At 43.1% G+C, this 72,089-nt stretch overlaps 1 long non-coding RNA gene across 1 annotated transcript; it reads left to right on the top strand.

Annotated features, from left to right (window-relative positions):
* Positions 1 to 17,348: 17,348 nt before the first annotated feature.
* Positions 17,349 to 53,543, top strand: LOC126038287 (uncharacterized). The gene is made up of 5 exons (XR_007505982.1): positions 17,349 to 17,427; positions 18,103 to 18,215; positions 22,281 to 22,387; positions 30,728 to 30,852; positions 53,484 to 53,543. It is a non-coding gene; the product is annotated as an uncharacterized LOC126038287 (long non-coding RNA).
* Positions 53,544 to 72,089: the final 18,546 nt, after the last annotated feature.

Here is a 72,089-nt window from a genome sequence, read left to right as displayed (position 1 = left end):
AGCCTGAAATGTAGCCTGGCCTCAGGTGCCCAATGTATGTAGGCTCAAAACCCTCGTGGACATTGGCTCAAAATGACACAACAAACTGCTGCTGGACCCAGTAACCGCTGCGGAGCATCCCAGAGGGTCACTTTGACTTCATTCCAAGAACAAAAATATCAGTGGAGACCTTAAGGACAAAAGGTCACAAAAATTCCCTTGCACAAAGAGTCTGGGAGAAGGGAAAGACCCATATACCACTGGCGCTGCTCACTTCCCATTTTGCTGTTCAGAGTTGAGGTACCTTCAGCTGCAGAAGGTGAAAGGAGCTGAGAAGAAGAGAAGTCCTGATATAATATTTTCCTCTGCTTAAGAGGCAGAGAGAGAGAGAGGTTATTCATTCTGAGATGCATCCAAGTTGTCTCTATTTGCACAGATGAGGTGGCTGTTTTTGCTACGGTTGTTATTTTACGTTGGTACTGTCTTTATATATACAATGGTAATTTGTATATAAATGGAAGGCATAACAGTATCTGTGGGAATGAGCAGATCCTGGTTCCTGCCAAGTGATAGCGGTCTAACCATTTGTAGCCCTGACTCCTGCTACGTGAAGTGCTCTTACCCAGCACTCCTGTGTGTCTCACCCTTATTATATAGTGTATTAGTGATGGTGGAATTGGGCCCACAATATTATGTCACAAAATAGAAAACACACAACCCTACGCCAGCTGTAATAGCATAATAGGATAAGTGTGAGGGGGAAACAGCAGGATATAATAGGTACTCAGCTGTTTCGGAGATGGGTCCTCTATATTTACCTAGGTAGAAGAAAGCTGGAAAACTAGGGCAACATAAGAACAGAGTGTGACAGTGTAAGTGCTCCAGGAGGTGGTTGTGGGTGAATTGAAAATGCAGCAATATGGGATGTTATATAATAAATAATAACAATAATATCTGTGCTTAGTCCTGTTCATCCTGAAATACTTACTTTACCCAGCTGCTTTACAGAGCTCAAAGTAGCGTTGGGGCCTCTTTGGTATTAGTTTTCCTAATTCCTTCTCCTGCTCTACAAAAGCCTCTGTGCGGTGTTTTGTGCTTTATTATGTCTGGAGTGTAGACAAGCATTCATCTGCCTTTCTCTACCTGGAAGTCCTGAATTTCAGTTGCTCGTGGGGTAGAGAAATGTGTATGAATGACTAAGGCCAGCCATACTTTTGTGATATTTGAGAGTGGAACTGACGGGGAAGCAGGAAATCAAATGGGGGAAATCTCAACCCTTCCTGCCCTGTCCTCTTGACAGCAGTTCTCTGTCGTATGCATGCTGTCCCCCACAGGAGGTTTTTTGCTGCAGGCTGCAGAAATCTGTTTTTCTGTATTTGGTTGCTGTGATGGTAGCAGGCCTCTGTGTATACTCTTTCAGGCCAAGACATGACTTTCTGGCACTCGTTAACATATTTAAGATGTGTTTTCTACGCCACCCTTTGATGTATACTGATCTTTGCTCGTGGCTTTGTGGCTTATCTAAGTTACCAATTTTACTTTTAACTGATTTGCTGATTTGGGTTAAGATCCTCCTGCTTAAGTGATGAGTCATTTTTACTTGAAGAAAAATTTGCGTTTTCTTCCACAGGGGCACTTAGGAACAGGTTAAATGAACCATTTAGCTGACTGAGAGAGAGATGCCAGGGAAAGTGGTAATGTGTGGTGTGCTGCTGTTTTGTTACTCTTTGATTCAGATTCCTTCTATTCAGTTACTCTCTTAGATGTGGATTGCCGAGTAGTGCCTCTCTCTGCGTGGCCTCCCTGTCCTGTATTTCTTGGTTTGAATTGGTTAGAATTCATTCGTGTATTTTGGATTGTGGTTTTCCCTACAGCGCTGTGCCATCTAACAATGAAATTCATGTTATAGTTCCAGGAATTGCCAAGGTGGACTGAACTGTTGAACATGTACGGAAAGATGCATACAGCAGTCTATAGTAATAAAAGGCGAGATGTTCAAAAGTAGCAAATGAAACTTGTGAATACTATATTCTTTGCAAACTTTCTCACCTGGAGCAAGTGGTTTTAGAAGGAGAATCTAGTTAAAAAAAAAATCCCAAAGTGTGAAATATAATAAATTTTAGAGTTTTCAGAATGTTTCCAAGGGGCATGTAATCTTTCCACAGCTTTGTGGGAGTTATTAAGGGAAAATCAGTGTTCGTTTTTTTCAGTATACAGTGATGGAATTGTTGTGCTGAATTACAGGTGGTCAGAAAAGTTACTAAGCGAGATGCTGAGCTTGCTCCCGAGGGATATCATCTGAGTTTGAATCCAGAGTAAGGAGGGGATATTTGTTCATAGTGTTATCTTTGAGGACAATAGTTAGGATATCACCTGTCAGTTCAGAGTGAGATGTTGAAATAAGAAGTGAACCATTTTGCATCATGATGGTGCAAAATCATCTGCATGCCAAGTCTGCCGTGGAGAAAGAGAAGGACCTGTTGAAATATTAGCTAACGTGATTTTGATGCTTTCTTGAGTTGTAGTTAACTTTGAGTAAATGATTTGTTAATAAATGGGTTAAAGCATGTAATAATTCTTCTCAAGTAAATGTAGGTTCTCACCTGGCCTATATTACTGTAATATCAGGGTGTGTCCTATTTTGCTAATGTATTCTTCTCATAGCTTCCCAAAGGCGGAGTGCAGTGGTGGTGTCCTGCCTTACAAATGGGAAACTGAGGCACAGGGGGACTAAGTGACCTGACCCAATGTTAAACAGAGCACGATGGCATTTTAGGGACTCGAATGAGGACCCTTGCAAATTTTAGGCTCAGACCTTCCTCATGGCACAGTTGTTTCTGCTTGCAACATCTGTATTGTTGGCTGGTTATCGATGGATGATTTGGGTAGGCATGTGTTTCTTGTATGAGTAGGTATGAGTGTGCACATACAAACGCACAGGCAGCATTTAGAAGCTGGAATATACTTCTAATGGTGAGGGGGTGGTCTGGAAGCAGGGTTTGTTATTAAACAGCCTCTTTGCGTGGGCAATATGTATGTGTTTCTAAAAATCCAGTGTCTCCTTGCTCTCCTCCCATTTTAGGTCTCTAAAAAAAGATGGGTAACAAGCATCCATATTCAAACCTGCCTTATGCATGCATCAAGCTTGAAAAGACATTTTACCGCAGCTGTGGGAACCTCAGACTGCCAATGCCGACGTGTCACATGATGGACTTCAATCAGATTTCAGTCTGCAGTGTGCGGAGCGCAGAGCCTGTTTTAACTGCATTTGCACTGATTTGCTTCGTATAGAAGACACTGAGTTATTTAGCATTATTGATTCCTCTTGACTTATTGGGTGCATTAGTTGCCGTTGACCCTGGCATCTTGCTGGAACAGACTGGCGCGTCATGTGATACTGTCTGGCTTTGTCCTTGTTCTGAGTCAATTCCTGTTTTACTCAGCAGATGTCTTTTGTTCCTGACAAAGCTTGCTCATCCAATTGTTCAGGGGTTAGCGGGTGTGCCCGGTCCAGCCTGGGGTCCCGGGTCCCAGCCCTTCCCAGGCCAGACTTACCCCCCACCCCCAGTCTGTACTGTGGCTGCTGTGAACACCAGGAGGAGCCTGGTTTGCTTTTGCTTTTTTCCTCCCTTTCCCCAGGGGTCTGGCTGGATTATATCTGAAGCCGGCTTCTTTCTTCTGTGAAAGTAAGCCAGTGAAAATAGATTTCATTTTTGGTGGGTTTTTTTGGGAAGCACCTGGGCCCCACCTTGACTAAATCGGTGTACATCCCTCCTTGGTTTTGATTTGCATCAGTAGAGAGTCTGGCCCACAATGTCTAAAGAGAATTTTTTCATTTGGTGCATGGCAATGCATTGCGTCGACCTGCTAGAAGGGATGGGGAAAAAGTTATGGACTGACAGGGATTTGTGTGGCAGTCTACAGGATTTGGGTGCCTGATCCACTTCTCTCTTATGCCAGCATCTGCTAAATTAGGCATTCTTGCTCTTCAAATCAAAAAAGATAAATCGCTGTAAATGAAAGTGAGAGCCCTCTCTGTCAATATGACTGCAATTCTTCAGGTGCCTTTAGGGCACGGGGGTACCTTGCTGGGTATGCCGCTATAGTGAGCATTTGGGGATGTTTGAAAAAAGCAGGGATCTGGCTACTACGCAGTGTCCTGGAATGTCTGAGTTGGGAAAATGGGTGTAGGGTCAGGGGATGGACAACAGGGGGGGAGTGAGAACTCATTTCAGCCAACCCACTACCTAAAGAATAGCTCACGAGACTGCAACGTGGGGCAGGAAAAGGTGATAAATTCTTCATTGTCTACTAATGGCTTTAGAGTTCAAGATTTTTCCTCGAATTCTAGGATTTCTCTTTGGCTCTAACGGTATATTTTAAGAGTTTCACTGCTTGTGGGGTAGATGAAGTCTGGGCCAATCCAGGGACTGGGTTCTCCCCCGCTTCAGGTAGTACTGGTAAAGTTTCTGCTCAATTCTGTCTGTCTGCTGGATTGCCTTTTCTCTCAAAAAAAAAAAAAAAAAAAAAGGAAAAAGAAAAAAAAGATCAATAAGTCTGATTTCTGCACCAGCTTACTGCAGCCAGGCTCTTATTTGTCAGCATTGTACTACTTCATTGCAACTGTATGTGTGGAACCTGAATCAGGTCCATAAAAGCTGCTCAGAGGCCCATTATTTTCCTTTTTGTTCCATTATTACTTTGTCTCAGGAACGATTTTTTTTTTTTTTTTTAAATTTAGTGTGGTTTAATTTAAAACCACACTTTTCCTACTAAAACCACAATAAATTACGATGTTATCACCTTACCTCACTGACTGCAGCTTTGTTCACATGGCACGGGGATTCTTGGAAAGGAGGGGTTTTTTTCTTCCTATTTTTCTGCCACCAGTGGGAATTGGAGGGGGAAAGGGCAAAATTAAATTAGTAAGAAATCTGTTAAAGGAAAACTGATTCTGGTGGTAAACTCACCTTTTGGTCAGCACTGTATGTGATCCCCCTCTTCTGGTAGTCTGTGGAAATGGCTAGGGAGGAAAGTGTTGCAGGCTAGCACAGACAATAGGACTTTGGCAAATCTGCTCGCAGGGGTATCATTTTCATTATCCTGCTGAAAGACCTTTTTGGAATGATATAGCAGAATGTAATTTCTCTGTGTGTCAGATTCACCCCGGTGTACCTCATTTGCTGGTGTTAATTTGCACGCTGCGTAAAGGAGCTGAATTGCGTGCAGCCGGATGCAGCTCAGCTATTTTTGGTGCAGTTCTGTTTTTAGTGCGTCTTGCAGGACTGACAATGGGGGAGACTGGTTCTCCCCTGTCTGGCACCTGGCATTGTCGTTTGTGCCTATGAGAAGTCAAGGTGTGAAATGCTGCCGTTCTGATTTGGTAGTGCTTTAAATTGTATTTGTCTAGATAAAAATCATGATGGGTGTAGAAGGCAATTTAGAGCCAATCCTAGAGGATCCTCAGGAGGAGTTGCGGGAGGCATGAGTAGACAACAGGCAAAAAAATTCACATCAGCTGCTTGATCTGTCTGCCATGGACAGTCTTGCTAGCTAAGAGCAAATCCATCACAGTACGAGGGGGTGAGAAAAAGAAATGGGAGATCAGGTTTGAAAAATCCGGGCTGGAAGTATTGCAATATTTTTCTGGGTGTAGGTTTGGCTCAAAGCAGCGGTAGGAGTGAGCAGCCAGCTTTATATCCCTATCCAAGCTTCATCTTCCAGAAACTGAATCTAATCATAAAGGTCATGGAGCTACAAACATGTTCATGACTAATTGTCTAACATCTGCCATCTTGCTCCATCGTACTCCTCTTCCTTTTTGCAGCAGTAATCACACTGGAGTTCATAACCTCTACCCAGACATTTTAAAAGAGCCAGGAGAATATTCTGGGGCAGGTATTGAATGACAAACTGGGTTTAAATTGAAAGAGAGAACTAAAAGTGAAGAGAGATCACTTAATACCCCCCCACACCTTAAGGAAGCTTACTTTCCCTTACTGCTCCCTTACATTCCCTTGCTGTTCCCGATCCTTTCCAGGGAGGGTGATGAGAGGAACAGTCTTTCCTCTTCTTTCAGCCCTCCTGGGCTCATTTTACTGTAATTCCTGGTTGCGCATGGCAAAAGAGATTGAACGTGGATGTTGAACCCACTGTTGTGTATAAAATCAGCCAGAGAACTTTCCTAGAGCCCAGATTCTCCTGGAGTAGAAAAATATCCTCTGTTTCCTAGGGCCCTAGGAATCCTGACCCTGAAATGGAGCTCTGTCACAGAAGAAGGTTTCTTCTGGCTTTCTGTATGTGCTCCTGTCACACATGGAAGTGTCAGACCGAAGTTAGTTTCACACTTGTGTCAACATATTTTCCTTTCTGGAGTGGGACTTGATTTCTGAGAGACATAAATGCCAAAACATCCAGAATGTTGCAAGGTAATTTTGTCCCACGTGTCCAAGAAAAGGGTCCTCTGGGCCTTGGGTAGGAGGAATTGGGTATGGGCTACAGATTGGTAAATGGTTCGGATTCAGAGTGTCTCGGTCTTGTCGCTGGTGATGTCATCAGTGTGTTTTAAGTCACCTCACCCCTCTGTTTCTCCTTCTCCCTTTCCTCTTGCTGTGTCTTGCAATCTAAGTCTCGAAGTCTGTGTAGTATAATGGGGCCTCAATGCCAAATAGTGCCTCTGGGAAATGCCATAATGCCAGTGACATTCGTGTGACCCTTAATGTTGAACCTGCTGGTCTTAAATCAGGTCCCCTCTTACCTTCAGGGGAAGCACTGGAGAAAGGGATGGGTCAAAAACTGCACGGGGACTGCAGGAGATGTCTGATTGAAACCCTGGGCTCTGCCATAATGGATCCATCTCCCTTTCTGCTAGAAAGTTTCCGAGGAGTAATAAATTCACTCTAGGTCTGCACTGAATGCAAAATTGATCAGACTGCAGGAGCCACAGGGAATCAATTTTGTGTGTGTGTGTGCCGGCGCGTGCGCCGTCAGCAGTGCAGTCTGTGTGTGCGCTGCATATACATTTGCTCCCTTTCTCCGCTTCCTTCTGCATTGGCCTGTGGATGCCACAGAAAATTGATTTTTTATGAAATAAAAAGGTGAACCGTGGCATTAGGCAGTTCTGAGCCATCTGTCTTGTCAGGACTCTTGTTGGAGGGAAGGCACACAGGACAGTTATTCAGAATTATTCGTTAATAAAGAGCCACATAAATTGCAGCCAAAGATGTATTCTTCTGTGTGAGAGAGAAATTTTCTTTTGTTTTTCCTACAAAACCCATCAGTAACCACAGGTTCTCTTTCCCTTAAAGAAAAGTCAGCACACAGAGCACACCCAGTTTCACGTGTGTTTTCTTCTCTTGCCACCAAAGAGCCTGATCCAGCCAAGGTGCTGAATCATTCCTGAAAAAGCCAAGCACCTGCAACATCCCCCGCATACAGGGCGAACTGCAGCTTCCTAGAGCCACTGCGATGTGATCAGCTCTGTCTTTTAAACTTGCCCAATACAATAATCTACTGAAACAAAACAACAGATGCTGAGTCATGACCCAGCACTTTTGTACTACTCTGTTCACCCAAAGAAGCTGGAAATCACTTGGCTTTCCTTAGCTGGGGAAGTAGGAGAGGGTAAGAGGGTATCTGAAAATATGGGGGCAGAGCTAAGGTGGTTTTGGTAACCTCTGCAGTATTTGCATGTTTTTCAGCACTGATATGTCTTTGAGCATAGATTTCCGCCTTCCCCCCCCCCCCCCCCCCCCCCCTTCATTTTAAACTGACTCGGTTATTATTTTTCGCTTTTCTTCTCTTTATATTTTGCTGCAATCTACAGCCCAGTTCTCAGCTGCTGCCATGGTGGAGGGCATTTCAGAATCATACCACGTGTATAAACTGCTCTAAAGTTGAAAGAAAAAGAGATTACATTATACTTCTCCTTTATTTCACTAACATTTATTATACCTTGAAGAAAACAGAAAGTTTTTGGGAGAGATTCGACTTCCAGCCTGTAAACTGTGCTGTTTGGCTTTCCAAGGGGCAAGCTACATCTTCCTTTTATTATTTCAATATTGTATCATGCTGAAGAGCCTCTGTTTTGAGATCATGTCAGAGATTACAAAGCCCCAGAACGCTCCTCTGTCTCCGAAGAATCAATCAACCTAAACTAATACTTTAATGACTCCTTTTCCTACCAAGGAAACAAATTCAGGCACACACACACGCATGAACAAAAAAAAAAATTTTTTTTTTTTTAAAGAAACTAGGGGCTGAGGAGGACCTCGTCTGGTCAATGAAAGAAAGAGACGGATGTCTGGTGCCATGGCAATGGAACAGGGATTACTTTGCACTGGAAAATAGGTTCCTTTTTTTTTTTTTTTTTTTTTTTTTTTTTTTTTTCTTATTCCAGTGTTTTTTCTCAGGCAGCTAAGAGTTGTCACTGAGTCTGAGAGGCCCATTTAGAGGAAAACGAGCCTCTGAGTAGAATTCAATGCTTGCTTTCACCGGCTGCTGCTTGAACAGTCTGCTTTGCTTTTCGGGCAAGTCAGGATGCAAACACCCATATTTGTTTAGAGCACTTTCACAACCACAGTGTATGTGTGTATGCGTATCTAAATAAAATGAGAGTAGCTGGATACAGAGTTGGGTTAGTAGGAACATACATTGGTAATGAAACTGTGCTAGCATTTTATTGTAAAAAATATCTAACATGGCCAGATATGTTGTGTATGATTCTGTGAGAAGTTATCACTTTACTGCTGGGAATATTATGTCTGATTTGGGAAGTATTTAGCATTTTGTTGTCACTAGGCTAGATTTTGACTGGGATTAATTAATTCCATTTAAGGCAGGTCAAGACATTTTCTGACAAAAGGTATTTTTTGTCGAAAACGCTGGTTTATGGAGACTTTTCACGAGAAGCAGTTTGGTTCTGTGCTGCTTCCTCCCTACCCCCCCAATTCTAAATGTTTTTTTGGAAAAAAGTTACAAAGTTTCAAACTGAAGAAAAATATTTTGGTCAAGACAATGTTGTTTTAAAAATTCATCTTATTACTGTAAACGTTTTACAAAGAAATTGGCCAATGGAAACATACCAAAGTGACACTATTTTCAAGAGGGTTTTTTTTAACTGTGTTTTGAATTTCTGAAATTTTTAGAGATCTTGGCTTTTCTTCTCACCTCTTGGGGTGAAGGAAAGGCTTGCTTGCAAATGTGTACCGGCCAAGAGATGAAGGTGTTCTGTGATCTGATCCGTTCCGTAGTGAATCCACCCACCAGCCTCCAGACAAGGAGGTACTAAGTTGACTATTTACGGCAGGCAAAATGAAATAAAAGACCTTTATGTGACTTTTGGGGGATGGTTGAGGGATACCGAGGTGATACCAGCTCGAAGCTCTGTCGGACCTGCTGTCCCCTTAGTGGCTCTTTTCTCTCTTTTGTGCTGAATTTCCCTCTCTTTACCATCCCAGAGGACGAGAGCGTTTCTTCCCATCACACATGGCAGATATAACCCAGAAGTTAATTCCACTGTAATGTGTGGCACTGATTCTGCTGCGCTTTGGGCCTTCCTTAGCCATGGACTTTGAGGGAACTGGCTCGATTTCTACCATTTTAAGGACTAGGCAGCGCATTAACTTTGCAGTCATGACTGCTGGGTCATTTAGACGTACATTTCACTGGCGTGAATGGTGGCACATGTTGCAAAGTATTTACTTCCTGCTGACGTTCTGAGACGTGGTTGCTTTTTAGCATAGTAAAATTGCCTTAACGTATGAGCAAAAATATAGTTTTAAGCTATGTTAATCTTATTCTGTACACGCTGTGCTTTTTGCAGAGCAGGGCCACATTAAAGCCTTTGAAATCCTACTGTAATGTTTTGTGCTCTGTGTCCTTTCTGGGCTGAGTAGATGTTATAAGCTATGTTGTTGTACATGGTATGTGTATCTTGTCTCTCCCGTCTGGAATGAAAAATAGCTCCTCTCTTTGATCTTCCCTCATTCGCTAAAAAGTAACCAAAAATAATCCCTTTTTTTTATGTCGGGGGTAGGTGGTGAAATGTGCCAAGATTAAAAAAAATGTGACCCTCCTTTTCAGTGATTACTAACTGCGAAACATAAAATCTCTGTCCAGGTAAAAAATTTGAGTTGTCATAGCAACAGCAGGATGGCTATTTATTTTTGGATTTCCATTTTCACTGATTTATTTAACACATTGACAATCCATTTATAATGAAGAGGAATTCAAGAGGGTTTTTGTTTCTGGATAGGTTTATACTAAACCAAGGTTGGGTTACTTTTCTTCATAGAAAATAAGCAAAGATAAAAGAGGTAAATAAAAAAGAAACCTTGTGGCTTTCAGGGGCTTTTCCTGGAGACAAATATGGGTGCCGAGTGGTGCATGGGAGGGTGAAAACATGACTGACTTGTTTATTTTATGTCTTTTAGAAGAACCTTAGTGTTATAAAACAGAACAAAGATTTAAGTCCAGTGCAGCTGTGAGGCACAAGAGCCGTAGATGCTCCCCTCCACCTACCTTTGGTTGCACGCGCACGCTTGCTGCCAAGAAGAAGTCATCAGACCCGTCGCACGCGTCTCCTGCTGCTCCATCTCCTTGCAGAAGTCAGGCGGTGCCCCAAGGCCACGAACAAAAGCTGCCTTTCTCATTTTGGTTGCGACCTCTGCAGCTCTGCCCGGCGCGGTTCCGTGGACTCTCAGGCTCAGCCTCTCAGGATCAGATTTGCCTGCTCTCCACAGCGTTTATGTGCAAGCGGGCACCTGGGCCGGGGCTTGGAAAGAGCCACAGAGCAGCCTGGGGTTTGGGGAGCCCAAACACGGTCCCATGCTTCAGCGTGGGCTGGGTCCAAAAATGGTTAAGATGGCCTTGCCTCGTTTTGGGGTGTTTGTGTTAAAATGGGCTGTGCTCTCCTTTCAGGAGTGTTGATTGTTTCCAAGTCCAGGTGAGGCCGGTAGCCCTTTGGGTAGGGGATGTGTCTGGAAGGTTTTGTGTCTGATGACTTAAGCCATCCCTGGATACGGTCAGCTTTGGATCTAAGCAAACAGGCACCCACAAAACGAGTGGTACCTGGGAATTTTCATAGCTTACCGCAGTGTTAGTCAGAGCACTTTGACAACAGTGAAAAGTAACAAAAAGCCCGAGAAATTCCTATAACCTATCAATTGCTATATACCTTCTTCCCTGGAAATTTCCTTTCAGTGCGTGCATTTGAATGCCATCAGATTTAGCTGCCACACAAGCCACATCAAGCTTCTGTGTTTGGTGACTTCTGAACGCATCGGGAAATGGGGAAGTTTGAGGCAGGTTTTGTAGAAGCGAGCAGTGAAATCAGAGTGGAATAACACAGCAAAAGCAAACCCAGCAGATTTCTGCCTGCAGAACGTGTCTGGGAGTACATAGACGAAGCAAATTTCTGTATGGGTTTTCTCACAGCCTGTCTTTCTGCAATTGCTCTGCAGATTGGTTCCTCTCTGGGATTTGTTTCCTGTGATGGATTTGGGTGACTGAGATTGATGGCTTTAAAGGAACTAGTATTGATGACACATTTGTAAGGCTCAATAAAAATTGTGAGCCTGGCAGATACTGGGGAAGTCTTCAATCATTTTCTTTTATTATTGCCGTTTGTGGCATGAATTTGGACTGTTTTCAAGACAAGTGTGGCAAGAGGCCAGCAGCTGACCAGAGTAAGTGTTGCACTTTCAGTCCAAACGTGTTAATTTGTGAAGCGTGGGCTTGGTTTTGGACCAGTTGCTTCAGGAAAAGATGCGCTTTGACCTGTGTGTTAGATAAAACCAAGCATTATTTCTGGATGTGATTTTTGAGCATATAGAGAGGAGAGTACTGTCCATCAGTCACTGGCGCTTCCCCCATTTATCCTGGTGGAGGATTCAGCTTGCAGATTGTCTTTGGGGCTGAGAGTGGGGGAAGGGTGGGAAAACCCAAGAAATCAACTTCCAGACATAAATACAATATGGACAAGTCATAAACATTATTAAAGCAAGTCTATCCCTGCAGGGCAGGTTTTTCTTCATAATGCTTTCCTGATTACGCTTCCGCAAAGCTGGGGAAGTGAATAGTGGGCTGATTATCCATGGACCATGATCTACATCAGTGTAAAACTGTTTCCATTGTATGTGAGAAGAGAACTTTGCATATTTACTGGAAGGGAGTAGCCATCCTGCTTCTTATTCCGTCTTCAAATTCACAGTGGGCCTGATCAGAAACACAGCTATGTCAATGGGATTCTTTGTTTGGGCTCTTCTTACGTCCCACATTACCATTGCAAAACCTGCCCTGTTTATCATCTTAAATATACATGCCATAAATGGACCTAGTATTGACACGGTATGTGATCAAACCCCAGACTGATCTGTCAAACACTTTGGAAAATAGGTAGATCAATGGATAGGCAGCTCGGAACTCTTTCTGCAAAGGCTGAATGTAAGGGGAAAAAAAGCCAAACAAAAAATGACTCACTCTGTGACATATTAACAGAATTGCCTCTAATTGTTTTTTCTTAAAAAACCCAAAACCCTTGAGAGAAATCCAAGTCCTTTTATATAATGCTTTCTTGGAGCCAGACTCCAGTCGCCTAGCTCATCTTAAGTACCACTGACTTTTTAAGAGATTTCATATACAGTATGGCAATGTTTGCTGTGAGAGTCCAAATCTGATCTTTGGTCAATAGTCAGAAAGAATCAGACTTTGTATAAAGATTTATGTTGGCAAGCGTATCACACAAAAGGCCACTTATGCTTGATACAGTCAGAGTAGCAGAGACTTTTTAAACAAATGTACAAGGTGCATTAGTTTCATTGTTCAATTATGACAGAATTTTTCCCAACATCTTAATTAACATTTGTTTACTAAGTATTGAACCATTTTTTCTGTTAAACGTAAAGATCAGTGCTAGGAGCTATACATTCTGAAAGATAATTGCACCGTGTAATTCTGGTGCTTCATGATTTTACACTGAAATATTGATGGATATGTTCCAACATTCTTTTTTTTTTTCCCCACAAGCATATTTCATAATCTTTTAAATATCTCTATCCTGAAAACTTGAGTATAAAGTACAAATCCTGTTATGTAATAGAAGTTTAATGCATCTGGATACTGCTAACCAAGCAAAAGCATTTCAGACAGATTTCTATTTTCAGAAATAAAAGAAGTTGTTAACATAAAGTATTGTAAATATGAATTTATGAGGAATATGCAATAGCAGAAGGGCATGACTAAGGATTCTCGAAAAGTTAAGGGCTCCACTTTAATATTCGAGATATGAAGTATCTTTTCTGATTTTCATTAGCATAACTAAGAATAAAACGCCTTCCATTTTCAAATAGAAATTTAATGCTAAGTGACACTTTGCATAATCTCCTTAGGAGAGTCACTCTGTAGTCTTACTGTCTGTGCTATGGTTCTAGTGTTGACCAGAGACTTGTATAATGAAATAGAAGTGCAGTGAGGTTCTACAGAACAGCGAAGGAGTATCTCGGAGAAGGAAGCCTCGCTCATAAACAGTGGTTGGAACACAGTTAGTTCAAGTGGTTTGTATGTTTGTTGTGAAAATAAAACTTCGATAAAGCAAATAGTAGTCATTAATAAGTAGTCAGGATAAAGCATTTGGTTGTGAATTTCTACAAACTACGCAAAAAGCTCTTGGGTTTCCTATAGGAGGATACTGGTGGAAGACTCCAGAGCGCTGAGAGCTCGGCGTCAGGCTGTTGGATTAATTGACACAGGAAAGGTTGAGGGGTTTACCTGTAACACTGCTCTTGGTTCCTAGTGTGTGAACAAAACGTAAACTGCAGAGAAAGACCTGTGAAATCTAGTAAACATTCCTTGAATTTGCTATAGTGTGCTCTTTAGTTATGTACTTGCAATGCAGTTTCTCTTTCTGATGATCCGAGTGTGTTATTCCGCTATCCACTTACCATGTCATGCCATGATGTTTTTCTGCTTATCTGCAGAGCTGTCTTTCCCACCTTTGTCTGTCAGCATTCCCTCTCTTTTGGTGCATCTTTCCTGCACTGTATCTCCTCTTTCTGCATCCTGTCCCATCTGCTAAAGAATTAAGTAGGACTTGTAGAGGCAGCAGTTCTGAACCCTGCTAGTTCACCCCAGCTCTGTCCTGGAAAGTCCCCTCCACTGACAATGAGACATAGATCAGCCTTTCTTCCCATTCAGTCCTTGGCTTCTTTGGTAAGACCGCTAAGATGGATGCTTGCTGTGATAATGGTGCTGACATTTGCTCACCAGGAATTGGAGTGAGACCATCATTTCATGTTGTATAGGTCTCCAGTAACAATCAAATGCTAATGAGTGCCAGGCCATTAGAGGCCTGGCATGCACTCCAGCTAATGTCCTAAACTCGGTGTCCTTAGCCCATTATCCATTGTATCTGCTAGGTATTGCTACAGTTTGCCCCGTCAGCAAAGATGTTGCACAACCAGCTAGTGACCACCCAGGGCTATTCTGTTTAGGCGGGATGCCATCTTTTCTGGGCAAGTGTACAGATCATGTCTTGAACTGTGCCAGACACACTGGTTGTGGTTCGTTTTCTGCTTATGAGCCTGGCTGAACAAAAAAGGCTATATATATATGTACCAGTAGTGTTCATGTTGCATACAATCTGACACCCGGTAGATGGTCCTTGGGGATTATAATGAGGCACCCACTGCTATACAGCATGTTTTGGCAACCGGGAGGTCTGGTGAATCCCGTGCTTGTCTTTCTTTTGCAAGTCTTTGAGTTTCCTTTTGGCACATACATGCAATGAAGCACAAGATGCAAATACTGCCAAAGCTTCTTGTAGAATAGATGACATTTATATTGTTATGCAGTTTGCTGATCTAAACATACCATTGCCTTGCCTTGATAGCCCAGGGCAAGTGCTAATCAGCTTGTTTTGTGGGCACCATGCCATCCGAAAGGGTGAACACAAATAGAGATGGTATGTGCATCATCTAGGAGCATTGCAAGAACACGATTCCCAGCTGAGAGTATCCAAATGTGTCTGTCTCCTGAGCTTGCTTGTTGGCATGTAAAAGATAAGTGACAGCGTTAAATATAATGTATTTGGAATAAATCAAGGTTATATTCCTTAACTGCTTCAAGCTAGTTTTCATTATATAGGTCACATCGTCAACTGACGTAAATTGGTATAGCTGCGTTGAAAGCAGTGGAGCTCACCAATTTTGATCTGTTGAGCATCTGGCCCCTCATGACTGTTCTCCATGAGAAGCTTTCCTTCTCATTTTGCCCTCTAGGGCATCACCAAAGGCTCTTTAGTCTAAAAGGTAACATGTAAGATGAGGAGTTTGGGTTCCTATTTTGTCTTCACAGCTCTGTCACTAACACTTGGTGCTGGGCAGTTTGCCCTCTTAGTATCTGTGTGCCTTGCTTCACCTAGTGTATGTAATGCTACTTTTATTTAATTAGTCCCTTAGTACCAAGGGCTTTAATCAAGGTTTGCTGGGATGGCAGACATGGTGGAATGGTTCATATGCCTGGAGCGTTGTGATGGATGGATGGATATGGCTCTTTGACAAAGATGTACATGGAAAACAAGGAGAGAGGGTTGTGTTTTGTGCAGAAGAGTAGCAGTGGATGTTGGGAACTTGTGTGTCAGGATCAGAGTGGGGAGGCCCACAAAGAAGGTGTCATGGTGGGCATCTTCTGTGAACCACCTGACTGAGAGGAAGAGCTGAATGAAGCCTTCTTTGAACAAGTGGGAAAAAATCTTCTGTCACAGCTGCAACAAGGGAAATTCTAATTGGATATAAGGGGAGGGGGAAACCCAAACTTGGGAGAGTGGTGGAGCACTGGAGCGGGTGCCCAGCGAGGCTGTGGGGTCTCTCTTCTTAGGGATTTTCAAAGCTCAGGTGGGTGACACCAGATTCAGTTTTGAGGTTAGCCATGTTTTCAGTAGAAGAATGGCTTAGGTGACTTTTAGCAGTCTTTTACAACCTCCATGCAAAATACTGTTTTTCTACAACTCTCATGAGTTTGTTCTGGATTAGCAGACAGATGAGCTGTAGCCTCTCCATCCTGGTCCTCACTTTCAGCAGCATCTGAAGTACCCTCAGTGCCATCTCCTGCCTTCATTTCGCTGTTTTATGTGCTGTCCCTTCCCTCTTTCTGTGCTTTTCTTTGCACCCATTTCCTATTTGCTTGCTTGTTTATTCCTCAGATTGGATTTTTCTGGCTGTGTTTTCAGGAAAGCATGGTCTGTGGATATTACATATAATCAATTACATTTGAAAACTGCCGAAGATACACTGAAAGTGGATACTTGCATGAAATAACAGGGGACTTTGGATGTACAAGTAGAACTCTATAATGGCTGGCTTGAATTTGTTTTGGTAATCTGGCTCTTATCCTAGCCTTTTTGAAAGATAATCATCGTTCAAAGAGAGGTTTTCAGTCACTATAGCGTACACTTTATATTTCACTATGTAACGTAACCTTCCATACACTCAAGGAAAACAATTTACAGAGCTAATTGCTGAACTCTGCAGATATAATACTTAAAATGGGTTATGTTAGGTAAGAGTTTATGTTAAAAACCAAGAAATTTTCTAGAGGAAAATTATTGTTTAGGGAACATTGATTTGCATGAATTAATGTTTTCATTTCAGTTGATAGTTAAAAATGGGTACTTAAGCTAAGCCACATTTTTAGTGTAACATAAATGCTTCATTAGCTATGAACCTAGGGTGCGAGCGGAAGTCCACTGTTTGTTTGTTTGTTTAAGTTTCCAAATTTCAGTTGGCATTGGGTCATACTGTCCCTAAGATTATTTTTTTTAATTGAAAAAAAAACAAAAAAAACCCTACGTGGACTGAGAGGTGGGAGGATGCTTTGGAGTTCTCACTGTTACTTACTTATTCACTTTAGACGATCGTCTCCACCCTTCTCTCAGCCTACTTATCAGTAAAATTAGGGGCAGTGTTAATGATCCTACCTGACACAGTTATTGTAGAAATTAACTGATGAATATTTGTACAATATAGTATTTGTACAAAGGTGCTGTATTACTTGTACTGCAGTAGCAGCCATGTGTCACATGCATCTTGCTGATTTAAAGACTGCAGTGAACATTTTGGGCTTGGGAAGTTAAGTAACTTTTTCAGAACTCAGATTGTTGTTGTTGTTGCTGGTTTTATTACTTGTTTGTTATATTTTAATTCAGAATATAGCCCAGGTCTGTAACTGCTGTCAGTTGCCGTGGCTTTATTGGCCTTATAGTTTGGGGTTATAGCACAAAGTGTCTATGTAAGAGGTTCAGCACTGTTTAGAAAGTGTTAATAGTGAACTAGACATAACATTTGAGTTTAATTTAAATTTGTTTCCTCCCCTGTAGCCGAGTGTTGGTGGCAGATTGAGAGAGAAGGAGCAAACCACAGCGTTGTGTTTTAAAGCAACCCAATGGAGCAAAGGGTATGTATATTTGTTTTCCGTAGTTCTCTCTAATTACCTTGTAATTTCTGTGTCATGCTTACCTTGATTGGGTTTAAAAGAAGGTTGCAGATTTCTATATATCTGAAGAAGAGCCTAAGGATGATATTCACACGAGTCTGCTTAGCCAGTAAAAGTAGAAATGTGAATGTGGACCTGTCCTTTGTCAGTGGAGCATCGAGAAAGTGGATCAGGGCTCCAAAGGTAGGAGTCCAGCTCTTCTGATAGTCAGCAGAGCCTTGAGTTGAGGGCTCACAGTTTCTGTGTTAGGAAGCTCTGCTTCTCGGCAGGTAAGGTATATGCCTAAAGGTCGACGAGTACCTTGAGCTACCTACCTTTGGCTGATGTGAGTCTGCTGATTTCGGTAGACAAACACTGGAGAAGGCAGCGCAGCCCGCTCTGACCTCGGGCGTTGTTTCAGCGGGAGGCTCTGGCTCTTGATTAACTTGTACTGACAGGCATGTCCACCGTGGTCAGCAGGACTCCCCAGTGTACTGAAATACCTGAATTCTCCAGGCCTACACTCACTCTCTTTTTAGGCATATATCAAACTTTCAGCATGTGAACAGAGCTAGGCTCCCCATCAGTCAGTGACTCAGTACAATGTAGAAATCACATCTAATTCCACTGCTGAGTGTGAATTTCCTTCTCTTTCAGGATCTACCAATACTGGTGAAGTCCCTTCTGTGAACCGCGCAACAGAAGCTGCTGTCCCAATCCATAGTTGCTCCTTCCCACTGGCAAACAGCCTTAGGAGGAGCTGTTCATAGGTGAGATGTTCAGTGGCCAGTCAACTGAAGTGATTAGCTTTTCGCTCCTTTCTATTAGAAGAGCTTTACCAATTGTGAATCAAACTGCTAATTAAGAGCTCAGAAGCTTTATAACCCATTGCTATATTTGTACAACATTTGTACAAAGGTACTATAAGGCTGCGGTGTATTACACTAGTCCATTGCTTCTGCATGGTTATCTTTTTTCTCTTTCTTCCTCTCTTTCTATTCTGTGAATTTTTATTATTTGAATTACCTCCTGCTACATCCTGTGATTTGTTGCAGCTAAAATTGATCTCACCTGTGAATTTAACACATTACTGTGTCTCTAAGTGAGTATCTGTATGGTACTGGCACTTGTGTGGGTCATTGAAAAAGAATGAAGAACAGCAGGGTGGACTCATTGTTGAACAATCAGGTAATGTGGAGGTAATTCAAAGAACTAATCGGAGACAGGCATAAAAAGAAGTTATCTTCTGGAACGCAGAAAGTCAGGTAGAATGAAAAGCAAACCTGAAAACAATGAATCTGTTTTACATCAGTGAAGGCAGAGGAGTCCTACCTGGGATTAGTTTGGCCATTGTCAGTGCTTGGTGCTGCAGATAACATGAGTTCCATAGCAACGCATTTTTAACTTGAAATTCCTGGGTGCAAGGGTGCATATTAACTAGAAAATGGACTTGAGTTTCACTGAGATCATTAAAAACTAGCTTTATTTTATTTTCCACCCACTATCCTGCTCAGAAAATGGACTTATTTTTGAAGTCCTTAATTAAGGATGAAAATTTAGTGTTAGGCAGATGCTGTCATTTTCTTCCTACCCCTTCAGCAAAAACCCACGTGTAATGTGCTGCATTGGGCTCTGAGGCTGTAGGATGGGTTGTCAGTGATAAGCATCTGCAAAACCTGCAGCACATGCCCAGAGACTTGTAGTCAGATGACTCATATGTTGCACGGGCCAAGTTTAATCCCAGAGAGAATGTTACAACACAGGAAGAAACCCCTGAAAATAACAGGAATTGGTACAGTATTTGGGCCGTAAACACAGGTTAGAACAGTCTGGGTATTTGCTTTAATCCTCTCTGATTCTATTTTGAATTGCAATGTTCCTACTTGCTAAACCAATTTCCATTTTTGCTCTGTTTTACCGTGCCATAAGGAGGAGGGATATTTTGGAAACTGGAAAACTGCCACTTGCACCAGAATGGCATGCCACTAATTTTTGCAGGTTTTTTGAACTGAGCATTGCCACTCTGAAAGCTCTGTCAGCCTCTTCTTCTAGGATTCCCCACAGAGATCCCCACCCTCCTACAAGGCAGGACGTGCCCCAGGTTACAGGACTTTTGTTCCTTTCTCTGCAGGCTGTGCTGCCTCACCTGCTTCAAAGTCAGGTGCTTTGAAATGATGAACTGGATATTTGAGAGGATGAGGGGGTTTGGATTTATGGGCTCTTCCTCTCCTAGGCTCAGCAGCACAGATTCAGTGGGTGCAAACATTGCCAAAAGATCAGGAGTGCGAGCGCGTCCTTAGTGTAGACAGGATGAAGAATTACTCTGCAATGTGTATTGATGTAGTTTAGCATCATTTCAAGCAAAGGTCAAGCAAAAAGGTCCAAATTGCCATGAGGCCAGTCTCCACGAAGGGTTTGGCTTTGTGGCAGCAAGGTGGCAAGGAACCATCTGTGTAGCACGTGGGCTGGGTTGGAAGAGAGGTGCCTGTGACAGTCCTAGCCGGGAAAATGCCTGATGATAGACATTTCAGTGGCTGGTGTTGCACAGCAGCTCATGGTGAAGCAACCTGAATGATAGGTAAGACCCTGGAGATGAGGCACGATTTTTTTTGCTTTTCCTTACCCTCCCCCCCCCCCCCCCCGCCCAGTATAATGAAATATTACAAGGGTTTTTCTTTGCACCTTTGCTTACTTATGCTCTGCCATATGTTTGGGTGTGGTTTAGCAGGCATGACAGGTAGCCACGTTGAGGGAGAATCTCAAAATGTGTAGAGTGACATAGTGAAGCCTCTTTTATAGCGGGGTAAACAAATTTCACTTCCACTTCTTTATTTTCTTCCTTTTCCCTTGAGCAGAAATTTGGGAAAGTCATTTAATGTCACCTACTGAGTTTTAATGGAGGCTTGGAAGAAGAAGAAAAAACCTGTCCTGTGTGCGCTTGTTTCGTAGGTACACCACATTACCCACAGCTAGTCTCACCACTCCCAGAGAAAGTTTGTGTAAGTCCTAAAATAATTTCATTCCACTGGCCCACAAATATTCCCGTTTGGTCAGCCTTATATAGAGTAATTACTGTTTAACATGGCACCACAGCTGGGTCAGGGCTTATTTTGGGTTATGAGTTATAAAAAGCTGTTTGTAAAAAAAAAAAAAAAAAAAAAAAAGAATTAAAAAATTACTATGTTTGTCGATCTGTCATCCTAAACAAATGAGTCTAGAAACTTGTTAGTTTACTTACTCTTTTTTACTTGTTTTGCTTTAAGAGTCAGCATTCATGAGAGCACTGGCATTAGTACCAAAGGCATTCAGCCATCTCATCCTGGCTTATTTAGATACGTCTGCACTTCAATTACAGAAAGCGTAATTGTTAGGTAGCCAGGTGTTGTGGTGATATTGAGCAAGTATTGTGGGGTGGCACATGCTCAGGAAAGGGGGTCAAGGTTTAACCAGTGGAGACGTGGGAAGGTAATTTTCGTGAACAGGTGATAGGTGTGATGGGTGAGAAGAAGCATCTTGAGGGAAACGTCTTGGCTCTGTGCTCTCTTCCAAGTAGGTCTTTGCATTTTATGTGCCTGAAGTGCTGTGCACAGAGCAGGCAGTTCATTCCCACACCTGTGCTGTGGTGTAATTAGCATTTTTTCAGACCATGCCGAGTCCAACATCAAAGTTCCTTCTAATTTTAATAGCTTTGATATATACGTATATATATGCATGTATTTTATGTTTGTACATATATGGATATGGATGTGTGTGTACAGCTAGAAAAAAAGAAAATATGGCTGTGTATATACATGTGTCATTTCTTATCGGCTGCTAAAATACAGGTGTCTCTGTGGGAAACAAGTTGTTAAGCTGCTTACTGTACAAGAGTTCAGGAAGTTGAAAGTATTATATTCACTTACACGATTTCCCATGCTGAGTTGGTCATTTCACCTCAAAAATTAGCATCCCAATCTGTTTCACAGAAGACCCCAATATTTTTAGTAATCATAGGAAAGAATGTTGTCCACTGGGACAGAGCAAGAGGCTGTGAATCAGGACTCAGGGTTTGGTTGTCTTTTTCTACTTATTTTATGGCCTGGGACAATTCTTAGCACTCTTCTGTGCCTCTGTTTAATAGCAAAATGGGACTAGTAACTTCGAGTTACCTTGCATAGAACTATTTAAAGACGAAATTGAAGATTGGAGACCTTTTACTAGCCTTTGGCATCAGAGAAATAGAGCAGTTATGAGAAGTATTCCTGTGGTTTGGCTTCATTAATAATATGAACTTCTTGAGAAAATGTATTAATGAAATGAAGCTGGGAAACAAACCAGAAGCAGATAGACAACTCAAATCCCTTCATGGACAGTTATACAATGTGCTAAGTAAGGATGGCTGTATCCTTGGATTTTTTCTTGTGAAAAATTCTGTAATGCATATGGAAAATAGTTTCCTCTCTATAACAAAACCGACAGGACAGCTGACATTTCCATAATTTTTAAGGCAATACAAATCTGAGAAGTAGTACATTGGGAATTATGAAAATCTTTCAAACTGGAAATCTGTAAACAAAATTGAATCTGGAAACACAGGCTGTTGGCTCAGAAATGGCTCTCAGGTTTCTTGGCTCCTTATTCTCCATCAGCTATGCCAGACAGGTGGTGAATGGCAGCCTGGAAGCCCCGAGGTCCGAGCCTTGGACCAGAAGCAGATACATCATGATAAGCAGAATTGGGGCGGGTGAATGGAGCTATGGACACAATTTTTCCTCTGCTTGGGCTTGCAGTTTCCTGTCAGGTCATCCATCATATTATTCCTTATATTCATATATTTCTTATTCCCGTTAACCCAGGTTGTGCCTGCTAAGTGTTGGAGGTGGAGAAGTGCACGCCCGTGCTCTTTGCCTTTCTGGCTGAGGACAGGTACAACGTGGGCATTGAGGACTGAACGTATTGCCAGGTAAGGGAGCACACCTTCCTCCCTACGGGGTGGAGTGAGCAGTCAAAAGTGAACTGACCGCCGTGATACTCATAGCAGCACAGGTTATAACATACCAGCTCTGCCTTTCTGTGGGATATTTCCTACATGTTCATGGTAAGAATCTAATTATCTTTTCCACCTACAGCAAATGTAATAGGTCCAGATAAATGTTGTTGTGTAGGCACTAACAGTAAAGAGAAAACAGGTTTGATCCCAGGCTGTCAGGGACTGAATCTTTTCCATTGTAGGTTTGGTTCTTGAATTAGTCTGAAAGAGCTTTCATTTTATTTAAAAGGCTTTTATTGATCAAAAAGGCTTCGTTCATAGGCTCTGTCTTCTTGAGTGGCTGAAGCAGGCTTGACTCATGATAGGAGTTCTTATTTGAGTTCATTTTTATCGTCTTTGTTGTTGCTAAATTTCATGCTTTTCGTCTTTGCAAAGGTAACCAGAAAAGAGGCACATGGTTTAGAGATATAGAAAAAAGTGTAGGTTTCCTTCCAGTCCATTAATCTTCTTTCATGGAGCTCTGTACCAGTTTGAGTGAACAATTGGGAGGAATCAAAACACAGACATCTAGACTATTACATAAGATCAAAAAGAGAACAGATTTGTTTTGAAGCTGGGTATAATGTATTTGTCCGAAGTCATGAACATTTCTGAGAGCTCAGAACATTCTTCCTGTTCTGCCTGAGGATGAAACTTAGATCATACGAACTGGAGAGAGATCCCAAAATATTTGAAGCCGTTTAAGTAACTGTAGACCTAATTCAGAGTCCTTACTGAGTGAGGCCAAGCAGGGATTTGAACCTGATTTTTATGTGCCCTCTTTTCTTCTCTTTTGTCCTTTTAACTTGGAAGTTCCATCTTATATTGAATAAAGTATCCCCGTGGATTTCATAAAAATTGATTTATTCAGGTCAGACACTTAGGATTTTTTTTTAACTGACCCAGTGTTTTGTGTCCAACCACCCCCACCCCTGAAATAAACAAATGGATTGCCTGTGGAAATTTCCATAGAAAATTTTCCTCTGTCTTGGATCATAATTGTATTATTTTACAACAGTTTAAGTTATAACTCTTCCTAACCGAACCTCTGTATCACCTAAAGGACAGAGAGCAAGTGGACTGTCCAGGCCAGGAAGATCTAGTATTTAGGGGACAGTGTACATCCCATGTATGTGCATCCAACTGCAGGGGATGGCTTTGCTGGGTTCATTGACCTCTTGTAGTCTGTATACATGTCTATTAGAAACAGGCTAGAAACTGGACTGAGCTCCTTCTGCTGCCAGTCACTTGCAGTCCCGAACAGAAAAGGAAACACCAGTTTTTCTTCCGTAGTCCGGATGCTGACTCACCTGTGTGGTGAAAGAAAATAGCCAAAGGGTTGCTATTTCACCAGTGTCCCAATGTGCCTGGGAATGTTTCATCAGCTGCTTTACTTGGGCAAGTTAAACTGCAAAGCTTTAAGGCCTGAGGCCAGTTCAGTAGTTACTCACACGTAACTTGGTCGTGCGCTTGATGCCCTGTGTCTGATGTCCCCATCACCGATAAGTAAGTTTTATTTTGCAGTTGGTCTTAAAGCCATGGGCAACATCTAGTTGTTTCGCATTGGAGTTTGATCGATGCGTGGTGTCGCTTCAGGCCCGTTTTGCTTGCAGTTGGAAACCTGTTCCAACTCATCTGCCTCTTCTCTGCATCTGGTTCCAGGCCTTGACCTTGGTCTGTGGTAGGACCGGGGAGCTGACCCACCGCTGCTGTGTTTCGCTGCCCAATAATGGGGTTTTGGTGGGGTGGGGAGAGCCAAGCTGACAGGGGTGCTGCAAGACGAAGGAACCACTGTTCCCGAATTTCTGAAGGCTGACAGCGACCAGGCAGCGCCGTTGTGGTAGCTGACCGTCGTCGGCCGTCCTGGTTCAAGCCAGGGAAACTTTCTCTGGCCTCGCAGAGTGTTTCCATGCTCTCTGCCTGCCCTGGAAGGCCTCCCGATGCCTTCAGGCAAAGCAGCTTTCTAAAAGCTTGCTGGGGAGGGCATCACTCGTGGGACTGCAAGAAAGAAGATTTCTCCCCCGCTATACGCGTTTTCCTTATTTTCAGGGCTGGCCACCCTGATGAGTACACAAGCTGGGGACGCTAGTTCAGTCAGGCTACGAGAAACGAAGTTTGCTGTGTGCCTCTAGATCAGTGCTCAGGCAGGATGCTGCTGGTCCTTGAACGGTGCCGGTTTGCCTGCAAGGTCAGGATCTGAGCTTCTCGTCAGGTAGAGCCCGGCCTGAAATTCCGGACTGGAGCGTGCAGCCGCCGCCTTTCCCTGACAGCTCCCTGCAGCACTGCTTTTGCTATCAGTCTGCCATCTACGCTCACCTCCGCCAGCGTGGCCAATACGGCTAATCCGTGCTTATCTGAATGCAGAGACATAGGCGGCAAGAGATTTAATGCAAATGTAGCATCGCGCAGCCGCGTTCCTTCTCGCAAACTATTGATTACGTGCCTTGATTTGCTCTCCCCTGATAATAGGCCATGGGCAGAAGCCAATAGGGCGAGGAGGAGGAAAACCTGTCATGATCATTCGATGCAGCTGGGGAGCCAATGAGAGGAGAAAGCCCGTGGATTGGGCTGGGAGAGAGCAAGGGTGGGGGAACCGTCTTAGCAACAGCAGAAAGCAACTCTTTCCCCCTCCCACCGTGCGACCATGCTGGAAAGTTCCCGATGGTGTTCCTTAATGTATTTGTCTCGCGTCTGCCAAGTTCGTACGTGATTTGCGTGACTTTGCCCCGTGTGCCCGCTTACCCCTTTTCTCCGTGATCCTTTGGAAAGGGTAGAAGGGAATCGCTTCTTTTTCTGTCCTGATAAAACCAACTAGCGAGCTTAGGGTAAGGGAATCTGCTGCTGGATTCATTTCTGTGCAAGCCCTGAGAACAAAAGTGAATTTTGTATTGTCTTTTTGTGGTTGGTATCTTCCTCGTGACATCTTTCCAAGACAGGCTGTTGTTGAAACAGCCAGTTTCACGCCAGCCTGTTGTGACCGTGGAAGCTGGACACCTTGACCGTCTTCTCATCTCTGCTAAAGATTCCTTAGATGAAACCAGGTGAATCACTGTCCTACAAACTCCAGATCCCTTCGTCAGGTTGCTGGGCTCTCAGGTCTGGGAATTAGAAGAAAAGCTTTCTCAGTTGAGCCCTCCCTGTGATCTGTGGGCTGAGAAAAGCCAGTCCAAGGCACCATACTGCTTTGCCTCTTATCTGCCTTACAGCAGAAAGTGTTCTTTCTGTCTCTCTGCCTCTCTCATGGTCAATCTATCATTGGTTTAACCAACCGAAAATGAAAATGGCAGTTAAATTTGTCCAAACCTTTTGAACATTTATTGGAACCAAACATTGGCACTTTCAGCACTCCCTTGAAAATGACCTTCGTTGTCCTCCTCTCACCTGCCGCCTCCTCCTGCTCATAAGCATTCACAGGTTTATCTCACTATTTGCATGCTGATAATAGACATAGATTTTGTTAGTCCTGCATCTGTCGAGACGGCGGGGACAATAATAGAAGCACCGTCGGGACCAATATATATTGGTCTTAGGAGTGTGTCCAATAATGTCTGGGTCAGGGAGCCTTTAACTGCAGTGTCAGGGAATTTAGTCAGCTGTCATCGCTTCTTAATTAAAAATAGCTGAGACTCACTTACATTCCATTGCGGTGTATTAGCTCATTTGTCATCTTGTCCCCTGCTCTCCAGCAAAACCCCTAAACACCTTCAAAACCAGACAATAGATAGAAATGCTTGCAGCAGGTAAGAAGACAAGGGAACAGAGAGCAGATAACCCGTGCCATAAGCTGCTCTTTGGGTCAAGAGATTGCAAGAGTTTAGCGGGATTCAAAGGGGATGGGGATACATAACACTGCAGTATGACATGTACTGTATGTATTTTATATGTATAAAGCTAGCCTCTGCACAGGCACGTGTCAGGGAATAAATCAAACAGTAACTGTCCTGGGGTTACGTGAAACTTTCCTTGTGGATGAATCAACTTATGTTTTTCCATCTTGAGTTTCCAGCATCTTCCTCTGGTCCAGTACTCTCAAAGACAGAATGTTTTTTCAGTGTGATCCAGTCAGACCTTTCCTATGTACAAACGTGATTGGATTCCTAATTCCTCGCTAAATGGAATTTAGTGGTATCTCTGATTGCTATCGCCTTCCAGTAGGTTTCAGCAATTTATTTGTGATATTCCTAAGGGGACAGGGAGATGGGAGGTTACACAGAGCTTCGGGAGCTGCAGAGGGAAATGAAGAGCATGCTGTAATATCATTACTGAATGAAAATGTATCCCCCTCCACCTGCCAAAAAAAAAAAAAAAAGAATTTATTGTGATTCTAGCTAATGCTTGGAGCCAAGGGACATTTTTGGCATAGGGAGAACTTTTCTGGCTTCCTTTTTACAAGTAAATCAGGGGTGGAAGGGCATTAGACTGACTAACTTCCTGAACTGGAAGTTGCATCCGGATTACCATATTTAATTGTCTGTGATTGACCTATCTTCCCTGAATTTTGCTAATCCATTTTTTAACCTGGTTGTATATTTGGCCTCCACAGCGTTGGGTGGTGATGAGTCCCACCATTAAATCACATATTGTTTGAAAAAGTTCATCCAGGATGTCCTGTACAATGCTATCAATCTGTCCCGTGAGTAAGTGGATGGCTGTTGCCAGGGCTTTTGATTCCCTCAGCCCAAATCGGTGGTTGTTCCCCTTGAGACCACATCCATCCCACTCGAGAAGGGAAGCAGCATCGAACCTCCCGTGCTTCACCACCCAGCTTGGGCTGCAAGGGACCAGTGTTAGCTCCCACACAGGGCAGCTTCTGCAGTCTCACTACTAAATGGTGATTTTTCTGGCCGTCCGTAGTTATTTCCCTCAGGACTCTGTTCCTGCTGACTTGACTGAAGATCCAGTGATACTTGTTGATGTTCTAAGAATGTTGTATTTCCCGTAGAGGGGAAATTCACATGCAGCTTGTGGGATATACCTGGATTAATTTAAGATATTCTCTTCAATCTGTTCAGGTTTTTTTTCTGAGTCCAGTTCAAGAAAGCTGTGTAACAGTTTATAGGGATAAACAAGGAAGTCTGCTGGTTCGACTCGATATTGTTTGGAGATTTTGAGTTATTCCGAGGTGTGCTGGTACAGGAAATTAGAAGCAACAAGTAAAAGCTCATCTGAACCCCAAAGCATCAAGCTAAGGACAGACCTTCATGTTAGTAGAGACATTTTCAGACTGCAGAATTTTTTTTTAAAACTAATTAAGCTCTGATGACTTCAGCTATATTTTCAGCCTCTGATTAAGGCCATGATACTAATTAAACTCTTGAATTATTAAAAATGCAAATAGTCAGACCTGTGTGCAACAGCAGACTTGCGTTTCCATGCTCGAGGACAGCAGTGGGGATATCTGGCAGAGTCTCTTGTGGTCACAAGTTTTTCTCTTCCTTTTTTGTTTAAAATGGCTGCGCTCCACTCGATGCAGAACTCAAAACATCAGCTGCTGGGGTAAATGTCTCGGCTGCCTTGCAGCTAGGCAAGTAGATTTGATTAAAACACAGCAAAGTTTTGGAAGGAACTCTGGGTCTCTTGACATCCCGACTGTGGCATTTTCACTGAATGGGCTGTTGGGATTGAAATACCATCTAGTCCTTAGAGAGCAAGTCTGCTTTCAGTAGCAAAACTCTCGGAGCTGCATTTAAGCTACCTACTTTGTTGTCATAGTTCAAGAGCATGATAAATTATTTAGACCTCTAGCTGTCCTCCCAGATCCTTTCTCTCTGGCATAGCCTATGACATACATCCACCTCCAGTGAGATGTCTACACCAGGAGGTCTGATTGTGGCCTTTCCTTCAGTGCAGGTATGTTTTGGTTGTGGCCCTACTAAACGGTAGGGGATCTGAGGGACGTTTTGATCTCTTTACTGTCAACATCTTAGCAGGTACCGAGCACCTCTTCTGAGTAATAGCCATCCTTGTGTACAATACATCGTTTGAAGTAGGATTTTGTAATCATAAGCAGGACTCATCTAGAGGTGGACAGTCTTGCAGAAGTACAATTACCTGGTCTTTGAGGTAAGATGGAGTTCTGTAGGCTGGGAGCTGGGCAAGCAGATATTGCCTCTCGCTGTCTCACCAGTCTCTCCGCGTACCTAGATCATGGAAATTTCTGTGTTTATTATAAGAGGTTTTTTGCACAGCTCCAGAGCCAAGAGCTGCAGTGGTACCCCAAGTACCACGTCTGCCTCGTCAGTCTTCTGGATGTGCAGCCCTTCTTCTGGTGGAGGCAGCGGCCCGTGGGACTCAGAAGTGACTGTCCCATCCTGTAGCCCTTTTGCCGTGCCATTATGGAGGCTCTGCTGGATCTGGCAGTGTTTGCAGCCGGTACCAGCTGGGACATTAGAGGGATATGCCAGTAGGCAGTCTAGTTATAGCTTGCCCAGAGGGAAGTTTCTTCCTAGTGCCTATTTAGTTCATAATAGAGACATAAATTAAAAAAAGGTGCACAAGACACTATTCAAATGCAGCAAGTGCATGTCATATTTAATAAACTGGAACCCTCGCTGGTGTGAAGTGACAACAATTTATTGGAGTCACTTATCAGATAAAAATATGACCCAGTGTCTACAGCTGAGTCCGGTTAATGGCAGGTGTGATGGTAAAGCTATGTCATTTTTTGCTTCCTCTCTCAACTGTCCTTTTAGTACGTTAAAACAAAGAAATAAGTGGTCATTACTTTACCTATGACAACTGATTTTTTTCATTCTCCTGCTATAATGGGCTGCAGGTGTTTCACAGCCAGCCCAGGCTAATAAGGACAGACATTCTGGCCGCACGCCAAAATTATAAAACTGTCCAGGGAGAGAAGAAAAGAAAAGACAGGGGAAGGGGTGGGGGGTGGGAAGGAAAGAAAAAGAAAGCACGGGAGTCACTCCATGCTGAGATTTTGTACTTTTGTGTCTCCTGAAGTGAATACATCAGTCAGGAATCAAAGGTTTGAAAAGTCATTCAGCCCCTCCAAATTAGAAGGCGAACCATCTGCATGACAGGATGGAGCTCTCCTCAAAGGCTGCAGGCCAGGGCTGATCTCAGTGACACCAGGGTAAGCCTGGAGTATCTCCACCAGAGTTACAACCAGCTCACCCGGGATCTCAGATTCTGGCCTGGTGCACGCATCTCCCTGCCAGAATAACATTTTGGACCCAGCCCTTTAATGTTGTATCACCATAGTGACGGGCTCCTCTGTTCCAGTGCTGATGAGCAATCACTGTGGAGTTGTCCAGTGTTAATTAATCCCTTTTAGGCAAAATTTGAACTCGGTGGAAACTGCAAGACAAGGCAGCCCATTCAGAGCTCCGCAGCCTCTCACCCTCTCCGATTTTAGCAATATGTCTTGCCCTCAAGTCCCATGTGCCACAGCCAAATCCTTTGTGTTTCCTGGAAGTTAGAGCAGCGGTGGAAAGTCAACGGGAAGGAAAGATGTGCAGTATGAAAATGGAAGGTATACATGTCTCCTTACAGCTTTGCAGATAATGGTGTTTGGAAAGACTGGGTTGTGATGCAGGCTTCCCAAGGTGCTGCATTTTTGGGTGTGAGCCAGGATAACTGAGCACAAAGGAAGAGCTGGATCTGAGGCACTGGCTGGCTTAGACCATTTGGCTTGAATTGCCCTAAGGCGTTGTAGCTAATGGTGAGGGATCAAAGTCTCCAAAGGTCCATCTCTCACTGTTGATTGGGTGAGTGCCTTGGGGATGTCAGGCAGGTTCCTAAAGGGTAAGTGAGATGTGTCCAGGCCTAAGGGCATGTCCACGGGGAGAAAGAGATCCCAAAGCTAGTCCTGACTTCAGGTAGCCACGGCACAAGGTAACAGAGATGCTCTGATCCCGATAGCTAGACTGCTCATGTAAAACCAACCTGAGTGCATCTTCCTCTGCGCTGCTCGGTGTTTCTGGGTCTGGATTAGCTCTTAGACACAACTGGAGTCTCCCTCACCCCAGAATGCAGACATACCCCTGGGCCACATCCTGAAATATGCCAAAAGATGTTACCCAACCCACCAAATGGTTTGGGGTCCAGGTACTGTAGTAATGGACACATCTGAGGTAAATTTGCTTCACTGGATTTAATTTGACAGATCCCAAGCACAAATTTCTTATCGATTTGTTTGGAGCCGGGATTTGGTTCAGGCCAAGTGTTTTGTTTTGTTTGTTTCTCTAAGATATGCTTTTGGATGCCTAGCAGGAAAAAAAAATCATAACTGATGGATGTTAATTATGTTCGTTTCAGATCTCCTTTTGGCAGCTGGATGAGAAGGGAATGCCACTGCAAAGGAAGGATTACTGAGGCGAGGTTCAAGTTGTATTCAAAGGGAACAGAAATGCTGTGCATTACACGTATCACCACCACGACAGGTCAGTACCTTTTCCCTGGAGTCACTGTCAGAGTTCTGTGGGTATCATCTGTGATAACTCAGTCAGACCCTGCGTATGGATTTAAAGGTGATAAAAACGCCACAGTTTAAATTCTCTTATATCAGAAAGGAATTGCACAGTTGTAAGGCTTACATGATTTTAAAGATGGTATTAGCTAAAATGTTTTATAGTAAGCAAATGGTTGATGAAAAAAAGTTTCAGAAAGTGCTTTGTAATGAGACAGACTGAGTCAGCTTTGAATTTTCTGCTTTTTTGGATGGCCTTTGGGTTTTTGCATTAACCTGACTAGGTACTTTGCTTGGAAAAGTCTGTGAATTCTGGCTAGTTGTTTGCAAAGTGCTGAGGACACTATGACATCTCTGAAAATACAACTAATAATAGTGGTAATGAACAGCAGCTTATCAAAATCTTCTGTGATGGCTTAGAAATCCCTGAATTCTTTTACTCTCTGATTCGCCCCTTGAAGTATCCTTTGCTTTGATTTCTGTCTTTGGATGCCAGTAATGTGCAGCTAAGATCTGGGGCAGTTCCTAAGAAATTGAATGCACTTTGCTTTCTTTGAAAGAGTTTCAGGAAGGGCCAGATCTGCAACTGGAGCAAACCTGTGTCTTCGGTGGCTTCAAGAGAAGTTACTCCCTGATCTGGTAGTCAGGATTTGAATCTTCTGGTTAGAAGTTTAAGTTCCTTACAGTTCCCATAACCAGAACTCAGTTTTGTGATGGCTTCCTGGTGCTTTGATCATTCCTTTAGTTAACTTCAGCATGGTTTATGCATATTCAGCTGCTGAGAGGACCAGGCGCCAGTGTAAACCATTCACATTTCATATTTGTGGCTTGCTTTGAGACTGAAAACTTTTTAGGTGCATAGCGTTTTATAGTGCAAGTGCACTAGAGCAGTTCTCATTCTCTCGTACTGTATGTGCAAACTCCTTAGTCGAGGACTGGTTCTGTCTAACATTAAGTATGTGGCTGGGTGGCCTGGGTCACAGTCCTATGCTTCCCAGCGTACCTTTGGGTGAGTGGAGAGAAATAAATGGGTGCAGAAGGCGACTCAGACTTCAGGCAGATTGAGCATTGCTCTGAAAGGGACCATCTCTTCTGCTGATCATGGCAAGAGCAGAGGGCGTAGCAGAAAGGGGACGGATTCAGGGCACTGCTGTGCAGGCTTTTAAACATGCTGCAGAGAAAGATGCTGGATCTCTGTATGGGGTGTCCTGGTTTGGGAGCTGTTGTGGAGGTGGGATACAGAACCACACGTATATTGGGTGGCAGAGACATTACTTCATTGTCTCTTCTTCTTAAGCTTATCTGAGGGGAGGAAACTGTAGACGTTATCTTTTTCTGAGCGGAAAAAACTGATCTCAAGTATGTACGTTTGAAGCTAGCAACAGTGTGAGCCAGGTTAACTTGACTAAATAGGCATATGAGGCCACAAAATCTGACTGAGCCTAATTAGAAACCAAGATGCCTCCCCGCACTTAAAGGTTTCTTTTAAGATTATGATGAGCTGACAAAACATATTAGTGAGAGGTGGAATTGGTATGAGCCATGTTTGGTATTTTACTACTTAGTGGCAGCAACAAGAGGCCCTATGTAGAGATCAGAGCCACACGTCCACAAGCCTGGATTATTTCACCACACCTACTTTGTGGTGTTTAACACCAGCACCTATGCGTAAAGCTCCCGGAGTCGATGGGGTGGACTGAATCACCTTTGGAGATGCTGCTGATCTGCTGTGGAGCCCAAGAAGACTATGCTCTTAACAAGGCGTCTCAATTAATTGCCTGCACCTTGTTGGGATGAATGCAAGCCAAGATGTGGTGTCCACTCATCACAGTGAGACAACACATGGCCCAAATAAATTGAAAAGGAGAATCCCAGGTTCTCAGAAATGATTTGTAGAGAAGAAGCATTGCAGTCTGCCAGCTGTTGAATGCTGCTGGGTAGTTTGCAAGCATGGGGTGAGGATTAAAAGAGTTGAAGGAGGGCACAGCAGCAGTTTTATACGATTCTTTCCAAGGATTTATTCTGCTTTGAGGCAGTGCTCGCACTACCACTAGCCTGGATTCCTCTGCTCTCCATCCTCCACGTTGCATTAACACAGGCAGTGCACTACCTCTGTTTGTGGGATCAAGCCATCAGCGCTGGAGCGGGGCCGTAAAACCGTTGTGCCTGAGCACAGCCAGGCTGCCAGCGAGAAGCAGGGCTGATTTATGCTGGCTGACGGTGGGACCTATTGCCTACTGAATGCAGTCCTTTCCGTTCGATGCCAGCAGGTGCTTTGCCTGTCTGGGCACTGCCAAGCTTCCTCCCGCTGTTCTCCTGAGTTCCAGTATTTCATCTTTGCTCGTGCTGCTGTTTTTAATCCCTCTGCCTCATTCGCAGCCCTTGGTGTCTGTTCAGAGACTCGGTCTCATTTGCTGCTGTCCTGGTGCCAGAATTTTTAAGTCCGAGGCGATGGAGCTGCCTCTGCATGGGGAGGACTCGTGCTCGCTGGCTCCACCGTCTGGACCTGGCCCCGAGCACAGGGCTCAGCAACCCCTAACCGGTCCCCTTGCTTTCTCTCCAAGAATATGATTAGAGGTTTGAAACTGAGCAGACAGCTGGTATACTCTCCCTGGGCAGCCTCAGTGTCTGGGCCTCCATTGTTTTTGTCCAAATCATATCTGATTCCTTTCCAAAAGCGTTTCAGTCCGTAAAACCAGTCCAGGTGCCTTTGGTTGTGCTCATTCCTGAAATACCAGCTATGAACGAAAGCATTTTGGATTGGTCTTAAAATGGGTATGAAATTCATTTCAAACTGGGATGTGGGTTTTTCCCCCCCCCCAATTAAAGCATTTGAATCTTCCCTTATGCTTTCCAGAAAGAAAACTGACCTTGTTCAAATCAGTCCTTGGTCTTATACCCAATCTACTGCATCCTCTTTTACTAGATCTTCAAAATTGCTTCATGCCACGCTGCAGTCTCTGAAACCTGACCTCTATATACATTCTTTGCACCTTGACCTCTCGGGTTTTTTACATAGAGTAAAACTACCAGCAAGTCAGATGATAGGTTTTGCTGCAATGTGCTTTCCCATTCTGCTCAGTAATTTGCCAGAACAGCGGAAAAAGCTGAAGAAACCTTGCCAGCCAAAATTGGTGGAAGTGTTTAAAAGCTCGGGTGGCCTCTGAGCTTTGGTTTAGTTGTGCATCCCTGTTAACTGCCAAGCCAAGTGCTTTGTCCTCCAGACTGCCCTTCGTCTGAACAGCATGAGCAGTACCACTGGCACCAGGGCTACGGAAGGGCTCCCGATGCTGCCAAGAAGATGGGCCCTAGTTACGGAGCGGAGATCTGCCAACCTTCTGTGCCGGGGAGTTTGCAAACTTCCACAACGCATCTGTTTTATTTCAGATCATGGAGTGCACTGAATAGTCCTTTTGTGCGCTCTGTCTCCAGCTACTAAAACTGGCTCTGAAGAAGCCAGAGATAAATATGACAGCTACTGTTACAGAGTATCCCCTGGATACTATGGCCTGACCTGTACCCACTGTCTATCTTAACATTGTCAGTAATAATGTTTATATTGCTGTGTCAACTTCATTTCTTATCGTGTAACCAGAGATGGGCCATATGAACATGGAAAGCTTTTCTGTACCTCTGCATTCAGGGTCGTTTGGAGGTCCGCAGAAGGGACAGGCACTCTGCCACTGAACTGTTTACCCCGACAAATGCCACGATGTTCTGTGTATCATTCGAGGGGAAAACAATACTGTTTGAAATGACAGGAGAGCGTTACAAGGGTAGACTGAATGGCACGACTGCGGATTGGCAAGTCTGCCTACCCACAGTATGTGTTGTTACAGCAGGTTTTGCAGAGGTAGGCTCTGTCCACGTTTCCCATGGGATGTTACCTTCCACACTTGCACAGATTTCTCCGCGGGAGTTCAGAAAGCTACAGTAGCAGTAATCACTGTTTTGTGTACCGTTCATCTGCATTTGTTAAAGGGGCTCCATTTTGCATTGTAGAGATTCTTACACTTCAATGGCAGGGGAAATGGTTTTGTGTATCTATCACTGGATAGAGGTGTGATTGCATATGACTATATCAATCGCAAGGGAATATGAGTGTTCCTGTTCCTGGCGTAGTACTTGTCATGATCTGCCTGGGAGTGCTGGGTCCCAGTAAAGTGGCGTGAGGAGGAGGGCCGTTTCACTGCACCTCTGAGCAGCAGTCTTTGATGCCTGAATAAGGGTTTCCCTCGGTCAATCTTATCTCCAGAGGGTGGATGTTTTGGAAAATTTGACCCATTTCATTTGTATTTAAGCACACGCACCAGAAAGAAGTGCTTATGCCTCTAGTACTTGCAGTTCAGTTGCTGGAGTGTCACCAGTTCAAGACATCACCCAGTCAGAGCCACTGGGAGCCCAGCGCTCCCTGTGCTGTCTCTGGACAGTGTTTGACTAGACTGCTTTTATCTCTCTAGCATGTCTGTGGGAGTTGAATCTTTGTACAGAGACTGCATTGCTTGGCATCTAATCTGCACTAGTTGACTCAGTCAGCCTCAGAAGGCAAGGGGGGAGGGAGATAAGTAGGAGGAAGAAAGGTGGGAGTGGAAAATAACATATTTGAGGGGACAGCAGGAAGCCTAGGCTCATTCGCATCTTGGGAATTGCTCAGGACATGACCAAGTGAGTGTTTCCTGATCCCCTCCTTTTTTTTTTTTTTTTTTTTTTTTTTTTTTTTTTTTTTTCTTTTTCCCCTGTGGGCCAGAAAGAAAGGATGCCTAGTAGGGTACGACTGGGGGAATCCCAACATGGGTGATGCCCTTAGCAAATGTCACTAGAAAGCCAAGTGTCCCAGGTGGGTTGTAACCTTTACTCGCCAAGATCGCTCAGTCACAAAGATTTTCTTTATATTCTTTTCTGTGGTACCTGGATTTCTGTTGAAGATCACCCATTCAGTCCAGACCTCACTTATACCGTGAGAGGAGTTCTCTGCATGGAGGATATTTTAGTATATGTGTGCTTGTTATTGTTTGCTTTTTCTGTGGGGAGATGAACCAAAATGGAGACTAAGTGAGGTTTCTTGGTGAGGGAAGGAAAGAAAGATTTCTAAAAGACAAAAAAATACTACTGTTTTTGGATTAAAAGGATGGGGGTTGTTTCAACCTGCAGGTTATTTGAGAAGAGAGGCTATTGTGGAGGTGGAGCTCTAAAGCAGGACAGGAAGGAGAGGTGTATAGCTGTGTGGCTTTTCAAGTGCTTCAGGACACTCCAACATAAAAGTTGCCATGTGAATGTCAAATACTGTTATCTATTATTATGAAAGTTGAGGATCTGCTCACACTTTTAAAGATCAGTAAACCCACATTCTCTGTACAGGCAGAGCTGGGATCACAGGATGCTCATTGCATGTTCCATGTACTTCAGGTATTGATTATGTCTTTTCTTTGTCTGCCCTAATTAAATCAATAAATGGCCTTTGTAGTCACCTGTGTAGCAGGTAACAAGTTGAGCTGCTTGAGGTCACTGAAGAGGGCATCCCGGCAGCCTTTGAAAAAGAAAAGGATTTTGATCCAGAATAGTCGTGATGTCCTAGTTCCCTAGTCCCTTGGGCCAGCCTGTTCCTAGAACAGGGCTCTGAAAGCAAATAGAAAAGAACAGAAGAGAATTGTGTTCTCTCAGGAACGATCTAAGAAGTCTGGTATTTCTGTTGTCTCAAATCTTTCACTGTTTACTCCAACTGTCACCTGTTTCATTTCTTCTATGCTTCTCTTACTAACATATTAGTAATGCTGTGATGATTAGGTGAGCAGATTATGTGTCAGTGTTGCATTATGATTTAGTTTCTGGTTGTACTGTAGCAACTCCTAGGTGTACAGGCATTGATGGGAGCTGTATTGTGTAGGTTGCTGTATAAACCCAGTGCTTATTTATCAAGGTGAGATCATTTTCAGTGGAAGTGGGTAGAAAGAAATTTTGATTCAGATTCCTCTGGGTCATGTGGTTGTTTGAAATCCAGATCAACTCCAAATGTATCCAAATTTTACGTGCAATGCATGTTTCACATCAATTCAGCCGGGGTCCAAGACTGACACAGCCTCATTCTCAGAGGTGAAAACAAATGCAAATCCATATGCTGTGGTTTGTTCTGCTGGATTAGCCCATTTTTTTCCCAGATTGATGCAAGGGCATTTGCAGGTGTTTTCTCTGTAGTAGTTGTGGTTTGACCCTGGGTCCTGGCATGCAGATGTTTGGAAGCGTGGCCACTGTGACTAGCAGAGCTGGGCTCTGGTAAGGCCACTGCCATTAGCAATTTTTTGCCAGCCTCCTAGGATAAGGGTGTGTGTGCAGAAACCTGACCCTTGTCATGTCCTTCCTTCCCTGGGGCTTTCTGAGGTGGTTCATCGTTCCTAGAACCTCATGCCTTGTTCTAGCACTTGAGGATTATCAATATAAAGTAAAGCAGCACTAGTCAGATGGGAGATTTTTTTTTTTTTTTTTTTTTTTTTTTTGGCTCAGGGGTATAAAAATGGTATCTTTTAACCTGTCAGTATGCATTTACAACACATCTGAGGTTTGAAAGAAGCTGTCCAAAAAGAAACCCAAGAGTAATAAGAGTGCGTTAGTAGAGCCAGTAGGCATTGAATAGTCTCTGTGGTTGTAGAAAAGCCTTAGGCTTCGACTGATTGCTAATTATGTGGCTCTATTCCTTTTTAAGAAAATACCATGCAAGGTTTGTGAAGGAGGTAAAGTGTGTTAATCTGTGGAGAGTTACCAGTTTTTGGGTTGGTGGTTTTCCCCCCCCCTTTTTTTTTTTTTCTTTTTTTCCCATGCCTCAATTTGGTATTACAGACTGGGCTCTGGTTTTAGAATGAAGCCGCATTCCCAAGTTCGGCCATCCATCTCTTAGAGCCAATGTGTAAAGGGCACAAGTTATTCCACCTTAAAAAGAAAAGAAAAAGGGAAAAAAAGCAAAACCCACGCTGTGCAGAGAGGGAGAGAGTTACAGAAAGTGGGCCCCCTGCTTTTTTCAGAGGGGGAATGTAAGCAGATCCTTGCTGAAACTGCTTCACTCAGCAGTTTTCAGCTTGTTTTAATTGGACTGGCCTGAAAGAATTCTGAATGCTGTACCTGTGCCAATAAAAATGCAAATGTTTCCCTGAGACGAGGCACTCGCAGTGCCTGTGCCCCAGCTCTGATAGCAGCAGCAGGGGCATGGAGACACGTATGTGATGGGAAATGGGGAGGCCTTGATCTAACTCGGCTTAGAAAACAAAGGCCTTTGGAAAATGAAGCATGAATAAGGCAGAGCAGGGCAAAATGTAGCGTACCTACTGGAACTCCTGCAAACCCAGGAGCTTTTCTGTAGTGAAGTCCATTACCCTCTCACCTGGCACTAGACTATTGGATCCTTTACTAATTTACAGGGGAACTTGATATCTCTTTCTTTCTGTTTTTGTTGATGTGTTTAATTGTTATTTACTGTAGAAGGTTTGCTGTCAGAGAGAAGGCTATTCTTTCAAGTGCAGAGATGCTGTCATCGAGCGCATCCTTATAGCCAGCGGGTATGGTGGTGTTGGGTACCACAGTGTGTCATTGGAGACTGTCTTGCTGCGGGAGAACTGAGGTTACAAACTGATGCTGGACTCTGGCTACCTGCAGGAAAGAATAGGGTGGGCTGGGAGAGACCAGTGATGTTTCTGCACGTGGAGCCTGGTGGCAGGGCTGTTGCTGAAGCGGTAGTTGACGGGTGCTGCTTGATGGTTTGAGCTCTTCCTTGTCTGTGCTGCTCTAGCTGGGGACCCCTGATCTCGAGGGCTGTTCCACCTCACACTGGAGCCAGATTTTATGGGTGGCTTTACGGGCGGCTCGAAGGGATAGCATCAGAGCCAGTGGATCAGACACTGACTGGGTCTACTAAGGTGCTGGAGTTTTTCATTGAACAATTTTGATGACCGTATGAAGTTGTTTCTCTGAACCAGTAAGATCTTTTCCTTGTCTATCTGGTGTAGCCTCATGCTCCTTAGTACTGAAAATTCAGCAGTGTCCCCATTTGATAATGACTATTCTTTCCTAAGTCCATAGAAACTATTCTTTGTGTTGCTAGCTTAGCTGGTTACAGCATTTCCGAATTAGTTCAGTTTCATGGTCCTGCATCCAGACCTGATGCCATGTAAACTGTATTCTCTCCCAAAGCATCAGCTCAGTGCTGGAGTCAGAATTACTAGCATGACTGTCTTTAAGCTTGCCATTATCTTAAAACATGAAAAGATGATTGCTTAATTCTTTATGTTTGTTTTCTGAGGCTTTTTGACAACAGACCATCTTTCCAACACGTTAAAAAGACCCCAAATGGTTTCCATGTCACTTAAATTTGATAGTTACTCATACTGGGTGCCTCATCACTAAATTATGGTGTGTTTGAACAAGCATGGGTCTGGCGATTCTCCCCATGCAGTCCCATATCCCATTTTTATGCTGTTCGTTCCCTTGAGATGCTGGTCCTACACAGAGTTGTCCTTCATCCCCAAATCTACTTTTTTGCATGCATGTGCATCTGCCTGAAGTAGCTACATGAGCGCAAACAAAAACCCCAAACCAAACTAGAACAACGACAACAAATCCTTTGAAACTGCTATGTCTCATGTATTTCCTGTGTCTTGATATTCCCCACATAGGCGTGGGTACCAATATTCGCCATGTACTGAAATTCTCCACGTGCTGGGCATCCCTCTGTGTGACCATTCTAAATGCAGGTAACTCCACAACACATGTATTACAAATTATAGCCACACAAAAGTATGTTCTTACGCATCCATAAAACATACTTCCTCATAAAGGACACGTAATAAAGTCCTGGAATGAATCAATAAGAAAAATTACCTGGCTCAGCTTATTTTTCTGCCTCATGTCAAATTACAGCCCAGTTGTGAATTGGGAAAAGAAATAATTTTCAATAAATGGTTGATCAATTCTTTTCTGTCTTTGTAACTCCCTATACAGTAATGAATATGCATTCTTTGCATTTTCCAGATAAATATCCAGCATCTTAGGGTATTTAAAATTAGATCTGTATACATTTACAGAGTAATGATTATTCTGAATTTCATCTGAGGCAATTAAAAAGCATCATGATGACATTTAAGGTGATATTTTTCTCCCCTATGTTAAATAATTATAAATAATAATAATGATTAAACAAATTATTCTGTTCCTCCCAGTCTGGATCAACCTTTAGGTTAATAATCTAAATCATTAAAATTCATCTGTCTCTCAAAGGATTGAGTAGTTAAAAAAATTGGAGGAACCTTTCTGCATAAGGGTGATTGATAATTACCAAAGCAAAGATGTTTTGTGGGTAAAAATTGTGAAGGCTCAGCAGATTGATTGGGTTATATATTGGTCAGGTTGAGGTGATATTTTCAACGCTTAAACATGGCACAGCTTTATCAACTGACATCCTCTTCATAGGATGATGCAGAGGTCAAGTCCAAGCCTGCTTCTTAGTAGACCGGCTCTCAGGAATTTGTGGTTCACAGCTGTAAACTCATTGTGTGACCGTAGGTCACTGATGGCCATTTTTTGAGATTATTGTTTAATTACAGTGGGAGTTCGGCCCTTATATGTGTGTATATATATATATATTTATTTTTCCTTAAACTGCCTCTGTGAGTGAGATTTCTCTGGTTAAGTTCAGTCATCTAAAATCCAGCTGTCTAGACCAAGCTGCTACTCAGGGGAATAGCTGGTAATGTCTATCATTTCCCTCTGCTTTGGGGTTGTTTGATTTACCCCCACAGGTAATCTCTTTATTTGAGATATCAAGCACCTAAAAAACTAGATGAGAATCGAAACCCAACTTTTAGATGGTCACAGCTAAAAGATGAATATGTCTCAAGCTGTGTCTCAGCCCCTGTGACCATGAGCACTCTTTTCCCATAGACATTGCAAAGATAATGTGGTAAAAACTCTGAAATACTGTTTAGCATCTCTATTGACAAGAGCAATGTAAGATGACTACCTGAAAGGTATATGGACTCTTTCGGACTTCACACTTCTCTGGATAATTAGAGACTTGCCAGGCCACAAAGAGCCAAGGAAGAATGGATTTCCAATGCGGGAAGGAAAGATAAGGCTTTCCCTGTGGGGTTTATTGGATTGTGAATTGCTCCACCTATTTGCAGAGTTTCTCAGAAGTAGTCTGTGTTCATCCATCTTTCCCCCTTCCCTCCGGGCTATTAAATCTCTTCCCACTCTGCTAAAACCAAGCCTTCATGTTGTCTTAATAAATTGCTTTTCTTGTTGAACGTGACCGTTCTTTGCAGGAAAATACACCCTTCAAGGTAATCGGGTCCAAATAGATGCCCCATGTACAGAACGCAGACTAAGGAGAATGTCCTTTAAAATGTGGGGGGCTGTGGAGTTGCATCTGATTTCACTGAACACAGACTCTGGCCGTTGGTAACGCTCTCCGCTGTCTTTCTCTCTCTTTCTTTTTCTTGTCTTTCTTTTCTTCTGTTGTTTTTCTTAAACACATTTTTAAATTCCCATCTCATTTTGCTGCTTACGTCTCCTCTTCCCTCTCCACTCTCCCTCCCTCCCCTGTCGCCTTATCCTCCTGGGCGTCCCTTGCTAAGTAGGAATGCTACAGTGCTGGTATTCCAGCTCAGATTCAAAATCCACTGGGATGCCCTACTCCAGCCCTAGCATCCAGCGGTTGCTCGCTGCAGACGGGCTGACGTTCCCTGGAGAACAGCCTTGCTCAGGAAATGTAGCTATTTCCGCTCTCGGCTGCAGCCAGGAAATGAGGAGGCAGCAGTGAAGATATTTTTTGAATTTGACGGGACTTTTTTCTTACTTCGCAGCAAGGAGTGCTCAGGCCAGCGGGTCCTGCAGCGAGGCGTTTATTGAAACCCTGGGCCCGGGGAGGTGGTGTCTGAATTTGGGTTTGTGTTAGACCCAGGTTCAGATTAAGGTTTGGGATTTGAAAGCAGCAAAATGTCAGCGAATGATCCAAAGATTTGAAGCCAAAATAGTAAACATGACCTCATAAAGAGTTTCTGCTTTCTGTTGCTGATGTTCTCATTTGCTTGTTTGTTTGATTTTAGTTTGCTTAGGGTCTTGTCTTTTTATTTTTTTTTTTTTTTTTTTTTCCTCTTAATTTCTTTTTCTTTAACACAGAATTAAATAATTTGAAGTCTCTTCAGAATCCAGAGCAGTGCCTTTTGGGTGCTGCGCATGTAGAAATTCCCATCTGCTTCCACCACAGTGAAAAGGGTTTCAGATCCCACACTCTAATATTGGCCCACTTCTACGTTAATTTTAAATAGACTTTCTTAAAACGAATCTCTTGAGAATGTAAAGCAGTCAAGGGTACTTTAGTTTTAATGGAAGATGTGTGGCTAATCCCCTAGACTGTTTTAAAAAGCTCATTCTTATTAGTGTGAATATCCTGTAAACTTCTACTGCAAGTAGTGGTTAAAATACTGAAAGTAAGCATTTCCAATGAAAATGAAAAAACAATAATGGTAATAATTTAGTGAATTCGGGTGGCATTTTAGAAAAACATTATTTTTGGAGCTAAAAGGAAGATAATTCTTGGAAAGGATTTCACATTTAGCTGTTTCCAGAAACAGGCCTGTACTTTGAAATTCTCTGGAGGAAGCTTTTCCTCCACCTGTCCCTCTCCTCCTTCGGAAGAAAATACATTTGAACAGAATTTACCATTTCATCAAAATATTTACTATTGAAAAAATATATGTATTCACTATAGATGGATTAGAAAGGTGCTATGTCGATACTGAATTTTTCTTTAATATATGAAAATATAACAGCAAAGCTAGTAAATGTCAAAGCAAAAAGTTATTTCTAATGAGAAATAAAACATTTGTTCTGAAATTTTTGAATGGATAGTTGTGCAGGATTTAAAGGTTTTTCCTAGTTTTATTCCACGTAGAAAGGTTGTTGCGCCATTAGCCTGATTTTTCCCAGAGTGTTTCAACCACGGTTCCCTTGAAGCTTCTGTGACGACGGGTAAAACAGGAGCTACGTTTGTTAGCGCATTGTGTTTCGTTAGTGCTTCGGAGCCGGAGTCACAAACCACGGGCCAAAATCCTGCCATCACCTTACAAAGACAAACACGAGCCAGCCTCTGCCCTAAGTGTGCGTATGACAAGGGTGCCTGCAACAGACGTTTCCCAACGGAGGAATGCATGACAGCAGCCATATACGCACCCCAAAGGGGCCGAGTACGTTATCTGTGTACCCCCTGGTGCCACAGCCACAGGCAGCTGCAGTGTTTAGGGCATAGCGATGTATGTTTGCAACCCCCAACACAGGGGATCCAAGCTGGATTGGTGCCTTTTTGTGCTACGGGTGGTACAGATACTTGGTATTTTTACTGCGTCCCGAGGAGTTTGCTCTAAGCCTGTGACTTGCTGTGATGCTCTGGCATTGCCTGCCGTGCTGCATTTTGCTTTCCACAGGTAGGTCTGTGTTAAGGTGGGCGAAGCGAGTTGGGTGTCCTCTTGGTGCAGCTCTGTTGCTCAAAGAGCAGTGAAGCCTGCAGACTGTAGGTCTGAAGAGACAAAAGGGAGGGAGAAAAGGGGGGGAGTGACTTGCTCGTAGTCATCCAGAAGGAAAACATAAATCTTCTGACCTGCAATACAATGCTTGTTCCCTTAGCACCCACTGCCTCACAAGCGATGTCCCAGATCTTTATATATGTGATAGTCCCACTGAGTTAAATTGTGGCTAAGGAAACACAAATATTGTTACTCACATGTGGAGAGTTGCTCGTATACTAATCAGATGAAGAACAGAGATATCCATCTCGGCCCTATTAACTTCATCACACAATTCGTCATTGAAGTGGGTAACCGAAGGCTCAATTAGGCACTTGTGATTTTGGCTAGTGCCTGCAGAATAGTGTCCTCTTGTATAATTTTGTTTGGTTTTGGTTTTATATAGTAAAGCACAAATAACATTTGCTCATGAGACAGACTAGGGACACAGTGCCAGAAATAGAGGCTCCCGACAATTATACAGGATGTTGCTGTGGTGTTATCATATGATTCATCCACTATGAGTATGAACAATTGTTAACCTCAAGACACTCTCACTTTCACGCCCTGTGACACACATACCACTGAGGACAAATATCCTCAAGATGAGTAAAACATTAGGGCTGGGATCTTAACTCATAAAGGCCAGTTCATTTCAGGTTCATATGTTAAGCCTCAACTTTGCTCTCCAGTCCTTGAGCATGGGGATTATAAGGAGGATTTTCTGTAAGCAATGTGACGTGCTTGCTTAGTAAATCCTTTTTGGATGCTGATTGACCATAGTAATGGCTGTGGACAGAGACTATCAAAATGGTCCACGGTGGAAACCGCTGAAATCAATTACAAAGAGAATAAATTTGGCCCAGATGGTCTGATACAACTGAGCTGAATGCCAGAGGGAGTTATACTGAGGAATGTATCCAGTAAAGCTGGAAGAAACATGGCCAAAGGCATTCCAGTGCTTGCAAGAGCATCGTTCTTGTGAAAAACTTCTGTGCAGGCTTTGCTTGAACGTAAGCTTGGCAGTTATAAATTGGTAGAGCAATAGCAGCTTGTATCAGTGGAGCAGCAGGACTTGCAGACTTGCAGATGCAAACTTGCATGTCCTGAATGTCCCCTACCGTGGATAACGGCTGGATAATGGATGAGCTTCTGTGCAACCCCATCTATTGTAAGCGTTTTGTTATCTTATGTACCGTAATGCTTATCTTTCCCGTAAATGGTCAAGGGCCACCACTGGGTGTGCCTTTTGCAATTTTTTCTGTTTAATTTAATTTAATGCTGGACCCTCCTTTCAGAACTTGACTCGGGCACTTGCTGTTGGTCAGCCATCTTTTGCCAGCTATTTTGCCTTGCAAACTCGCATCACTAGATGGCAGTGTAATGGCAAAAACCTGCCCTGCCTGTACTGCCAGGCAGGAAAGTCAAATTTCACCTAAAAAAGTGGATGAAATTTAAAATTTGAATGCAAAACAACCAGACCTTAAAATGCCTCTTCAACCTCCTCAAAATCCCGTAACACTCTCTGTAAAAAACCTAGGAAAAGGTCTTCATTTACGACCCAATGGCATAGGAGCTACACCAATTTATGCCACCCACACATTTGGCCCACAGAGCTCACATGAACATGACAGCCATACTTGTGATTTGTATATATATGATATTAGGTCAGGAAGTTTGGGTAAGGTTTAAAATGCAGAAACAGTGAAGCAAACAAACGTGATATTTGTCTTCAAAATTAAGCTTTCCTCACTCTTCAGCTTTTGCTCACGCTTCCCAACAGGACGATGTTTTGAGTTGCTTTGCAGTCCCAGACTTTGTGGTGCAAAAAATTAAGCTACAGGTCGTCTCATTTCAGTTCTCTTGAAATAAAAAACGCTCTGCAGCATCCAGTCGCGTTTTGTGGCCCAAAGGGGGAATTTAAGTGGTGCACAGGTATTGGTTTGGGTTTCTGTAGGGAGAATTGCGTCCTGTGAGCCCATCTAATTGAAGCATATGGAGTATGTGCGCTCATGTATGTTTTCTTAGGTCTGGATTAGCGCCCTCATTTATGACCAAGATTTTAACAAGGAGGAAAATGTCACAGTATAGAAAAATAAACAGGGTAAAAATGAATGGCAGAAAGACAATCTTCACCACGCTAAACATCGTCCTTTTTGGACGTCATGAAGACAGCTGTTGGTCGGGAGTGAGATCTGAAGGTCTTTGTTAGGAAACGTTATTGCTGAGATTTTCACTGTTTGGATTTCCTGTTTTCCTCACTTCTGAACCCTTTAGCTTTTGTAATCTAAGCAGGGTCAGGTCTGGTCATCCGTGGGGAAACAGACTGACTGTGAACAACAAGGCTATGTACTGCAAGAACAGTGCTGCGGAGTCAGTAGGTGAACGGCTGGGTAGGTTAGGGAGGCAGCCAGGATCCTCATCAGAGTCTGCTCTGACCTTCTCTGTAATGCTGGCCATAAGACTTCCCCGTCTGAACTGCATCTGTCTAGATAAAAAATATCTGTCCTTGATTTTCAAACGTTGAGTGATGGAAAACCACCCACTGTCCTTTAGAAGCGCTTCCAGGGGTTAATTGCCTTTGGCTGTTAAAAATGAGTGTCTTATTTTTGGTCGAAATCTACTTAGCTTTAATTTCCTTGTCATTGCATTTGGTTATACCTCTCTCTGTAGACAGAAGAGCTCTCATGAAAATTTTTTGTAGAAGTCTTTGATGCCCAGATATGATGTGCTCCAAAAGATGCTCCACAAGCCGTCATCTTCCAGATAAGATGTAAAAGTCAGATTGGAACCATTTGATCTCTCTCAGAAGCCATACTTTTCAAAGAATGTGCCAATATCCATTCAGGTTTGACTATCCACAAACTCCCCCTCCAGTATCAGTGTCGTAAAATGCTTTTAACAGTCCTGGTCTGAAGTGGTGATCTCCCTGCATGCATGTGCCTTTGTGTCTCCATTGGCTGAACACTGTGATATTTTTCCCTGCAATAGCTAAAGCAAAGTTAGCCCTAGAAGGGTTGAAATTAAACCGGTGTAAAGGTGCATGATCGAAAATATATAGATGGAGGTTGAAAAGTCTCACCTGCTGTGTCCGCACTTGGTGGCAAGTCATATAACTATACCAGCATAGTTGAAGGGATATAATCCTGTTGTGGTAGGTGCTATTAATGTTATTGTGTAGTACTATTGGTCACTGTGTGGTACTTAACAGTTACTCTAAGTGAAGTGATTAAGCACTGTACAACATGGCTGTGTATCAGGTGAGCCTGTGGAGTAAATCAGTGCTGTCTGTCAGTCCAGTTCTTTGCGTAGAGTCTGAAGGAACAACTCCCATGGCGTACTGCGCTCATTTTTTCTCCTGCCCGTGTATTTGGTGTAAGCTAAACTTGGTCATATCTCACCATCCCTGGAGTATGGCCAGGAATTCTGCTTAGTACCGTCTCTGCCAGTATCCCTCTTTTCCTTTTCACAATTCAGTTTCTTACTCCAAACACTGATTTTCACCAGCGAATAGGTTGGATCTGCTCCGGAAGGCGGTCTTCACAAGGCTAATATGTTTCCTTCCCTTCCTAATTATGCATGGCCCATTTTCTCACAGTTATACGTTGGCTTTTCTCAGGGTTATCGTGGCACAGCTCATCCATGTTTTTGAGTTCTTTTGTGATAGTGAAATTCTTCCAGCTGCAACTGTAATTAAGTTCAACTTTTTTGAAGGACAGCTGGGAAGACTTTCACAGCGTGGTGTTTAATGGTTGGCTTTGTCCCAGAACCTCCACCAAATGTCTTAGCTTTCACCTTCAAATTCGTAGGTATAGGGGCTGCCATGCAGACATTTAGGGCTTGATTCTCTTCTCACTTATGGTGCTGTCTTGAGGAAAGGCAGAAGAATTACCGGGGTTATATCTGTGTAATTCATGTGTTTGTAAGGGGACAATTGGGTTCTTGGGTTGCTGGATGAATAGTATGCAGTTTCAGCCAAGTTTTAGGTATCTGAAGGTGGCAGGGCTATTCTGCAGATTGAACTAGGATGTGGAGCAAGGGGACCCGGGGTCCTGCTGCGATATCTGTCTGCCATCTTCCCAGTGTACATGCCGAAGTGGGGCAGTGTGCCCCATCTCTCCTTCTCCAGAGCAGGTGGACTGGGCAGCGGCTCCAGTTCTCCCACTCGCTGACCCTCCCAGCGGCGTTACTGCAACAGGACGTTGTGATTTACAAGGACGGGCCAGCAGGAAATTCCTACCTCCGCCCCCCTGGAGAAAGAAGGAAGCGGGAGAAGCGCCGTGACTCAGAGTCATCATGCCTGAGTCAGTGCGTACGCGGTTCCTGGGGTGGTGCTCAGCTCCCACCAGCCGTTATCCTGACCCTGCGTGCAGTGCTGGTCACCACCCCCTAAAGCGCAGCTGGAATTAACTTGCACTCCTGCGCTGATGCCTGGCGTCGTTTGAAGGGGGGGGCTGAGAAGCTGCATGCAGAAAAAGACCCGATTCAATTAATGCTATTCTTTAATACATGAATAAACAACTTATGGCAGGTGCCTGGCAGCTTATGATAATCAAGGGGGTATTTATGGGAGATCAGAAAATATACTTAGTTGAACAAGTCTCTCTTCTGTCTTTGGCTTACCACAGACTCGCTGAAATTGGATGGGGTCATTTGCTGTCTAGTCGCAGATAATAAATCAAAGGACTGAAGAAACTGCAGGAGAAAGGGCATGAACTGACCAAACATTTAGCTTATTGTAGCAAGCATCAGCCCAGCCAAACTGAAACTTTCCCAGCAAATTTTCACTCAAATCCAGTTATTCCCTGTAGGCAGCTGAGTTGTCTGAGTAAATAGAGGTCACTTTACCTTGACTAAACAATGACTTTGCTATAGTCGGTGCCAGCTATGTAGCAGTTACAAAATGTACTTTAAAGGCTTGTTGGTAGCAGGCTGCCAGGGTGAATGAACCAGTCAGTCTGGTCTACTTTGGGCAGGATTTAGGATGCTTAGTTAGATGAAGCTGCGGTCGGATCAGCTGATCCCGTTCTTTGAGTGGGGATATAGTATGCAAACGAACAGACGTGTATAAGGAGGAAGCGGACAGGAGCTGGGGGAGTGGAGAAAGGATGACTTTCCTCTGATGTCAAAAATCCCATCATTCAGTGCTCGCAGTGAAAAAGACAAGAGGAGAAGAATGTGGAGAGAGAGAGAGAAAGGGAGAGAAGAAATGAAGGGAAAGGACACACTGATTTTTCTCCCTAATTCTGTAGGCTAACAGTGTCCACCCTAATAGGATGGAGAAATGAGCCTGATCCCGAGTGCCAAGTTCTGAACAGCCTTCCAAGCCCCAGGGATTGTTCACAACCCCATCCCGATCTGGACTTGGTTAGTACTGTCTTGATATGAATAATCAGGTAGATAAAAATTGTCAAGAAACTTACTGCAGTTTCCTCAGGGCTGTCTTTGTGTTATCATTTATTTCTGGCAATTTTAATTTTCTGATCATTGTCTGTGTTTGTCAGAGGTGTTAGATATCCAGCTCTCCTAGGATTTCTGCAGTGTTGTGAGAAAGGAGCAGAGCTGGCTGTAAGTGAATTAGATCGAGCACCAGACGCAGGAGAGCTGGAGTTGCCTGGAGCTCTGTCCAGGTTGCTAATTCTTCCTTCCGAGGGGCTGATTTCAAAAGGTGCCAGATTTGTCCTTCGTGCATTTTGCTGTGTGCCGTTGCCTGTAATTAGTTTCTCAACTGAAAAAGCTCTCTCAACTGGAAAAAAAAAAAAAAAAAAAAAAAAGCAAAGAAAAAAAAGCCAAAAAACAACCCCACACATTTTTGGCAGTGGGTTGTTTTTCTAAGCAATTAATTAAGCGCTGATTTTAAAAGAATTTGAATGAATCCTCCTTCCACTCTGTGTCAAGCATGGATTTTGTATTAATCACTTCACTACTCGCTGACTGAATAAGGACTGAAAAAGATGCATAGAGTAAAAATTTCCTCAGGAAATGAATCAGACAAGGAACCTATGCCTCATCTCTCCTCCTACAAATGAAGAAAGAGAGGATTTTGTCAATGGTGGGTCAGTTTACAAATGTGTCCTTTGCAGTGTGAGTCATAAGTAGTGATACATTTCACAGCAATGCAACCACAGATGCAGTTTAAATCCAGGACTGAATGCCAGCTAAAGATAAATAGAAATGAATCCTCATGCCCGTAATAGTAATGAGAATGAAAATGCAACCTGTCAGACCTGCTTGTATGTCAGCCAGCTCTTGCTGCTTTTAAAATCAGTGCCAAAATTCTCGCTCACTTTAATGGGAGCAGAATAATCGCTTGGGACATGGTCTTGTGATTTCCATTTGCTTGATAAGCCAGGAAGAGATGTGGATTTTTACAAAATGGAGCTGGTAGAGTACCTGCCACGCTGTGGGCACCCTTTAGCTTACTGCACTGGAGTCTTAAGGAGAGGGGACAGCATTTCAGTAGAGTACAGTCTCCAGGCAAATGTGAATGCTCCCAGGTGGGTATCACCTCATTGCGGGGAGGTGATAAAGGAATCAGGAGCAGGTGGGCAGCAGTGCTGTCTCTGGAGCTGTCTGCAATGTGTTACTGGTTTTGAGATTTCTAAAATACTGGACAAATACTTTTATTTTTTTCCTGAAGTACCAGCCTTTGTTAGTGTTATAGCTGTTAAGAGATGTGTAAAAAAACTGTTGTCATGAAACTCCCATCAAGATTTGTTGTTGTTTTGATCATGGGTGAGATAATGAAATTTAGCAGAAAATCTGAGCTGAAATACAAAAATCGTAATAGTTTTCACTGGTGCCACTTTCCCAGGGTTTCCTGAGACTAACCCTTGTAAGTGTGTTAGTATTCATGTTTTGGGTTTTTTTTTTTTTCTTTATTGAGTTTCCTGTAGTCATCTCTAGCTTGCCAGGCTTTAAAAGTGTTAGGCAAGAGATCCGATGTGGATCAGATATTTAGTGGGTCCGCCAAAGTCAATGGCACTATGACAATTTATTACTGGCCAAGATCCATCCATTGGTGTCCTAAAGTGTGATAAGATGAATAGCTGAGATGCTGCCGGTCTTTTTGTTAAAGATAATGGCCGTCCTTGGAAAGGTCTTTATATTAAACAAGTTCATAGACACAGATGTTTGTTTATTAGTGTATGTGCAATCTTTCAGTCTCTAGGCTCAAAGACCATCACAGTTTGCAAATATCAGCATGTTCCTTTGTAAAAGTGGTAGCACTGGGGCAGCACCGAAAGGTTTGAAATGGGATGGAGAATGGCAGAGCTGGAGTCAAATTTAAATTTTCTGAGTCACTGGCCAGCACTTTAACTATAAGATCAGTCCTCTTCTCTTTAGGGTTAAACGTTTCCTCTTACAAAAAAAGAGCTAGAGGCTCTTGATTATCCATGCAAAACAGGCGAGGGCTTTGATTTGTAAGGTTTTGTCTGACACACTTTTAAATGGATGAAGCTCAATTTAGATTCCAAAAGAAAATCTGAATTTGATGGTTCAGACATATACCCACTCTTCTCTTATCCTCAGGCACCATTCTCCACCCTTCCCCTTTCCTCCTCAAAAAATGATACCACCTAATGCTTTGAACCAAGAAAGCATATTTCAAGATCAGTGTGGAACAATTAAACCAATGATCTGTACGCTTCAAGGAGAAAACTGAGCTGCAGTAGCTCTGCTTTGACAGGTCTTTGGAGGATTTCAAGGAAGTTACACCCACTTCATTCATGATAATCGGCTGTTTAACGCAGAGCAGCTCAGTGTTATGAATGAAAGGGAGCATGTTTTGGCTTGCAGAACAACTCACAAATCTAATGCTTCACTCGTCGAATAACCAGCCACATTAAAAAAAAAAAAAAAAAAAAAAATCTGACTTCATTCTTGAAATGAAATTAATGAATGTAAGACTCAGTGGAAAAAAAAACCCCAACACCTAAAACTGCATCCTCTCTTTAGAGATCCAGAAACATTGTACCTCTCCTTACTGTGGATTTATGAGTCACTGTGGCTGGACAAGTTGGGGGAAAAAACACAGCCTCTGAATGGACTTTGATGCAGCTAAGACCAGGTCTTGGCAGGTTTTGTGCATTCGATCAGAACATGCTGAATTGCTGGATTTCATATGGTTTTGGTGGCAAAAGGGAAACAGAAGGAAAGAGAATATTGGGGATAGTATATGGATCTACGGAAGTAATAAGTTTTCTTTTGGATGGAGTTGTAGGGGCTCTCTGAGAAGCTGTGGCCTCTATGCTGTGCCTAAGTAGCCCTGCTGATTAGAAAGACATTGATTTTTGCTTATTGAACCTGGCTTTGTGGAATACCATGACTTCCCCAGGTGTCATGTGGCTGCTGGAACTGCGCCGTATCAGGTGCCTGCATGCCTTCTGGCAGCACTGGGTTTATAGACTCTAGAGAGTCTTGGACGATAGTAGGACTCCTGGGAGGTTATTGTAGGCAAATGTAGTTTAGGATATCTTGAATTAAAGGCAGAAGCAAAGCTAGTTTAAGGCTGTCTTTCTACCTTTCCTTATTCACAGTTCATTTGGTAATAAAATGGCTTTCTGGAGGAGCTAAGTGCACATCCATCCTTACTGTCTACCAGGCAGTGATTTGCCTGTGCCTGTGCAGGAAGGAGCACAGTTACTTTGATTAAATAAACACCCACCGGTGGTTGGAAAACGTTTGACACGGAACTGAACTGAATGTTTATTAATTGTAGTTTTGGAAGAAATGCGTATAATCGTTTCCCTTGCTGGTCCTTGTCTGGAATTGGGGTAAAAATGCCAGATGTAATATTTTTCTTTTTAACAGTATTTTACAAAGCGTTACCTTTTTTCCACTATTTTTCTTCTGAGGGGAATACATTGTCAGGTTTATCTGAGAAATACACGGTGATATAGGTTGATTAAGTGATTTTAATGAGAATGGGTCAATGGTGAAGACTAGGATTAACTACCTAATCCAAAAACCATTCCAGCAATACTGTCTTTTGAGCCCAGGAGCATCAAAGCATCTCTCTCCATCTCAGTACCTAGATAACTTCCAGGTCCATAATATTCAAGCACCCCGCAGCACTGCATCACCGTAAGCTAGAGCAGTGCTTTCTGTCTTACCTCAATAGGTGGGGAACTGGTGCACCAGAAGAGTACATGGCTTGCCCAAGATCTCAGAGAAGGTCTGTAGCATAGGTATTTTGGCTTGGATGGGCTTTGGATCCGTTTGACCTGAGGCTGCCAGTTTACGGTGCGGTGTAGTAGTAATAATATAAAAAATCAACAGCAATAGAAAATAACGGGAAAGCCTTGGAGCAGCTTAAAAATTAAGGCCTAGGTTTCCCACACTTTAATGTTAATTTGGAGGATAAATGATTTTCCAAGAAGTTTAGGAGAGTGTAATGTCCCTTTTGGCATCTTCTGTGCTGTCGTTGCTGTATCATATGGACAGAGATGTTGAGAGACCTGTTTTGCTTCTGCAGAAGTCTCAGAAAATCACAACAGAACAAAGAAGAACCTAACTGACTTTTCATTATGCATACTGAGCAAGAGGCAGAGAAGGGGCGGTTCGGCTGTAGGTAGAGGAATCATGGCAGAACTGTGCATGCCTTAATACTCAGATTGGTGCATACATTGAACATTATGCATGTGTCTCTGGAACTGACCTGTCTCTGAAAGAGCCGAGTTTTACGCAAAAGGAAGCTAAACAAAATCAATTGGAGAAAAGTCAATTCCATGTGAGGATCTTTCATCTTTGTTCAGCAGCAGAGAGACTCTGATGGAAGGTGGGAAAACAATCTTTCTCATCCTTTTTACACCAGAGTAATTCCCAGAACACTCTTCAGCTAAAGCCGGGATCTTACTAGATCCCTTTCCACTGAGCAGTTAAAAAAAGGGCAGGGTGGCTATAATCCCTTGCCCTGTGCCCTGCAGGGGAAACCAGCTGAAGGCAGAGCAAGGCAAAGGTAGGTTGGATGGTGCCTAGGAAGGGAAGGAGTGTGGGAGATCGCTTCGTCGTCTGCTGCGTACAATAAACTGATGTCCTTCTTTTTTCTTCTACTCTATAGAACTGTGTTTGGGGAAATCAAGAACTGAACAGATCCTTTTTTATTTCCACTCATTTTCAGGGTGAGTGAATTCTCTTGTCTTCACTACTGCTGTCATGTCCTGTGCAGCTAAGAAGTGTGACTTAAGGTTCAGAGGAAAATCTCTCTTTTTTTAATCTTTGCACTGATAACACTGTGCTTAATTTAGCAGCAGTGAGGCAGAACATTTGGATTTTGTCATCCATTTCCAAAACCATTGTTGGCTTCTTATTTCTTTGTTCCCCCCCCCCCCCCCTACTGCTCATTTTAGGTTTACATTTTATTGTAGGTGCCAAAAGATAAGTTAATGCCAACTTGATGATTAATTAACTAATATTTTCCTCTGCCCTAAGATGGAAAGCCTTTATCTCAGTAGCCTATTAAATAATATTTTATTTATTACTGCATGGGTACATCTAAATGGATTTGAGTTCTGCCCTCCTGAGAAATTTGGGCAAGAATTTGTAGTAATAGGATGAAAGAAAGCCAAAGGAACCTTAAACTTGTTATCAGAAAGTATGTCTTAATGTCAGGCTAATGTTTGTCTTTATTTTGCAAGCCCCAAGCAGTATCACAGTCTCATTGTCAAAAGTGACTGGTAATACGCAGTTCTGAGGCTTTCTGGCATGCTCGGAAATGCAAAAATCAATAAAAAGCTTGATTTTCAAGAGGCTGTGAGAATTGCTCAGGCATTCTTAAGGTATCGCAGCCTAGTTGCCCAAGCTTATAAAGAAGTTGTGGAAGAAGCACACCTGGGAGGTTTCCAGCCTACCTGACCTATGCCATGAAGGTGCCTTATGTAGCTCCGCAGAAGTTAGCAGAGGCCTCTGCACTGCTGGTGGTGGTACATGTCCCTTCTTTTGTGAGCTTGTAACTGGCTGCAGGCATCTCATCTCAAGTTAGTGTCTTTCCAGCAGGAGATTTGGAATTCAAGATGAAGTTCAGAGCTGCCTCTCACTGTGGGAATCATTCTTCAAAGTGCCATAAATGCATAGCATTAATACAAGACCATAGATGTGAATATTTTCAACTGAATAAGTGAAAAGAAAGGAGGAAAATTGGGTTGAACAATGATAATAAATTTATTGGTGGTGAGATTGGTTACCTCATTCTCTTGAAATTATAATTAGACCGGAGGAATGAGGTAACTGCATACTTATGGCACTTCTGAGAACCTTGCCTATGGGCAAAAATTAGTGCTGTGAAAGTGAGAGGTATTAGACATACCGGGTAGAATTCCCACCATGAAGAAATGGTAGGACACCATGTAATAGCCAATGCCTGAGACTTAGAAGAGCACTGTACATAAAGGTGAGTTGACCCAGTCAGTCCCTTTCTAAGGGCCTCACCTTTGGAGATTCGAAATACCTTTCTTTGCACTGAGATTCATCTCTTTCTATTTCTCTTTCTCTACTTATGTGTGTTCTAAAAGATAGAACACATGTCTAATTGATGTCCCCGAGTGCTATTGCAGATTAAATATTGAGTGCACATATGCCTACTGTGTAACATAGTGAATAACACATATGGGTGTAGATAGCATGATAATATGGCTTGCGAACTGATGAGTAACGTGTGTACATGCTTATATGGTAAGCATACCAGCTTTGTTCTGCTACTTTTGAATTCTGGGTCCGAATGCCTTTTGCTTTTATTAAACCCTGTGCATGAATATGTTGACACCTGTTAATCTGCTGAATTCATTGGTGCCTAAATTAGAAGTGTACCAAGTTTTCAGAAGTCTTACAACTACCCTTGACTTCAGTGGGATTAATCTGTCCCTGGATTGTGTGAATAATGGGCTATTTTTAGGGAGGGGGGAGTAAGGGAGATCAGTGGCAGAATCAGGAAGTTAAGGGAGAAAACTCTGCATTTTTACTCCTCCAAAAGGGAATCTTTTACCCCCACATCCTTTTTTTCCTCATGCTTAACATAATACGTTTGCCTTGAGCTTTCACAAAGCAAAATGCAGAGCTTTAAAGGCTGGATTTGACAAGATGAAGGAGAAGTGGTAGGCAGCAGCAGTGGTCATGGTAGCATCTTCTTTTCATCAAGTTTCTCAGGAGTTAGTGCGGTCACCTCAGATGTGGGACATCCCGGTTCGATTACCTCCCCTACCTTTAGGAAATTTGAGCCACATCCAAGTTGCAGGAATGTGTGCTAAACTCCAGCCTACGTTCTACTTTGCATGAATAACTAAATATTGACAGAGGCAAGGTCTTAAGGCGGGTATTCACCTTCCTACCTCCTCCAGTGATTGTACTAACAATTTGACTAGTGAATTGTTTTATTTCAGTAACTATTTATATTGAGATTACAGCTTTGAGGACTGTTTGTGCATTTTAATTGCTGACTATTTAATGCAGAACATATACGTAGTCCTTGAAGCAGGGATCGGAGCCCAGGTTTCCCCTTTACCAGGTGAGTGCTGGAGGCGGCACATCAGGGAGCTGTGCTCCATCTTTCAGTGCACTGAATCTTTCCATCTTTTTTCCACAACTTTAGCAGGAAGTACAGCGAGTCCTGACACTAGACAGCAGCTGACAGCCAGCTGGTTAAGGCACTGACCTCTGAAGTTTGGAGAACCTAGACGGGCGACTCGGTCTTTTCCTCTGTTTCCTTGGTGTTTTCACCATTGGTCTTCTGCAGAAGTGGAGGAGGGTGTGATCTACTTTCAGGGCTTTGCAGGTAATTGGCCATGGCCATTGCATTTTATGTGGAGGCCTGAGTGGGACTTGCAGGGCAGCAAACTGGGTAGCTAAGACATAAGTCTGATCTTTTGAGAATCGCTCTCTTGGGCACCTCAGGTCACCAGATTTGTGTGTAAGGAATTGGAGTCATTTTGTGGAACGAGCCTGAGACCATTGGGGCAGATTTCTCGCCGTGTGAATTTTACCTGCAAGAGTTGTAGCTCCTGTGAAGTTTTCGTGGGCCTCTTTGTAAGCCGTGGAAATGGTGAGGGCAGTACGCTGGTAGCAACTATTCCCTCTCTTACAAATCTAAAGGGAGTTCCCAGTAGATGCAAAACAGCTCTAGGAGCTTTTGTGGAGCAGTTGCCTAATTTAGACCAGTTGCTGAATGTTTAAAAGTTATGCCAGTGGACCAATGTCCAGCTCTAAATTTGGAGGGGTATTAAGCTATGCCCCAGGGCTGTGTGTCCTCATGGCTTAGCATAGGGGTCCTTCTCTTGGATTATTGAGCAGCTGGGAAAAACAGGGAGATTAGAGCTAGTGGAGGTAACAAAAAGCAAATGTCATCTGAGGCTGAAGCTGAGGGGAAGTCACACTGATGTTTTGGATGAGCCTGTTTCTTGCACAATGCTCTCTGCTTATGAATGTTCAGATAACTGCGGAAAGAAGTAAAAACAAAGTTAGGTCTCCACTATACAACAGAGAGGAAATAGGAACAAGGTGTCCAAAAACGTTAGAAGCATCTGGTTTAGGAAGATGAATTGCATTATCTTGCGTTAATATAGCTGCTTTGTATTAAGTCCTTTCAGCCATAAAATAATGTGACTGTGCTTTCTCTGTTTAAAGTTGAATGTTCTTAATACTATGTATGAAAATATTGTGGAACTTGCTGAAACTTTTGAGCCCTTTTCTACATCAGTAGATGGTGAGTGGGGCAGGAATGCTTGGGAGAGGTGTTCCACTACGATTGCCCAAGAAAATGACTGTGCTGCCTTGTAGGAAGAAACATCTCTTGCTAGCCTGCGTTAGTCCTGTTGCATGAATACCGGTGCCTCTGTGCTGACATTATATGGATGTTTCTAATTCACAGCGGTATGAAGCATGCTTTTGGGGGGAAGGGGGAGGTTAATTGGGGAAGGAAAGGCCTGAGGGAGAACTGCTAAAGGGTTTGGTCAAAGTATCAGCAGGATCCCGTGAGCCTCACTGAAAGGGTGAGTGTTAAGGCAGCCTGTCCATCCCGCTCCTAATGGAGACACCTGGGAGAGAGAAGGGGCTTAGTCAATGTATTCGTCCCCAGAGAGGCTTTCCTTTTTCAGAAGGGTCTTTGAACAGGGGGAAGTGGTGGAGATAGTAGCTTTGGGTCCTGCTGAGGTCTGTCCTAGGTCTACATGCTTTCCTAGGGACTTAACTCTCTTGTAGGGACCTGTTCTCGTTCCCTAGGTCTATGCTCTTTCCTAGGCACCCATCCTTTTTCCCTACATCTGTGCTCTTTCATAGTGATCTATGCGCTTCTCTCTATTGTTCTTTTGCTGAGGATCAGCTGAGCAGGCTACGGTAGTATTGACCGTCATTATTATTAGTGTATTTACAACATCAGAGAGAGCAGAGTTCTATGCTGCAGTAGCTGTTGAGACACACAATTATTAGCATGTTTGCAGTATCTGAGAGAGGAGGCCTGTGGCTGCACTAGCTGGACAAGACTTACAATTATTAGCATCTTAATAGTATCAGAGAGGAAGTGTCGAGACTGCAATAGCTATGGAAGCTCACGCTTACTAGGACATTTGCAATATGAGGGAGGCAAGGCTCATGATGTTTATTATATTGCCCATCAGTCTGTGTCCTGATACTGCTCAGTCATGCATACCAGGAACAGCTTATCCATAGTGCTCAGAGAACGGTATGCCAAAATCCTCTTGTGGTCCATCAACAAGGCTGTCAGAGGACCTCACAAGGCTATAAAAGGAATGAAACTATATTGGTATCTGTCTCTCCTTCTTCTTTCCAACAAGCAGGGTTATTCACTGTGATTTAATTGTTGGGGCCTTGTAGGAGGTTAAGAACTTAACAAATGGACTTTGTTACACAAGATGGGCTGTCAGGAGGGATTCCCCACAGAAGTTCTTCCTCTGAGATGTTCACATACCTGTATTCTGGGTATCACAAGCCAAACACAGTACAGTACTATCCAAGAGACCAACCAACAGCACTTCCAATGTTTTCAGCAGGTAGTATGTGGTTTGGTTTTTTTTTGTCTCATTCCTTGCCTGTGCTTGTGGTGGAGGAGATAGGATGGAGTGCCACACGTGTTTTACGCTCCAGATTTCTAGCAAATATAGTCTCTCCTGGCTGTGGTTATGAACTGTCCGCGTGCAGTGGGTGATGCATTAAACTTTGTGCCTTCCTTGTTTGTCAGCGGTTTTTCCAGTATGCTTAAACCGAGATAGGTAGTGAGAGGCTAAGTGCATTTAATACAGAAGGAGACAGGTATGGGTTTGGGACAGCAGATACCTTCACTGATAAAGGTTCTCCTATTCAGCTGTCTTTTAAATGAAACACAGATGCCCTGAGTTCCAGCCTATGCCTGAACCACAAGACTAAAGGGAGGAGAGAGTATATGTTTATTTGAGCCCCTTGTTATATTGCTGGCAATGTATCACTAGTTTCCATTCCTATTTTTTGTTCTCTTAGCAATCCATTTGCTATTGCCCTTTTCTTCCTCACTCAGCCAGTAATCAACACACTCCAAAACACAATGGATTCCTTTTTGCGGTGAATCCCCTACTTGATGCAAACATTTGCTGGCCTCATTTCTTTGGGATACGTTTCAATGGGAAGAAGAGGGGAAAGTATTCCTTGTTCCTAGTGAAAAATTGCACTGGCAGCCTGGGTTATTTTGTCGGACGTGTGGCTTTAAGTGACGCCTTTGCCATCTGTTCTGTCTGCTAATTATGAATGCAAAACAAACGTAGCCCACAATTGCTTCATTTAGAATAAGGGAGATGGCAGTGACCAAAATAGTTTTATTTTGGTGTTAGATGCTCTTTTTATTTCTCCTGTCTTTTTCTAATCTAAGGCAGGTCTGAAGCACTTCTCCCTCTTCCAGTTTGCAGCAATAGACATTGCTATGACAAATGAGACCATCTTCTACATGTTCATCCTTTAGGCCTTTTTAAGGGACAATCCCACACAAGCAAGGAAAGGGAAAAGTCTACGTTTCTTGAACTGTGAGGGCTGGTTTCAGTTTTTTTTTTTTTTTTTTTTTTTTTTTTTTTTACTTCAATTATGCTGGTCTTAAATCTGCAAGTATCTCAAGGAGAGACATCAGGATATCTCCAGAAGGTTTGACAGCAGGGTGTGAACCCCTTTCTCAGTCTGTTCCATCCCTGTTTCCTCTTACCAGAGGCAAGTTTCGTAGCCATACTGGAATAGCGTGGTGGTACTGAATGATGCATTCTCCTTTTGCCGTGTCCAGCAGTCAAAGAGGTGAATTTTCTTGGCTTTTGATTGTGGGCCCAAAGGCTTTTGCCCTTAAGTGAGCCATCACCAAAGGTAGGTGATCCGTCTCCTTCAGTGACTGTGCAGAGACCGGGTTATAAGAAGCCCTCTCCATTTGCCAGTTAGATACTACCAGCCATTTAGGATTTTCCTAAGTTGCTGCTGACTTACTTCAAGCCAGGGCTGTGGCAATTCATAGAGGTATCACTAGCAGCGCAGCCACAGATTGAGGTGACCTAGATTTAGAAAATGGAGATGAGATAAAATGCTCACTGCGCTCTGTTCTAAGGGGACATGCAGCCAAACAAGCTGAAGTGGTGGAACAATTTCTCTTTGAGTCGTTTGAAACCGAGAGGCAGGTTTTTTTCCCCTTTAGGTGGCTCTGTGATATGTGCTAAGCTGTGACCCCATTTGTTTCACTTGTCCTTTCTCTAGTCTCAGGCCAAAGAGGAGATGGACAAGTGGCCACAAGGGTGTCATTGTTTTTCCTCCCCTCCGCCCCCATAAGACTGGCTGCTTTCAGATATACATCTGCTTTGCTTCAACCCTCCTTGCTTTGGTATTGAGCATGTAGACACATGTCTCTTACCCCTCCTTCCTTCCCTCCCTAGCCATCACTCTTGCTGTGATAATCAACATGTCTCACTTTATTTTCTGGCTGGTTCTGTGTTGAAGGGAAATGGGATTACAGTATTTTTATACCTACTGGAACGCAATGTTTTGGATGGTAGAAGAGCTCCCTTCTTCCTCCCCACAGGAAGAGTTGTTCGTTTGTGCTTAAATATTCTCTTGCCAAGTTATTTTGAAATTCTACTCGCTGCTTTTCAGTTTTCCTAAAGTTCTGATTTTTTTCCCTGTTTGAGGTTGTACAGGGAAGGCGTGGCAAGGGACACTCTCTCAGTAAGATATCGTACCTGAAAAATCTCTTTCACCATTTTCAGATCCCAGCAAACTGTCATAGCACAGCTGAGGCAGAAGTATGTGGAGTGCTACGTCACGTCTGGGGTGTGAAATGCCCAAATCAGGTATTAAAAACAGTGTGGGCTGAGAGACAGGTCCCAAGCTCCGTGTCTTTGAGCATTGGGCAGTCAGATCAGGATCCTGTCTTAGGCTGGAAGCCATCTCTGCTGCAAAACAATTATTGAAAATGGTTCAGGATCTTACAAGAGTTAAAGATTTTGTTGGTGTCCTAGGCCTGAAGGATGATCTTGTGGTTTAAGCATTTGGACTGGAACCAAGAGATGCGAGATAAATTCCAGGCTCCGTTGTGCACTTCCTCTGTCAGCTTCTGAAAATCGCTCCTTCTCTCCGTGCATCCATTCTCTGCCTGTAAAACATCACGCTTTGCTCTCACAATTTCAGTAGTGAACTTGCAATACTGAAAGCTCCTGATTGATGATGCAGGTAATTTTCTGAAAGTCTTAACTTTAGGGTTAAAATAGTGCTCTAGCCCCATTCACCTACAAGGGGGAAACCATTTAAAATTTGAAAGTAAGGGCACAAATGCTCAGACAAGTTTGAAGGACACAATGATTAATGCTATTTACTCAGCCTGATGACAGTGAGAAACAGCCTGGTTCAGAGTGGTAGCAAGGGGTAGCAAAGCTACCCTTGAGGGGTAGCAAGGCTGGGAAATGAAGGTAGGGTACATTTTTCTCGGAGTTCAGTTAGATGCCCAAGGAATGAATGTCCATGAGCAACGTGAAAAGGCTGGCAAAGAAGAATCAATTTTGTATGCCTACATAGCTGTATTTTAAGAAGTTTTAAATGCAGCAGTTCTGATGGTTGGAAGCCACTTATTTGGAGAAGGGCTTCACAAATGACAGTCAGATCTGATAGAGAAGATTGGGATGAAGGTTTGTCTCCTTGGTACCTGATATGGACACTTGCCAGCTTCATGTTAGGAGGGAAGGGAAGAGGTAAAGACAGTTACTGGAGACTTCCATTAGGTGTGTCAGCATCTATTCCATACTAAATTCATTTGTATCTACTTGGAGGTTTGTGTGTCTAGAATAATATACAGAATCAATTCTCCTGTTTTGGGTTGTAGTGTTCTTGCTTGAAGGTTTGCAGTCCTATAAACTCAACAGCAGCATTTAGTGAAACATCTTTCTTGCATGGTTTATAACTGACTTTCAAATCTGATGAGATGTCAGTCAAGTTTTTTGTCTTTGCGCTGACTCTTGGAGGGCTGCTCTGCTTGGAGCTCAGTGAATCGGTGGCCAAAGGAATGAACCTTCTATGGAATAATGCAGAAGGAATGTGTAGGTGTGTGCACAGTTCTCCCCGGGGGGCACATGGCAGGCAGTGGCAGCTCCACGTAGGGCTGGGCAGCCTGGGTGAGCTGCATGTGTGCCCGCCATGGTCTCAGCACCCTGCACGCCTCCCAGTGTTAGCCAGGCTGTGCCGAGTCCTAATGAAGATGGTTGTCCAAAGGGTCGCCCGTGGGTTGACACACCTCCCCACCCTCCCCACACTTCTTGAAAAAGTGTTCCCTTGGCACCATGTGGCACTTTGGTAATGAAAGCAAAATTGCAAATCCTTGGGTGCGTTATTCAGCCTGGGACACTGGAGCTGGTTTTCCCTTATTGAACTTTCACTTGGCAGCTGCTTTTTGAATAAGCAGCTGTGAACTGGGTTTGGATAGTAGAAGCTGTAGAAAAGACCCCCTACTGTCCCCACCGTGTTTTGCTCACTTACAAACTGTGTAAGGTTGTTCCCACTCCCATTGAAACGTTGCTGTTCTGTCTATTATTTGCCTTTGCTTATCTTGGTCTCTTCATTACGGCTTTGACTTCTGTGTGGAAGAAGGTAGATTTTTTTCTCTTTAGGATTTCTAGGGTAGGGTATATAGAGGACAAAATTTCTTGCTAGAAGGCCTCGACAGGTGTGAAAAATGTAACCCAAACCATTCATAACTTGTGACCGTTCACCACTTCGTGCACTTGACCCACTCTTGCTTGTCAGGAACTGAAATTCTACATGTCTTGTTGCTGGTTGCATGACACATCTGATTGTTCCCTTTGAAATGCCGTTTTAGACATCACTCCTGCAGGCGTCTGTCTCTCAGATTAGACCCAGAGGTTGAGACTTTTGGTCTCTTACTGCTTTGCCGGTGTTGTGGTAGTGTCCCACTGCTGGCGCCTTACAGTCTTCTGGAACCTGGTGATGTACCTAGCCTGTCAAGTAACAAGAGGGTGAGTTTTGCCTGCTATACGGAGAGATTGGAGTAGATCTCATTTACTTGCCTGTCACTTGGGGACAGTGGTGATGAGGCAATAAAAAATCCCCATAGCCATTAGTAGCAGCAAGGCAGATCAGTTACAGAAACAGCAAAACGAAAGCGGCCTCCTAAATTAAATGACCTGAGTTGGATTTACATCACATTATACGAACCCTTAAGTGGTCCAAAACTACTACTCTGTAAGGTCTGTTGTAATTGTGACTCCATGTAGCTCGTTAAATAGGACATACTGTCTTCTGTCTTACAGTCCAACCATGGAACAGTTTGATATATCCCCATCTTTTACTCCTTGGGAAAAAACAGAACTCGCTGTCAATACAGTGTTTCCAGTGAAAGCAAACGATATTTGTACAGATTTTTCTAGGTGGCTGTGCCTTGACTACAAGCTAGGAACAAGTCGGGTATTCTCATTCTCTGCTGGGGATTTAGCCTACTCTTTGGATGCTTCCAGACAGTTTCTTTCTCTAGGTGACTTTAAAGCGTGACCTGTAGAAGGATTGCTTTTCCTTTCATTGGGGATGCACTAGCTTGTACCAAATGGTAGGTATTATCCCGATGTATTTGCTCAAGGGAAAGTAACTCTCAGACCCCCTGCAAGGGTTTTATCTCCTCATCTTCAAATTACACAGTTCAACTACACAGATAATGACACATGTAATGATGATAAAATGTAAGTGTGACTGGAAAGAGTAACATTTAAAAATAATGATATACCTCTAACTAGGTCTTTTAAAAGGAAGTCTTAAATAGCTAGAGCGAAACAGATGCTTTGGGGGACTTGTGGATAAAAATAGTGGCGTCCAATTCGCAACCAAAACAAAAATGTAGCCCCACGTAGTCAACTGCAACACTAGAAATTCCTCTGAAAACCTTAGGGCCCAGAACGGGGAAAGCACGTAAAGCACCTGGTGCTGCATCTGCAGTGTTTTTAGCATGTTTTTTGCCTCTTCTACCTTACCTTACTACTTCTCAGTTTTCTATCCATTTTGGCGCCTTGCAAATACCCTGTCTTACTGGGCCTGATGGTTTATTTAATAGCTGTCTAGTGGTCTGAGACCTGTGGATTCTGTTTTCCTTGGGAAAATGCTCAAGTTGTGTCCAGGCTACGCACGCACGATTGTCTGCTCTGTGGTCAGTATGGATTTTGGCAGAAGCGATGCAGGTGCACTCGGTGTACTCGGATCTTTGCCCAGTATCGAGCGTATTCCTTTAGGCAGGGCTGCTTGAGGCTTGGTTATCTATCTCAGTGATGAAAGACTAAATCGGCCTCAGCAGAGCTGGGTACGTCTGCTTTGCAGTATGAGATTTTCAAAGGCGAACTACAGATGGCTCGCTGGAGGCAAAGGCAAATATCTTCTTCCCAGCGCAACTGGACTGGTTGAAGGTCTGAATGTCTGCAGGCAGCTCTCCCCCCTGCAGCTCACCCAGGGGAGAGAAGTGTGTGAGCAGTCCCTAATCCAGTGCAGTGTCTGATTAGGTCTACGCCATCTCCTATGCTGGTTTTAAGTTAAAATGCCTGATTTTTCATTGACGCTTACAAGGAGCTGTGCCATGATCTTCTCCTGGCTCTGCTGTAGAAGCGATAACCTCCTTCAGGAGCAGTTAAGGTACAACAACATCTTAAGTCTCATTTCAGCCATTTTTAAGTGTGTGGACCTGAACGCTTGGTGTCCTGCGGGCAGGTGCTTTGGCTCCGCATTGCTGGGCTTGGAGCATCTGTCTGTACGAAGGAGCTGAGCAAGCTAGGGAAAGGGAAGTGTTTATTTGGTGTGCTTTTGTTTAACTCGGAAAAAACACCTAGTATGTGAGAAATAATATTTTTTATGAATATTCCTACTTTTTCCTTACCTGCTAGGGCAAAAGCCAAACCTTTCTCTTAAATGAATGGTTTTAACTTGTTCATTTGGTATTTTTGTTTCAGGTGGTTCTCCCCAGACAAAGATAAAGCGGTCAGGTGAGTCAAATGTTCCACTTTATGGTAGATCTGTGGAAGAGGAATGAGAAATGATGAGTGGAGGCAATGCTAGACACCTCTAGCATTTGCAGTTTCAGGGAGTGAGGTTCAGGATGGCTCTATAGCCACCTGAGCACTAACGCACTGAGAGGCATTTTAAAAATACATATTTCGTTCTCTAACTTCTGTGCAGTGCCACAGATTCACTTGCTCTGGAGCCCAAATTTAGTGATTAGAACTTTATAATTTTCTCCACTGTTAGTAATTCCCTCACGCTGTCATTTGGAGCTGAAAGGAAAGCACGCTGCCAGAACTGGCCCCACTGGGTGCCGTGACAATAGTCTTATGAGGGAGACTGTCATTAGATTAAGTGGAAGATACCAGTAGAGTTGTTCTTGATGGCCGGCCAGCCTCTCCTCTCTCCACATCATGCTCTGAGTCCAACTATACTTTTTCTTTCAGATTTCCATATTGTTCCTCCTTTATGCCTTGTCAAGAGCATTAGTCACAGTTACCCATTTGCATCTTACGTTGCAGCTGAGACAAAGCCCATGGGACGTGTGGCTGTTCAGCACCCTCACCCCTGCCGTAGCGTGGCGTTTGAGACCCTCACGTGAATAGCAAGTTCTGGGGCAGGGAGTGAGCGTTTGACCCTGTATGTCCAACGCATGACGATGCTTCTCCTGGGTGGGGTGGCACTGAGGTGTGACTTTGTGTGCTGAAATGAAGGCAGGATCGCTCTCAGCCCTGGCATGGAAACCCTCTGTGGCTGAGCAAATGGACTCACTTCTCCTGTACTTTTGCTGGCCTGGCTGTAAAGTGAAGATGATGCTCATCAGGGCAGTTTGGGTTCCCCTTCTGGAATATGCTGCCTTCAGTAAAAGCCCTCCGTTGGACCTGAAAGCGGGGTAATGCTCTAGGACTAGCTCCAAGGCACAGCCCATGAAATTGGCTTTTCCTGTATGCGCTGCTGTTGAATTTGTAGATTACTGGATTCCTCATGTGAGGATTGAAATCCTTGTCTTGTGAAATGCAGTGTACAAAACAAGCAAAAGGCAGGTGTTGAGTGATTGTACCGAGCTGTCCGTCAGTGGGAGAGGATTTGAGATTGTGAGAGACAGAAGGAGGGCGTAAAGAAGGAGATGTATTTCCTGCACCCAAATAACAAGGAGCAGGAAAAAACCCAAGTTTAATTTTATCCCAGCCAAGGGCTGGTGCACTGTCACCTATTGAGGAAGGGGATTGTGCTGTGCGGCGACAGTCACCTTCCACGAATGGTTCAGGCTTTGATTTAATCTGCTCCTTCCTAAAAGTAGAAGGCGAAAATATTATCTCTAAATGTATGGTTTAGGAACACGCACATCAGGCACTGGGGGAAAAAAAAAAAAAAAAAAGGTTGTTTAATATGTATATATGACCCTACTGTGCTGAGAGAATGAGCTAGTCTGCGGCCCCGAATGTCTGGTGGCAGAGAGTGGGTCCGACATTGTTAGATCTGGCAGGGTTTCAGACATCTGCCAGGGGACGGGGGATTTTGTTCGGAGAAGTGGGAGAGAGAGAGCAGTGAGAGAGACACAGCGAGAGAGACGCAAGAAAGCTCGGGGAGGCTTGCAGCTTTATATATAAGCCTGGATAACACTTCCTCTTTAAAATTCCCTTACTAAGCTCGGCTCCTATATTTTATATTCAGCACGAAGGTTCCCGCCTCCCCCCCCCCCCCCCGCCCCCCCCCAGCCCTCCCCACCCACCACCACCCTCTCTCCCTTTAACTTGTTAAGTTTGAAAGATGATATATACACACAGTTTGCTTTGCCAGTCAGCCCGTTTAAGGCCAAGATTAATGCAGTGCATTGGTGCAATCGTGCCGCAGTGGTGCGTGATCGGAATACGAGATGGAATATAGGGGGAAAGGCCAGAAATGTGCCTGTATTCTGAGTTTACACAAGTCTCCTTAGCAACTTGTCTGATTTTTTTTTTTTTTCATGTGGGGCGTGTGTGTGCGTGCGCGCGCGTGGGAGCGTTGTCCCAAATCACCAGTGAATAAAACATTCCCTGAGTTTTTAAATAGCTTCAGTTGATGGTCTTGTTGTTATTTTTCCTCTTCCTTTTCCTTTTGTTAAATTAGTGGCTTAATTTTTTATTTATTTTTTTTCCCCCCCTGGAGGGAGGAGGGTACAGGGGGAGACTCCGAAAGGGATGGCAGTGGGGCTGGGGGTGGGGGCACCGTAATAGTTTTCATTGTGACTTCTAGAGAGTTGGTTTCTTTCCAGTTGTTCACATCTCAGCATGTGGAATTATTGTGCTTTCTCCCGATTTGCCACAGAATTGGCAGTAGACTGACATTGTTAGTCATTTGAATTATATTTGGATCTGGGCTGATTTTTTTTTTCCCACATATTTATTTATTTCAAAACAATTTCTTTTATTTTCAAAATATGCACAATATATTTTATAGTCTGTAAAATGGAGGAAAGAAAAAAAAAAAAAAGAGGGTGAGAGGATTGTGGCAAGACTGTCCCCCGAACCGTCCCATTATTCCCCTCCCCATACAATTTTTTTTTAGTTGCCTACTGAAGAAACCCCCTCCCTTCCCATAGGAGGGAGTGGCCTTTTAGTGATCCAGGTACGTTGGATTTTTTTTTTTTCCCAGTTTCTATGATACTTTATTAATAGCATGGGGCAAGAGAGAGGATGTAGGGTGGGGAGAGCAGGGGAGGAGGTGACGGCGGGTGGAGAGAGAGGAAAGAGTTATCCTCGAAGTACTGTACCTTGAAATAACTCAAGGGAAAATAGTTGCTGCCTCACTTGAGTTGCTTTCAAAATCTTGCTGTGTGCTTTTACTTTTTCTTCTATTTTTTTAAAGCTTTCTGGGGGGAGGGTGTGAAGAGGGGGGTGGGGGGAAGAAAAAAAGAAACTGAGCCAAAAAAATTTTGAAGGCTTGATCTTGGCTTCTATACAAACAGATGTTGCCTGTCATTCGTTGTTAAGCAGGCAGCAGATTGGAGCAAGCAGCAGCAGTTTAGGGGGAACTGCAGCAGAACTGGAAAGTGGGAGATATATAGATATATAATTTTTTTATTATTATTATTTTTTTGTTTTACACACAAATATTTTTTCCCCTGGAATGATCTCTAATTACAACATGTCTATTTTCAATTTTTTAATTCTTTTTTTTTTTTTTTTTTTTTTTTTTTTTTCCAGGGGGCAAAACAAATCCAAAACAAAATGGAAAAGCACTAGGAACTTTCACCCAAATTTTGCCAAAGCAGCTATCTTTTCAGTTGTTTTTGAGAGCTTTTCAGTTTGCTTTTTTGTTCTTTTTCACATAGGCGAACATGTGTAGGAAAGGGGGTTCTATTGGAAATGCTTAAGGCATTCTCGGTAAGTGAATGTTTGCAATGAATTAGGTCAGGGATTCTGTTGTTCTTCTTGCTGCTAGCCCTGTTTCTGTTGGGTTTGCCCCGGACTTCTTGCTGTACGTGGAATTGCAAAGGTTGAAGGCCTTTCTGTCTCCTTCCCAAGTTTTAGCAACATTGTAAGAACAAAAATCACGTTGTTTATACAGTAGAAGTTCTAACGAAGCACCGATACGCTCCATATCGTGGCTCTTTTGTGTTCTGCATGTGCTGTGGGTTTAATTCCCCCCTTCTATTTATGCTCTTGTTTTTTATTTCCCACTTCATTTTTAATTTCTGCTTTCTGATTTAATCATAGTATGCTTGGGAGGAGAGAGAAAATAGCAAAACATGGGGAGTTTTGAGCCGAAAGAGTTAAAAGTTTCTTGGCACAAGAGCAGCAGTTTAGCAACAGATCAATTCATTTAAATGAAAGAAATCACAGACCAAGCCATCTGATTTTGAAATTTCACATCTTATGCTTCCACTTTAGAACAAAGCTTCTGTTTTTCTTTCCCCCTTATTAATTCACGCTGCTTTTGTTTAAGACTGTTGGTTTTCATAGAAACTTTAAGTTGTCTGTAGTCTGTCTCTTTTTCTCTTAAAATATGAAATACGGGGGTGTATTCATCTTTTGCTAGTTGCAGTTAGTTCTGCTGTAAGGTCAGCCGTAAACCTCTGCACATATAACAGCTGGTTTCAGAGCTGTTTTCACCCTTGGTTATTGTATGTTTGAAACCGCTTCTATTTTCTGGCTTGCAGGCTGTATAAACAGTCACCTATGTACTGTGAAAAATAGTCGTCTCCAGCCATTCTGACTATCCTGCGTGTATTTCGTATGCGCGTCGGTCTGTCTGCACGGGTAACTCAAGGAACCGTGTCTGAGTGGGAATTTTCTTTACACAGATATGAAGTATATGTCCCTCCAACATCTGTATCAAGAAGTGGTTGTTCAGACTGACTCCGTGTTTGCCTCATGCAAGAGTTGTATCATTCTATACTTTATAACGTATGTTGAGCATAAGCCACTGTAATGCTTTTAATAGCTAGTTAAAGTCTGAGAAGGATCATACACAACTTTTTGTTGCTGTTTGTTCGTTTAAATGCATTTGAGCCTTGGTACCAGTCCCAGTAGTTTTGTTGCTACATCAGGTAAAATAAAATAAACCAACTCATATACAGAGAAGTTGGGGATTTTTAGAAATCTATTCCCACCTTCCTTATACACAATCTCTTTAAAAAAAAAAAAAAAAAAATCAGTCGCTTACGATAAATGAATGTGTTTGATGAAAGAATTCACAGCCCCGTACTGCATTTTGATGGAAACTTTTGCGCCGTGATGCTGAGTCTCTTCACGGTGGCATTGCGTCAAAAGAAAGGCCGTGATGTTTGGGCATGGGTGAACTCCTATCAGAGGGAAGCAGCGAAAGGGTGGGGTAGGAGTCCGTGTGCTGGGGGAATCCTTTTGTTAGGCTGCTCCCCAACCTCGGCTTCCCTGCACCCCCTGGAAGAAATCCTCCATGAGGAAGAATAGTCTTAAGCCGCAGAAAGTGGATTTAAAAAAATAGGTGTGGGGGGGGAGAAGTATCAACCTCCACTTCTAATGTGACTACGGTTGATCGTAGGTCTGGATGTTTTTATTATTTCCTTCTCTGACACTAGATCCCAACTGTGTTGTAGGAAAACGCCAGGATTCTGAGCGTGAGTCCATCCCCCCCAATATTGGAAATATTTCTGTGGGTGTCGTTGTGGTTACATCACAGCGCGCTCCTTCCTCATCTCCATTCTTGTGCAAAATTCAAATAATTCCCCCCCCTCCCCGATAGCAGCTGTGCATGGTTTTTTAAGTCGGTCTTTAACGTTGCGAAAGGAACAATAAAATGAAAGGCAAAACCGGCATCTTAAAACTTGGCAAGTGAAAGCAGCTTGGACTGGCAGCCAAGAATCCTGCTGTGGTGCAAAAAGAATAGCATCCACGAAGCCACCACAATCCGGGGTTTCTCTTCTTTTAACAATCGCATCGGCAGAGAGAAATAATTATTCCTTGTATCAGTGTTAAAAGAGTCAAAAAGCTTAAAAAGCTTGCTTGGTGAACCTTCTCAAAAGCAGGTAACGATCCTCCTATTTGATTCTGTTTTATCAAACTTTAATTGGATAAGGATCTATATAGGATAACTAATCAGTTTAAGAAGTTGATGCGTGTTACTAACTAGCAGGGAATGCATTTGCTGTTGCAACCTCCACATTGCTTTATTTTTCTTAATCGCTTTGGTGGTAATAGAACTGGCAAACCTCTTAAATGTTTGTGTTACAAGAAATGTTTTATTTCCACAGATTTAACTCATTGTGTGGGGGAGGGCAGGAGTGGATTGATCCAAGGTGTAACACGGAAAATAATCTTCCAAAAAAAAAATTTTAAAATTGGTATATTAGGAGGGGGGAGTAATTTCTCTCTTAGGACCTTGTATGTTCCTTTTGCTTCTAAAGCTGTAGCCTCTGGATATATAAAGGTAGAATCCATTTCTTGAAAATATGCCATGAAAATATCCATAAATATTTTGTCTTCCAGAATAAGTTCCTTGAAGAGTTGGGCCTAGCAATATGGCAGCGCACATTCGATAAGAAATCTTGTAAAATGCTGCTACTGAGGTAATTTGGTTTCTCATACATTCTCCAGTCAGTATCTTCGTTTTCCTTATAATTTCTTAAAATTATTTGAAATACAGAAATCTATTGATACAGCTCTTTTAACCTAAGAGAGGGAGAGAGAGTGTGTGTGTGTGTGTGTGTGTGTGTGTGTGTATAAGTGTATATATATATATATATTTATAGGCCTAAATAGATTGGGGTTCAAATTGAGGGGAAGGGGTGGGGGAAAAGAATGAGAATTATTTAGCAGTCGTGTTTCTTATTTGTCTTATTTTCGTAGCAGAAGTATGAAATGGCTGCAAACAGCTTTTTACTCAGGCACACAATGCATTCCATAATGATCGATTTTCCTGGACAGGGCATTTATGCTTTGTGGTTTGCAAGAATACCACCCACAGACCAAAACCAATGTTATGTCTTTAGAGACTTTATTTCTACATGTTTCCTTCTATATTTCTTTGGCTATAAATCTATAAAATGCCAGTCTTATACTGGGTTAATACTAACGAAAGTGTATTACTTTTTTGGCTGTCCCAGGTTCTAGTACCAAAGCCTTGTTGATCCTGTGATCATTGACATATTATAAAATTAATAGTGAAGCAAAGTATGCTTAGTATAAGGGTATCACAATCCTTAATATAAATAAGACAATGTTTAATGTACAGGTTGAAACTTTTTATTTGTAATCTTGGCATTCTAGGCAAATACAGTGTGAAGATGATTGGTTTGTTTGCCTATCACAGATTTTCTGCCACTGTGTATATGTTCATCAGGTTTTCAAAAGGTAGAATAGCTGTATGATTAATCAATGTAGGGAAGTGTTTCAAAACCCAGATCTTGTCTAATCTATGGCTCTCATTCAGTTTCCCTGAATACATTTGATACGGGTGAAATTAATCTTTAAAAAAGCGGTGCTCATTAAAAAAAAAATAAATCCTTTCCAAAAACAAACCCATGTTAATTTGCTGCTGCCTTTATCAGTTCACTGTCTCAAAAATTGTCCACAAGTTTTTGGGTTTTTTTTCCAAAATGTATGAAAAGGAGTAGGTTGGTTCCGGGATACTTGTAATTTACAGCATGCAGGTGCCACTAAATGAAATCTCTGTGCCACCAAGCTGCCTTTCTCCAGGGCTCACAGGAATGCAGAAGTGCTCGATC

Source organism: Accipiter gentilis, chromosome 5 (assembly GCF_929443795.1).
Source record: "Accipiter gentilis chromosome 5, bAccGen1.1, whole genome shotgun sequence".
Lineage (NCBI taxonomy): Eukaryota > Metazoa > Chordata > Aves > Accipitriformes > Accipitridae > Astur > Astur gentilis.
The sequence above is the reverse complement of the archived record's forward strand: the minus strand, read 5'-3'. Positions and strand labels throughout refer to the sequence as shown.